Genomic DNA, 72,089 nt, shown 5'->3' with positions numbered 1-72,089 from the left:
ATAAATATAATGATACTTCAAAATCTATATAAAAAAAATTTCAACGATCATTCATCATTTAATCTTTATAAAAACATTTTTAAAAATTTCATGAAAAAAGGTATTATTTCAGTAATACTTGTAAATATTGAAAAAAGAATTTGATACACATACCTGAATTCCAACAAAAGCATTCAGCCTTGAAAATTTAATTTGCAAACCAGGTTGCCTGTCGATCCATGATCTAGACCCATATACAAAAGTGATGGGTAGGTTACGTTTTAAATGGATAATGTCATTCATTATTGGATGCTGAGCATAGCCTGAACCATCTGTCATTGCCTTATAAGCAGCCTCCCCACTTCAGAAAAAAAAATAATACTCATAAATTATGGTAATTAAATAAAGTTTTTAAAATTTTATAAGTCTGATAAAGTTTATATAAAAATCCTAAATATTAATTTACAATTATATTTACTTTATGATAAAAGAAAGTAAAATAATCAAAAGAGCAAAATTTCTTTAAGTTTAACATAATACCAAATAAACATGAACAATAAATTTAGCTTTTATAACTATAAATTAAGCTTTTATAACTATAAATTAAGCTTTTATAACAATAAATAAATTTTTATTTCCATGCCAATATCATTTAAGATATTTTCCTTCACTAAAACTTCATAAAAATATTCCTAATTGGAAATAATTGAAGAACTATTTAATATCTATTAATAATTTTAGTTTACTTAAATTGTAGTGCATTTAAATATATCAGTGCCCTAAGTTATAGTTATAATTTTTTATCAGAAACTAAACAAATATGAGAAAACTTTGTTACAATAAACACTTTTGGAAAAAGAAATATAAAGTCCTGGTTTCATGAGAATTGTCTATTAGGCTAATAATTGGAAATACTCAGAAAATATTTATGCTATGTACAAAAAAATTCAATTCAGAACTACTGACCTCAAAAATTTTACGCAAATTTTAAAAGTAAGTATAACTATTCCAACTGTGTTTATGACATGTTTGATATGCTAGCTTCCAATGGCTATGGTGTGGTCCCAACAAATAGCCACAGTCTGGCTATTATCGTGTTGTTATTGATTAATTCAAGGCATCTGTGTAGATAAGTTTGTTTTACTGTTGTTAACTCTTTAATGTTCTCATAAACTATCCATATTTATTGGTAATTACAGTTATAAAAATTATTTTTAGTCCAGTTTAATATAATACAAAGAGTCATGTCATCCTGTGTGTCTATGCTGGACCCACAAAAGTCACAGTGCAGTGGAGGAAGCAGATATCTACATCACAAGCAAATACATGCATAAAATTCGTAGGTCTTATAAAATAAAAATGTCTATTATTTTTCTGGTATTTGCAAATTTCCCATAGCGTTAATCCAGTAGACAGTATACCCAGTCTTACAACACCAGCAGAGTAACCCAGGTGATTTGACTTTTTTCACAAAAAAAAAAAGCATTCATAAAAAAAAAGTATCTACGACATTTTAGGAATTATATATTTTACATAACTAAACAATAAATATCTGGATTAAATTTGACAGTTTTCAGATAAACAGTTTAGCTGCAACAGGCCTTTGAATCTTACCTACCTAGTCTTACTACATTTTGCTCTACTCAAAACGGTATTTGGAGCTTTTTTTCTCAAATTGTACAACAAAATGCACTGTTAAAAAAATGTATGTAGGTCAAGTATTCTACTACCAAGTTTTAATTGAATCTGACCAACAATTTAAAAGTTATCAATGTTTTTTTATAGTGTCATTATTCCACAATTATTGACATCTTGTATAGTGGCAGTGTCCAAAACACCTACATTCAAGAACCATTTCATAATTTAAAAACTGTACACGCAATTCATTTAATCATTAATGTGATTCCTGTAGTCCAAAGTCTAGTGCATAACTATTAACTATTTTTCTCATAAAAGCCAAGTTAAGGGTTCAATTATAAAACAACAAAAGAATAAAATCTGAAATAATTTTTAAATAACAAATAACCTATGTTTTTATTGTTAGTAAAATTATCATGAGTATCATATATCGTTAAAATATTTCTAATATGGCATTGATAAGAAAATATCATATAAAAAAACAGATAATTACCTAGGATTCTGAACATTGCAATGATATAAATAGTCAATAACAAACTTAGGGTCCATGTGAGACATGGCAAATTTTTTCTTCAAATCTTGTCGACAAAGTTTTACAAGATATGGTCCTAAAAAAATTCATAACAATTCAATTAATATAAAAATTAAGAATAAGAAGTAACGTGCTTTGAAATAAATTATATATGTATAATTTGAATTACATAATGTATAATTATGTATGCATGATTTTAATTAGATTATGTTTAAATTATAATTTATGAGTTATATGGGAAGAAGAAAACTGTCATATTGAGATGTTAGTTAAAGTTAGTTGTTAGTTTTTATGTAAACATAAGTGTCTAAAACACTTAGATTTACATTAAAATTATCATAATAGCCATCAACATATCTAAATAATTGGGCACATAGCTCTTCATTTAAAATGGTTGTGCACCCTACTGTATGAATTTCAATAAAAATATTTTTATATTTTATAAGACATTTTTAAATTCATTTTATAAATAAAAGTGACCCTTCACTAAACTTTGAATATAATTATTGTGAGATAGTGAGTTATTTTGTTGTATTATTAAGATAAATTTCATTTTAATGTTCTTACTCAGTAAATATTACTCAGTTAAAATTTAGTACTTTTAGGAAATTCCACTTTTTTTTGCAAGTCAATGAATTAATATAAATGAAAATAAATTATTATAAATTCCAGATTCCTTCATAGTGTTCTTGTCTCATATTAAAATTTTTAAAAAAAATTGTGTTATGTTTAAGATAGGGCGCATTTAAGATTCTTGCAGGTGGGCGCACCTAAGTTTATGTACCTCACTGACTGTAACGTTAACACTATTCTTCGTCTTTGTTATTAAATATATTTTTGTGTTAAAAAGCATTTTGTTATAACTTATGTAACTCCCCCAAATAATAAAGATCTTGAAATAGGGATTCACGAATTAATTAATAACCATTGATCCTGAGATTATCATATTTCACAACATTTGTCTAAAATGTATGGAATACCTATTACCAATCAAAATTGTGCATTTAAGAATATAAAAAAAAAGTATAATCAGGTCCATTTAATGATAAGGATTTTTTTCAGAAATTTTCCTAATTATAAGAAATTTTCTAAAATATATATAAACCAAGTGGTAAAATCTAATTGTGTTTACAACTACATAGGATAATTACACTTTTCAGAACACAAGAGTGGAAGATCTTGTCCTGTGATGAAATAATATGAAAGAATCAATGATTGAAAATTAAATTGAGAACTATCTACACTACATTGTTTCTTTCTTCTTCTTTTAATAATATGCCATGTAATGTGTACATTTATTTACTACAGCTCGGTCTTTCGATATCACACAAGCCAGTTTTGAGCCTTCCATGATACCCTGTCTATATTTAAAAAAATTAGGGTTCTTGAATGCAGCAATGAGGTAAAAGTAATTAATGGCCTTACAAATATATATAGCAAACATCACTTAAGTTTTGGAAACAAGTGATAAGTTATAATTAGAAATAAAAATTTCAGCTGTATGAATAAACATGGTAATTATTATACATGCTGTAATGGATCAGATTACTCATTAGAATTCTTCTTCAAATCAAAAGTATCTCATGTTTCAGCACCAGATTAAAAAATAAAATCAATGATATCACAAAAAAAAAAAAAAGAAAGAAAAAGAGTTTATTTATTTTGTGATGAAATACTTCTAAAATATTAAAATGTTTTTCATTAAAGTCTTTCATTAAACTATATATTATCTTATATCAATCCAGAAATCAGAAAACAGGATCTTTTCATAAAAAACCTATTGGAGATTGTCAGTTTTTAAACTCATCAATTAATTAAAATTTCACATGTATTTTAAAATGAAAATTTACATACCATGCGGATTTTAATTTCAACATTTTTTAATTAAATTTAATGTTACGCTTTCATTTCTCTAATAAAAATTACAAAAAATGTAAAATCTCTAAAAATAGTAATGTTATTTTTTATTCATTTCTACGATTATCGAATCTCGGTCACATAAAGTTTTTTACGCCTATAATTTTGATTGCTTGACAAATTCACTACAAATAACAATAAAATTTTAAATTTTAATCAATACTACTCAATTGGCATATAAAATCAGTTATTAATATAATACTAGACAATTTGAGCTGAGCAGAAAAAATTTATTTACCAACAGTCATTCAAATATTCATCTCTGTCGAAAATCATATTCAACTACTAAAAGATTTTTACACCTATAATTCTAATTGATTAACAAATTCATTTCAAATAACAATAAGATTTAAAATTTTAATCAATATTGCTAAAATGACATTTATATTCAATCATTAATATAATACTAGACAGAATGAGCAGAAAAAATATATTTCCCAAAAGCCATTCAAATATTCATCTCGGTCAAAAATCGAAGATTTTTACACCTTTAATTTTAATTGTTTAATAAATTCATTTCAAATAACAATAAGATTTAAAATTTAAATCAATATTGTTAAAATGATATTTATATTCAATCATTAATATAATACTAGACAGTATGAGCAGAAAAAATATATTTCCCAAAAGCCATTCAAACATTCATCTGGGTCAAAAATCATATTCAACTACTAAAAGATTTTTACACCTATAATTTTAATTGTTTAACAAATTCATTTCAAATAACAATAAAATTTAAATCAATATTGCTAAATTGACATTTATATTCAATCATTAATATAATACTGAGGCCCGGTAGCTGAGCGGTAGCGCTTCGCGCTGTCGTGCCACAGGTTCCTGGTTCGATGCTCGGGACGGGCAAGGTTGACTCAACCTTCCATCCCTTCAGTGGGTCGATAAATGAGTACCAAGCGTGCTTGAGAACTAAACACTGGGGGTTCCGCGTTCGGCTGACCACATGACCAGAACATCTGCTCCTGCACCCCAGAGCCCAAGGTCAAGAAAACTGAGATGGGCACAGTAGGCCTTGGCCCTCAATGAGCTGTCGTGCCGCTCAGAGAGTTTGAGTTTAATATAATACTAGACAGTATTCTCAACAGTATTTCAAATATTCATTAATTTCAAAAACTAATGTAACTACACATTATGCATACTAAAAATGAGTTAAAACATACCAAATGGACCGGCTAGTCTAATAAGAGCCAAAAAGTTGAATCCTTGAAAAAAGGTGTCTAAGAATTTGACCCACAAGTCCATTTCATAGTGGTGGTGAGACTGAATACGTTTTTCTTCTATACCCCATGGATTAGCAAGAATCAAAAGGGCTATTCTCTCTGGAAACTCTTTAGCATATGATGCAGCTATATAGCCACCCACGTCATGACCAAGAAGGATGAATTTATTTAGTCCAACTGCCTTCCTCCACATTTCTAAAGCTGTAAACAATTATAAAGTTGTTAAACACATAGCTGCCAACATGGGTAGGAAAACATCTAGATTTTACGAAATATAAATTATTAGATAATTGTTGCATAATGTACTAAATATTTTACACATAGGGAATTTTAGGGATTTTTAGTCTTCAAAATGGAAAAACTGCTATAGTTTCCAGTTATGATTAACTTTAAATATATTTGAATAGTTAAAAGACTTTTTAATTAATTTAAAAAGGTAGTTCTGAATAAAAATAAACTAAACATTTTAAAATAAAAAAAGTTTTAAACTGATTTTTATGATCGATTCATTATGTATTAGTAATACTTATTTAAACATTCAAACAAGCAATAATCTGTGCAAAAATTCTTTTTCAAAAGGGATTTTTTTAGGAAACTAACTCAATTTTAGGGAATTTTCTATAATGTACAAAAACCAGGAGAATTTTTATTAAGCCAGTAGACCAGCAAAAGAAACAGGCAAAATCCAGTATACTGGAAAATCGAGTAGAATTAGCAGCTTTGTATACAAGATATTTTTGAATGCATAAATTTCAAAAAATGAAATAAAACATCTAAAAGTTTAGATTTATTTTTAAAGTGAAACTTTTTATAGAGGGTAAAACTGGGAAAACAAGCAAAATTGGCATATACATTAATCAATTTCTCATAGTTTAAGTAAATGCTCAGAGGGTTTAATATAAATTTTAATCCTCACTTAAAATAATTTTCAGAATGATTTAAACATAGTTCCATGTAGTATTTTAAAACAACTGTTTAGTTCTTTATTTCTACCACCTTTAAGATAAGTATAAATGGTAATTAAAGTCTTAAAATTAATTGTTCTGTCTCACGCAAACAGCATTACATATAGCATCTAAAGTATTTTAAATATTTTGACAAGAAAATTAGAAAACAATGTATTATGCAAAACAATTTTCAAAATATAATTAAAATTTATTCTTTAAATATTAGATCAAAACTAAATTTTCATAAAAATAAAATTTATAAAATAAATTTTTAAAAAAATTCCTTATTTATTCAATAAATACTTATTAATTTGTTTAGAAAATTAACTTATTGAAGACATATTGATTCTAATCTGATCTCAGACTTAAAAACATTTTTACAGAAATATATTTTAGGTATTATCTTTCAAATTATAATCTTCATTTCTTATTTTTAATTTTTTTATTCTCTTCTCTAAAATAATTGAGTTAAAACATGTAGTATTCACATGCTTCTTTTTTTCTTCTTACGCTTTGCAGTTTGTTAGATTTATGTAATAAGAGTTGCCCAAATGGGGAAGGGTGATAAAATCAAAAATACAGCAATAACATTAGAAGCACTATTTAGGGTAATAAATTAATGCAAGGTTCATGGTCTCAACATGAATTTTCAAAGCTAAGGTAAATAATTAATTAAATTGATAAAGAAATCAATTTAGATATATATTGTTTAGTTTTCTAAATGTACTCGAAAAATTACATTTTCTTTGCAAATATAGCTTTTAAAAACTAAACTGCTATTTTTAACTAAAATTAAACAAAACTTCGTAACTAAAAATACTATTTTCTAAATGTTACTAACCAACTAAACTACTATTTTTTAAATGTAGCGACTACTAACTTCTTCCAAAATGTAGTCCTTACTACACAACATTTAGAAGACAAACTTAACTGGAGAACTTTCACAAATATTCAACATGATTTTAAAGAAAACATTGGCTTGGTTAAATATGAGGAACTATTAAGAAGTTTGATTTTATGGTTACATAAAATAGTTTTTTTATTCTAAAGCACTTTTTACGGATTTGTTCTTTTAACCTTCAAACTCTATGCTTTTCTTGACAGTGAACATTTAATTTAAAAAATGATAGGACAAAATTATTAAATATTATGATCACTGCTTTTTCATATCCTTCAATAAATAAGTTACAGAGCAAAATACGGACCACCCTGAAAAACTTTTAATCTAATGATCGGATCTTCACGTTCCAGAACTCAAATCTTAATGGTTTGAGGGGCTGACCTCAGATATGCTTATTAATTAATGCAGACGATATTTCAATTTACGAAATCTGACACAAAAATGCACTTCATAGTTCCTGTGAAAAATCAGATATTCAAAATGTAATTTCTTAGGAACAAACCGACCGATTTTTCCGAGCATCAGGCGTAGATCTTCTTAATGCTCGGCCATAGAGACATACTCATTGCATGCACGGACAGGCCCGCAAAGAATTTGTTTAAAACAGATTCGAAAAAAATTTTGTGTTTGAACTTTGTTTCTTTACTCAACTAACGTTAAAAGTAGTTGCCAGGAATCGTTACAAACTACTGTTTTTTTGTGTCACATTACTTCTTTTAAAAAGTAGCACACTATATTACAAACAGCAGCAAAAAGTAGTGACTGCAGTAGTTTCGGTACTTGTAGCGCGCTACTTCTGGCCCATGAGTGTGGGCTAATAAAAAAGGCTCCTTGCAAATGTAGATTACAATGCACCAGTGAAATCAAAACAACTGTTCGTAAAGAGCTAGATTATAATTAGCCCACAGCATATACAATAATTTGACTTACCCTTAAAAAAATATAGTGTATATGCATAAATTTAATTAATTTATAAAAATAGAGATGAATAATTTAAAATTTGAACATCCCTACAATCCTTTTAATTATAATTGGGAAAAACAAAAAGAAGAGCCTTGATCACTTAATACATTTCTGACGACCACTACATGAAATTTTTTAAATAGAATGTAACTGTATAAATATTCTAGCAAACAAGACACCTAAGTGGGGTCTTAAAAAAAGAAACCCTATTAGCTTTAATGTGAATTTACTAACACTATTAAATTATTTAAGGTCAATGGAAATCTTGTAATTGCATAAAAGTTTAAAAAATTCCAAAAAATCGATAATAAATGAAAATTGCACTTACAAGCAATAAACTGTGTCTGAATTTCTTCAGCATCATTACTAAACTGAGGTCTCGAGCTCCGGCCAAAACCTAACAAATCTAAGGCATAAACAGGTCTATGCATAGAAAGTTTATCCAGATTTTTTACCCAATACCCAGTCGCACATGGAAAGCCATGAAGTAATACTAATGGAGTATTATCAGAAGTTTTATTTAGTGATATTGTTCTAATAAAATTGTCCGTTTTACCACAGCATTTTCCTATGTTCACAAATTCCAGTTCATAAGATTGCTTTAAATCTAAAAGAAATAATAGGAATAATAAGAAAATAAAATAAAAGATTTTAAAAATATGCATAAACAAAAATTTCCATCAATATTTTTAAAATTAAATATTAAAACACTATTAAACTGGTAGTAATATATTTTATAGAAAAATGTAATTACCTTTCTAAAGTAACAACAACATAAACTCAATTACTAGTTTCTATGTGCCAGAATGGTTGATACAAGCTTTTTTTTTTTTTTTTTACTTTTGCAGCAATATTTGACCAATTAAAAAAAGTTTTATTCACTAGAATTTATTTTAAAACACAAACATAAATAATAGATAATACTCTTCAGAAACAATACATGCAGGGATAGTTAGGTTGTTAGGGTGTTGAGCCCATGTCCAAGAGGTTGTGGGTTCGATCCCCGAATGGCTAAAGACTCCTCATAAAGTAAATGGTGACTTACTTACTTATCCTCTACGTGCCTTTGGGCACTTAAGGCCTCTAGTATATCCCTCCAACGCCTCCTGTCTCTAGCAATAGATCTTGCTTCCTCCCAGCCAGATATTCTACATTCCTTTAATTCGCCCAAAAACATGCGCTGGATGGTAAGTCTGGGTCTTCCTCTTGTTCTTTTACCATCAGGGGCCCATGTAAGCGCAACAGATGTAATTTTTTCTTTTGGGCATTCTAAGGATATGTCCGAGCCAGCTCCATCTTCGTTTTTTAATTTCATCTTCTATTGTTCTTATTTTAGCTTTCTTTAATAGATTTTGACTTGATACTTTGTAAGGCCAGAAAATTTTAAAAATAAATCTTAAACATTTGTTTTGAAAGGTTTCTAATTTTTGTATTTTGATCTTAGTCTGTTTCCAGGTTTCTGCGCCACATAATAGTACTGCTCTAGCAATAGTTTTGTAAACAACTATTTTTGTCTTTATTTCAATATTTGACTCTCTCCAAAATTTATGTAATCCCTTAAAACATGTTCTTGCTTTGATTATTCTGTCTAATATCTTCACTACTTCCACCTTTTTTTATCTACAATAGAACCTAAATAGCTAAATCACTCTATGTCATCTATTTCGTGATTTTCGATTTTAATTTTGTCATTTTTCTTTTGATTTATTCTCATTACTTTAGTTTTCTTCCTGTTTATGAATAAACCTACACTATTTGAATATTTGTTGAATTTGTCTGTTTTAAGCTGAAGGTCTGTACATTTGGATAAAATAAGTACGATGTCATCAGCAAAATCAAGGTCTTCTAAAGTAGTTGTGAAATTCCACCTTATTCCTCTTTTTTTATCCTTAAATGGTGACTGGTGTTCATTAAATCTGTCAAGTCAGAAAGTTTACTTCCTTACTAGAGTAAAGTCCTCCAAGTTCCCATGACAAATCAAAACCCGAGGGCGCCGGCAGAATTATATAAAAGGGGGTGCAACCCTCTAACAAAAAAATAAAATAAAAATATTCTGTTATTACATTTTGTTTTGTTATTACATATACTTTCATCTGTTAATTTTTTCAAGATATATTTCTTCATTGTTAACAAGATATTTAAAAAAAAGTGCGAATTTCTTGTACTTGCTAATTTTGCCACGAGAAACTGCATTGATGGCGCTGGCATAGCTACTGACTTTGAAACACAAATAACTACAAACAGTTGTTTCGTATAATAACGTGTTTGTGCACGCTTAACATTGGTATTTATTGTGTTGATATATATACTATGTATAAAGATCTGCTCTCACCGAATTTCATCACTGAAGCTATAATGGGGCACGAAATGTGGAGGAATAACGAAAATTCTTATGAATCCCTCGAATGCATTGATTTGGTTATTGAAGCCACACCGTTTTATCCAGCTGTAGGGGAGGCAATCAAAATTGGCCTAACTACTATGTGCACTATTGAGAGCACTTTTAGTACAATGCGACTCATCAAAACATAAAATCGGTCTACAATGTCTCACGAGAGATTAAGTAGTTTGTAGATTAGTAGCTCAGTGTGCATAAGAAAAGAATCAAAGATGACTCAGAATTCATTGAAAAAGTTATTAACAGATTTGGACAGGAAACAAGAAGATTACAGTTCTTGTTTGATTAAACAATTTTTTAATTGTTATGTATCAATAATTACTTAATTATTTGTTTTTGAATAAAAATATTTTAAATAAAAAAAATTTATAGCAAAATTGTTTTCCTGTATCTCTTTAATTGTTTTTTTAAAAAAAGGGGGGTGCAAGTGCACCTCCTTGCACCCCCCTGCCGGCGCCCTTGTTAATACCTCTGACGATACTGAATTAGAGATTGATTGTGCTCTGGTTCAGGACAAAATTGCGATCTATGGAGGAATGAATGGATAAACGAAAGGATATGTCTTTCAAAATGGGCTGCATCATGTGTGATGCTAAAGTCGTATTCTGGGAAATGGATGGTGCCACTGAAAACAAGAAATGCAACTTCTGCCTTGAATTCGCTTGGTTTAACCAAGCAAAGCTTGCTGATATTGGCAAGTGAAATTAGAAACAACAGTAACATTACTGTTTGTCATGTTACTGTTTTTGTTACTGTTATGTTAATGTTTGTTTGTTATGTATTGTTACTGTTGTGATATTGTTGTTAATAAGTGAGGTACAACCACACTTATTAGTGAGGTTGTCACCTGTAAGTCCTTATTCAATTTTCCTTAATATGAACCATTTATATATTACTAAACTCCTTAATAGAAATAATTAGCAAATAAAAAAAAACAGCTAAAGAATTGATAAAAGCTTTTTTACTTTTATCCATCTTAACAAGGGAATGCATATTTTTAGCAAACATATTGAGGTTTAAAAATGAAGTCAGAACTATTTTTGGAAACTAAAGGAACGAATATTGCATTGGCAAGAAATTCACAGATGTGTTTACCATAACTGTCAATTGCAACTCACTACAAGATGTTGAGCGTTTGATACCTTATAGGAATCCAAAGAATCTTTTTTTATTTCTGTGATACAAACCACGAACACCTTTTGTATATTTGTGATAATTGCCTGGCAACATGTAAATCATGTCCTTGGGGAATTTGGGAGAAAAGCATCTTTACAGCCAAATGGATTACTCCTTCAAAAGCATTTAAAAAGACTCGATGTATGTTCAAATATGTATGTAGATAAACAAAAAAGAGTAAAAACATCAAGTTAATTAATGTCTAGCCAAAAATCACCTTATCACATGAACTTATAGAGAATATGGTAGTACTCAAATCACTAAATAGATTTTATACCAATAGTTGCAATGCTATGTGTGCATGTTTCTGACTAAATGCTTATAAAACATAAAATCTGACAATGCGAAAGTAAGAAACAATTAAATCACTGTTATCAATATCCAAATATATTGAGTTCAGTGAGAAATATAAAAATCTTCTGGAATCAATAAGTGCTTTGTTGTAATGTATTAAGTGCAGTGTGTGTTGTAAACAGAATAATCACTTTTTCAATACAAACAGAAACTCCAACCTAATTCCAACCAGTGTAAATAAATAATTATAAAAAGTAAACCGTTTTGTGCATTTTCTAATTCCTTTTTGTACATTGTATTTTTTATTTTTGATAATTTAAGTAGGCTTGTGTTTAATGATCACCTTGATTTAAAGAGGAAAATGTCTGAGTCCTCAAAATCTCTACATCAACAAGTTTGATTGTAAATATAAATATCTAAATGTAATTGTAGAGTATCAACCACTACAAAAAAAAAATACAATCCCAATTCACTAGTATATATAAGACATGTTACCGTATTTTTCGGCGGAAGAGCCGCGGCGCTATCGAAAAAAAAGTTGTTTTTTTCCTACATGCGGCGCTTCCGATGCAGCGGCGCTTCCGACGAAATATTTTTTTGTAGCAAAAAAATTTGTCAAGGAAAGTTATTCAAGATGAAATAATTTTCTGAGAGAAAGACTATTAAAAAAAATTAATAACGAAGTCGACGAAATATTCGCCCGTATCGCGATCTACTGCAGAACATCGCCAATTCTTAGCAAACTTTCGGCAGCAGCCTGTAAGAAAATAAATAAACGAAATAATAATTTTAAAAAAACATCGCATATGGAGAAAATTTAAAAGGTATGCATCTTGTATCCACCCCCAGCTTAAGGAAAAATCGCAAGATAGAAATCTATTTAGCGCCTTGGCAATTGTAAATTAAGCGAACAGAAAATGAAGAATAGGACCCTAAATCCGACACTCACGGGACTGACGAAATGCCGAACTTCGGATCTCTTTCGGAAATTCNAATTTTAAAATCTTTCTTTTAATAAATTTTTATTTTATTTTTCTTATTACATTGTTTTACGGATTTCTGTAATCAGTTCAGCCTTAATTCAGCTACTGAACATATAAATATTTTTTTGCTGTTCTTCTGTTTTTTGGCGCGGTGCCAACTGGTAAGAACAACTTTATTTTATATAGTTTTGTTGTTTTCTTTTTTTTTGCTGAAAGAGAAAACTTTTTTTGTTGCTTTTTTTTTGCTGAAAAAGAAATTTTTTATTATAATTTAGAAATTAAAACTTTACTTTATGAAATGCATAAAAAAATTTAATTTTTTATAATACAGATACTCTAAATGATAATTTAAAGATCTCTTCTAAATGGATGCTGATATGCGCGGCTTAGCACCATTGCGGCGCTTACTATAATTTTTTTTTTAAAATTTCATTTTTATCGAGGTGCGGCGCTTGCGACGAAGCGCCGCTTTCGCAGAAAAATACGGTAACTTGATTCTATTTCGGGGTACCTTTTCATAGATGAAGGTTGACATGGCCGATAACTACTCATTCCCCACATTTGTGACCTTCGGACGTGATGTGAACACGCCTACCTTGGCAGAAACGCCCACTACGATTTGAACAAGCCTACTTCAATGGATTATCCACACATTGAACAGTTGACTTGCTACTTGTGGCAGTGACATTGACCTCCTCACGCTGTTGCTTCTCACTCTCAATCACTCACAATGTATTCACTCAACTGCTAATGGCAACACAGGAGCGACTGTGAACTTAATACAGATCTCACGATTAGCAGCCAAAAATATGGTGATCTTAAGACAGCTCTTCCGGCTTCTCACAAAACAGCAATGAATCGACTAGTGGTATCCATTCATCGAATTCTATCACAAATATAATTCTATTGGGGGATTACTGTAGTGTATCTACCGCTACAAAAAAAAAAAACAATCCAATTCACTAGTATATAAGACATGTTAACTCGATTCTATGTCAGCGTACATTTTCAGAGATGAAGGTTGATATTCTCAGTATCTACTCTCACTACAGTAATTTATAAATTTATTTAAACAAACATTTTTATTCTTGACATTGCTGAAAACTGCTTTTAGTCAAATTTAAAAAATTATAACGATAGGCTTATGATGCAATGACAGAATCATGTCTAAAAAGGAGATAAAGGGTCCTAGTCAGTTACATAATAACTTATAATTAATTTTCTTTTTTATTAGTTTAAAATTATAAACTGAAATTGGAAGGATTGTTATGTTTGGAACAAAAATTATCAAGATCTTACTTAGAAAAACCATCAATTCAGCGGATTCCAGTTCTTGATCAGATGTAGGACACCATCTAATTCTATTTGATATAAATTTTGGACAAAGAGTTAAAAAGGCAGTAGGAATAAAGTTCACAATCCATGATAATATATAAGCAATACGTTCAATTTTTGAAGTTCTTGACATGGTGATTGGAATTCACTTTAATCTGAAAATATACATAAAATTTTTTTAACATACATTTAAATTAAGAGTAGTTAATAAACAACACTTGTTATTTATCCAGAAGCATATTTCAAACTTTTAACACATTTTAATTACTTCAGATTTCTACATATTAAAAAAATTTTTTAGACTTGTTTCTAAGAAACATTTTTAACTTGTTCATAATCGACTGCAGGAACAAGTGAGTACACAATTACTAATTTTAAATTACTTAAGAAACTGAAAAGAGAATTTGCAATGAAAAGTATCTCAGCACTATAGCATCCTCTTAAACATGTTTGTGAGGCTGTGTGATATATAAGAAAATGGAAAACTACAATTTCATAAAAACTTTTCCAAAAATCTTACGAAATACTAAAAATAACAATTTTTGAGTTTTGAAGAAGGGATGTCAGCAGAAAATTTTCAGCCCATAAAACCCGAGTCTGACCTAAGGTGTACTTTTTATGAATCATCATTGAATTCAGCTAGATAAAAAAGTGCTACAAAGGTTCACTAAAAAAATATGTAAAATAATTTTGTGTACATTAAGCAGATGGAAGGCTTTTTTTTTTTTAATTTGTGAAATTTATAGGTTTATTGTAAATATCTTTCACTCCCCCTTCCCCCAAAATATTTTTACTTGTAATGTCTATGGTAATAGCTTATTTAAAATCTTTCTTTGGCAACCTGGAGATTTATAATACTTCAAAAGTAGTTGTACATCACTTAATATTCAAATAATTTTTTAATAAAAAAAGGTAAATTAATTTGTTTTTTAACGGACCAATAGGCAAGTTTTGTTTAAACTTTATGTACAATTCAATCTGGCACTAATTTGCAATCAAAATTATATTATTAATTAAATTACAGTTCTGCATAATAGTGACTTTCATTCTAATACATTTTTTTTGTTCTTTACAGAACTTTCTAAGTTTATATCAAGAAAGATATACAAATTTGAGTGTTTCAGAAATGACTACTCAAACATTTTACTCGTTTTGAACCGTTTTTCTGTTAAATATTCTAAAAATCAAGAAGTATTCTAAATGCATAGTTAAATAGAAGAATAAATGTAGCTAGATATATTTTAATACTAAGAAATAAATTACGGTTTACATTAGGAAAAAGCCCATCTAAATAATGCAAAATAATTGTAATATCCGAATAATGTAATGGAGATTCGGAAGTATATTTTATTGAATTTGTCTAAATTACCTTTAAAAATTTATTTATTGATCTTTGTTGCACATGGGGAAATAAAAATTATCCCTATCTTTCATTTCATGTTTTCAATAAAAATCTATAAATCTCTAACATTTTAAAATCTATAAGTCTCTAACACTCCCTTAAACTAATCATGTCGTAGTGCTTACATTCTTAGCATTTTCATATGCTGCTAAAGGTTCTTAACAATATTCAACTATTTGTTGCCATTTTGACTTCACTTTTATACCACTTCAAAAAACAATCAAAGACTGTCACACACTCCACAAAGGTCTGACATGACATCAAGCATGAGATGTCATAAAACAGAAAAAAACTTGATTATGTAGCTTCAAATTTAGAAGTTTGCTTTTGGCTTAACCAAAATAATTATACAAAATATAGTACACATAATTAAAATAAAATGTACCAAGATAACTATTTATTGAGTTGTAATTCCATAAAGTAAAGCCCTGTAATCGAATTTAATAAACAATTTTTTTAAAAACAAATATGTAATCGAACACACGATTGAGCATGCAACAAATCTACACCAAATAAATAAATATTCTAAATACACCATTAATTCTCTAAATGCAAATAATATTATTCCAGAAAATTCCATTGCAAAATACAATACTCAATTCTTAAATTTAAAAATATTAATGATTACTTCTGGTTTGAATTAATTTCTTGCACTAGTAACCTAAAAATAATAGACAAAAAATATTAAGTAACGAATTTATTTCAAGTGAGTTACTGTCATTTGAGGAAAAATCAAATTTCATCTCTCTCCACAATGAAATGAAATGAAAAAAAAAAATACCACGGAAAAACGCAATTTTAATTCATAATAATTATCCCGGAAATATAGAAAGCCAATCACTTACAATTATTTTATAAAGAAGAGTGGGAAAAGTAATACTAATTACTACAGAGAAAACAAAAATTTCAAAATATAAAAACAATTCATTTCTACGCTAATCTTATTTGAAGTTTGGTGATCTTTTTTTGATAAATCATATTGAACATTTACAATAAGGATAGACGACAAAAGATAAACAACTTTTTCTTTAAAAATTGCGCAATCACTTACGCTTCTTGTATCATAGCAACAAAATGATATCGATTATAATTAATGATCGATGAATTAAATATTTTCAGATTTTATTTAATTACATCCATACGAGTTATAAGCACAAAGGCAAAATCTGATACCAACTGATGCAAAAAGATCCAGTACTGCCCGTTGCAATTTATTTAAATAAGCATTAAAAAGTTTTAATTAGTAGAGAAAAGAAAAGTTTTATTATCATCATGCCAAACAAGACGAGTACTTTCGTTATATTTCAACAAAATTACAAATTTACTTCGTCATCGAAGAATAATAGCAGCTCACAAGCGCGTCTATTGTGCCACCATGCAAAAACCAATAAATTAAATTGAAATTTTAAACAATCCTGATTCTACCTGAAAAATACAATAAAATTTTTTCTAATAATTACTCCATAAAAAGTATTTTGAGTTGCATTATTTAGATGTAAATTCAAATAGCACGCTAATTACTATTTGTTTAAATGGTATTTTATCACACTAATTATTATTTGTTTGAATAATATTTTAGGAGAAATTGTTTCTTTTTTAAAAAAGTATATTAACTTAAATTCTATTACTAATGATTGTTACCATTTTGAACATTTTTAAGTTGTTGTTGTTCATTCTTTATCAACTGGATTTCCATGATAAATTTTGAAAACAATATGGAGAACCCCGCGCTCGAATACACAACGGGGACTCCAATGTCACAGAAAGGAAATTTAATTCAAAATGAGCACGGCTACGTCAATGGTGAGACGCTTATAGATCCTTCTATTAGTTCCATTAATGATCACGATTATCCAAATAATTCTCATCTAGATTTAAGTGATTCAACATCTGAGAACGTCGAGTGCATAACAAATTCTATTCAAAATGGCTTCCAATCTGAAATTCTATGCGATTTCGTCGGCGATGTGGGATTGCCGTCCGATGTTATTCGGTTGGAAAATGGATTGGAAGTTGAATCAGTATCCAACTGTAATATTAAATTTCCAGATTCTCCGGAATCACCTTTTCCAATTAAAATCAGCTCTTTTGGCTCAATTGAAGGTTTTGTTCCGTGTTTTGATGAACACTTAGACAATTATTTGATAACTGAATTCAAAACTGAAAACCAATCTGATTCTCATGAAGATGCTAACTACTCAGAAGAAGAGAGTAAAAATGTCACTGAAGCAATTTCTGAAATTGCGAAAAGCTTCGGTTTGGAAGACCTACTACCAGAAAATTTTCAGAACGGCAGCTCGACTAATACAACTGTTGATGACGACATGTGTGGTAACAATGATAGCAATATGGGAGATATTTCTTTGGGTGATTTAGAGAAGTGTTCAGCCCTTCATTCTCCAACGTCGTCACTAGATCTTGCTGAACAGTTTTCGAAAGATGTGCAAAATTATGAGTTAAGTTGTTTAGATATTCTTGCTTCGAAACAAGTTTGTGATTCATTGGAGAATGCGTCACAAAAAGATGATACAGCAGCATTTATAAATACAGAAGTTAATTTATCTTCTGAAAATCAGACTCTTGAAATATTTAGATCAAAAAATACAGAACAAAGTTATGAGAATAATGCAATAGTTCTTGATGGACAAACTTCAGATTCTCCTATACCATCAACTGACACTGTACAAGAGGAATTAGAAGATAATGTACCACAGATGCAGATACCTGATATTTTAGAGCCTACAAATATCAGTGAAAGTTGCCCTTCCTCTGGTACTGTGTTAATCACTCGTGATAAAAGCTCAAACAAAATGCAGATAGTTTTAACGCTCGAACAGGGTCAGCAAGTGTATGATATTGATACTGATAGTGGTGATATTAATGAACACGCTTTAGGTTTGGAGTTACAAAATGCTTTAAATTCTGAACCATTTCAAAGTGCTGAGATGAATTCTCTGGAGTTAAGTGGTATATCGGCAAATGAAACCGAAATATCTACTTCTCTTTTATTAGAAGAGAATAATCAGTCTATTGAAGATGAAGTGATGTTTGAACCTTCTTCATTCATGCAAGTTATAAGAACTATTCCAATAACAACTTTAGCAAACTCGAAATCTCATAAAAAAACAAAATGTTTTGTTTGTCCTGTACCAGAATGTGGTCAAATTTTAGATAAAGAGTGTAAATTAAAAGTGCATATGTTTAGTCACAGTACTGATACTAGGCCTTTTAAATGTTCATTTGATGGCTGCGACTGGGCATTCACAACGCCATATAGATTACGTCGTCATGAAGAAACTCATTTAGGTTCAAAAGAATATATTTGTGATTTTGAAGGATGTAACAGAAAATTCACAACTATTTATAATTTAAAAACTCACACAAAGCAACATAAGTGGGCAAATTCCTTAACTTGCCCTGCTAAAGATTGTCAATTAAGTTTTGCCAATCGCAGAAAATTAGAATTACATTTGAGGATTCATAAAGATGTTGAGGCCCCTTATAAATGTGAACTTTGCGGGAAACAATACTACTCTGCTAACTGCATTGCTTCTCACTTGCGTACTCATCAATACAATGAAGATGATTTTAAATGTCCTTTTCAAGGTTGTGGGAAAGTGTACGATAAGATTTGTCGCTTAAAGCAACACATTCGACATCATACGGGAGATAGACCGTATATTTGTCCTGCTGATGGCTGTAAATGGAGCTTTATGAGTGCGAGTAAGTTGACGAGACACATGAGAAAACATACTGGTGAAAGAAAATTTGTGTGTACCGAACCGGGTTGTGGTAAGTCTTTTATGCGTCCTGAACACTTGAAAGGACATATTGTTATTCATTCAGGCGATAAACCTTTTCATTGTCCTCATGAAAATTGTAATGCTAGGTTCACTGCTAAATCTAGTCTGTATGTGCATGTTAAAAAACATTGTCCTAGTGTACTGAAAGTTGTTTATCCGTGTCCTGTTACACCATGTGTCAAAAAATATAATAACAAAGCAACTTTAAGACAACATCTTCTTAAATTTCATCCAGATAAAATGGGTGATGGTAAAGAATTAAATATTGCTGAAAAGCTAGAACTTACTATGCCTGTGTCATTAGTAAGTCAAAATTCTGATGCATCTAAAATACTTGAGATTGAAGAAAGCATAACAGATGATCCTGCATCTAATATGAATGGCCAACTACCTTCTGACTGTTCTGCCGGTTCTAGTATTTCATCCGAGATTTTAAGTAATTCTGTGCCAAAACAACCAAAAAGTCGTTCTCAAAATCGAAACAAAGTGACAATAAAACTTGCTAATAACAAAAATACCACAACAGAACTTAAAAGAAGAGAAAGCAATTCTAGATTTATTAAATTGTTCCAGAAAAATAAAAACGGCTGTGCCAGGACTGATATATATTGTTCATATTTAATAGATTCTAAAAATATAGAACAATCTCCAAGTTATGTACTTTTTAATCAAAATAATTATGATACACAGGATTCTAAAAGCTATTCTAATCAGTTAAATACCGAAGTGAAATCGCCTGATGTAATGCTTGGGTCCTCTCTAATATTTCAAGACCAAACATCTGATCAGTTTTTGAAAAGTAGCTTTTTACCTGATGATTGTTCTAACGGTTTATATCATGAGGATAGTCTGTTAATAAGTAGCTCTGCATTTGAAGCAGAATTAATTCCTGTTTCATTATTATCTGACAGTGTTGAAAGTGATGAATCAGTGCTTATTGATTCATCGAGTGTGATATTTTCAGAACAAAATAGTGTGGACAATTTTATTGAACCTATTTCTCTGCATGGTTTAGAATGAATTTTATATTACTAAGTGATACTTTTGCTCACTTTCTCAATGTTTTTACTTAAATGTGTTAAAAATGAACCTTTTTAAAGAATTGTTTGTTAATTTTTAATTCTAAGCTTTCTGTAAAGTTTTGTTATTGCTGTGATTATTAAAATGAGCTTTTTTATATAAATGTTTGAATTCAAATTTTTTGCACTAATTTTATGCTGCTTTTTGATTTAGAATTCTTATGCCTGTTAAATTCTCTTATAAAACCTTGTTGAAATGTTATAATATGAAAGTAATAAATATAAATTGACTTCAATTAGGTATTATGAAAAACTGACAATCATTCATGCAAATGTGTGGCTGTTTCACTTAAAAATCTGTCAAAAATTAAATGTGCAACTGAAAATCAACAGATATTTTACTCAATCATATTTTGATTTTTAATATTTTGTTGTAAGTAATTAACTTATTTAAATTTTCTTAAAATGTCCTTATTTTTTCCTATTACTGAAATATAATTTTTGTGTCTTCCAATTTTGATGCATAAATTCAGTGATCTATAATAATGCAAAATTTTTGGGAGCCAGTAGGTTATGAAATCAATAGTAACATAAGTACTTTTCTGTATTTCAATTGTAAGTTGTACAGTGGTTTATTTAATATGATTTAGTCAGCTTCAAAAATTGTTAATAAAATAACTTGGCATCGACAGCAAACTGTTTAATGTGGAATGCTTCTAAAAGATAAAAAAATTTAATGAATGTATGCTAAGTTGCCCTGTGGCAAAATTTTTAGAGCTATCTGCGACTTAACTCTTTAGCACTAATATCTTTCTGCTTGATACTTTTAATACTAACCAACATATATGTTACTTATTTGAAACAACAAATACTCTGTGTTTACGGAAAAAAATATTTTCTTAATTGAACTTTCTTAATTGTAATAATTTTTTATAATTTTTCTAATATTGTGGGTAATATTCTCAAATTTTGTTGGGGGAAAAACACACATATTATTTGCATTTTGTAAATAATCATCAAAAAAAAAATTATATAGCATGAAATCCGTAGTAGTATTTACCCAAAAAAAAAAAAGAGATCTATGACGAAATCACGTAAATCGTATTCCTCAAATGCTTGTTTTGTTTCGAGATTAAGTTATAATAAATAATATCTTATAAGAAATATTGGATTTAAAAACTATGGAGAAATCAATAGCAATAACTTCCAAAAATTCGATAGAATTATTGCCTTAAATAAATACTCAAATGCAGGATTCGAATTTTCCATATTGTTAGAAATTTATCAGGGTGTTTAAAAACCAAGTGAAAATCAATATTATTAACTGCCGAAAATCTAAACAGTCCATCGATTTACAATACTATCGGTGTAAATTGAGTGTTTCAAAAAGTTATTATCTAAATGCACGATTCAAATATTACGCGTAAATTTCTGTAAAAAGAGAAGAGTAAAATTTTTTACTTTTCGAAATAAGAATCTTTCTGCAGGAACGACAATGTCGCTGCTATTCTGCCACGGAGCTAAGTTGAATAGTCTTACAATGATTTTCAAAATTTATGATTTATATCTATGTGTGCATAAAAAATAATGAACACTTTCTTCTCACTGAACCAAGGTTGGGGTTTTGGACGTCCTAAACTGGTTTTGGACAGGACATGTGGGTTTTACTGTCCTAAACTGGATAAAACTGTCTTAAAGTGTCCAAAAACTTAAACTTTGGTAAAAGGTAAAAATTCTATAGGTGTAACCATTGTGCAGATAATAATTACATGTATCAATAAATATTTGATATTGTTAATACAATTTACTTTAACTTATTAAAGGAAAATAAGATAATATAATAGGAAAACGTTTATAATTTTTGAAGCTCCACAGTTCATTGAACAACAGAAGTGAATACCTAACCCTTTAAATATAAATATGCTTTTAATACTGATAAATAATGTTTTTGCATAAGAATAAATAATGCAATATTAAAAAAAAAAAAAATTTAATTACTAAATTTGTTTAAAAATTAACCTTTTATCTTTCACAATATTTTTTTTGAAAAATGTTATAATTTCTGCATCACAGGATGATAAAAAAGACATTATATTTAAAAGAAAATTGTTTTTAAATATAAATATATTAGTTTAAATGAGAAATACAAAATAACTGAAAAATGTATTAACAGTTTTGAGGGGCATAACTTCAGTTTCAATTACTGACACTGGTGATGTATCACCACTATGCTAAAAGATTAGAACATGGATGAAATAAAAGTATTCTTGAATAGAACTATAGATAAATAAACCTGTTTATGACAAACCGAGCACTTACTCCCTAATAGCTTAACTTGTATGGCAAAGTCAAACTTCTGTTATGTACTTGAATGAGAGGACCAATTGAACTTGATTACTGATTAATAATCCTTTGTTTAAGTTGAAGAGTCAAACAATATTAATAAAACATGATACTTTTAAAAACAAATATTCTCTAGTAGATTTAATTATCAATATGTTATTAGTTCTATGTTTATTTTACCTTTTAAATATTGTTCAGATAAACTTGTAATATGATTCGAGTAAAAGGGTTTTGGACAGGGCGGTTTAAACCGTAGATTAATCCATTCTGTCCTAAACCCTGCACTGAAATTTTTTTTTTTTAAATGGTGGTTCTCAAGTATGATAAAATGAGTGGAAATTCGAAAATTTTGTTCCAACTACAATCGCCTTTGGTACTTGTATTTGCGATATTTTTTTTAAAAGAAAAATAGTAACTTATCCAGAGCTAGCCAGAAATTATGCCTTTTGTTTCTTTCTGTGAATTTTATAGTTTTTCCCATTTTATTGTTTGGAATTTACTGTTTTATAGATCATTTTACATCGTTAAACAAAATTAGTCCACAACAGATCAATCATAAATCTCAAAATTTATTTTTAAATACAAATGCTTAAGAAATAATGCCTATTCATTTAAGTATTTATTAATTATACTAAAAAAAGAAATTGAAATATTTTTATAATATTAAAACTAATAAATAAATTTTTTGATTTGCTTAGCTTTTCAACTTTTGGCCTGCTTACAACAATGTAAATAGTTAAGTGTACTGGCTTACAAGGGAAACTAGGGAAGTGTGACTCGCCAATTTTGAAATAAACTAGTGGGATGTATGCCTTATGAGGAATAATTTTAGGGGGAACATTCGTTTCGGCCCATGGAAGGTCCTGTGAGAGATAAAAAATATTTCAACCTATGGAAAAATCGATATTTTATTACTTCAATGCAGACTATTAGTTATTGTAATTGTCTCATAATCCAATTAATTTATAATTAATTAATTTGCTACTTAATAAATTAATCAAAAAATTAATTTTTTTATTAATCGTTAATTAATTATTAATTAATTGATTTGCAATTACATACTCCAATTAATTTGGAAAGTTTTTTGAAGAAGAAAAAAATTAAAAAATTTGATGTCAATTTTTTTTAAAATTAACCTAACGGGTTTTTCTGAAAAACTACAGATATATAAAATTTTCGAAATCAATTTTGACAATAAATATAGGTGAATATACCACAAAACTAATTGGAGTATGAGACAATTACAATAACTAATAGTCTGCATTGAAATAATAAAATACCGATTTTTCTATATATTGAATTATTTTTTATCTCTCATAGGACCTTCTATGGGCCGAAACAAATGTTGCCCCTTAAAATTATTCCTCATAAGGCATACATCACACTAGTTTATTTCAAAATTGGCGAGTCACACTTCCCTAGTTTCCCTTGTTAGTTACAGAAGTTTTTAAGTTACAATTTCCATTACTTATTATTCATTATCAATGTTTTTATCAAGAATATATCTACTTATTTAATAAAATAAACACTCTGTTAGATTGGGAAGTAACTATTTTAAGGTAGTGTGCCACACATAGTAAGAAGGCCATCATTAACATTATGCTATAATTATAAATATGTGAGGAATATTTTGTTTCTCAATTGTCGTTGATTGGTGATTGTTGTTGGATTTGGGAAGTAATGTGAATAAATTGCAAGTCTATAATTAATCTGTCCCGCAGTGGACTGATCGTTAAGACACGGTTCCCAGCAGATCACCGAAGTCAAGCATCACGGACTGCGGTCAGTGTGCGGGTGGGTGACCACTTGGATCAGTCTGCGTAGGGACCGAGGGTGTGCGGTATTGGTCCTCGTTATACTGTGCTACCGTAAAGTGCTCGACTTCGCGCGCAGGTCGTCGGGCTACCGAAGCGGGGGTGCCATCCCCTCCGCAGAGGATCAAAATTGTGATGGCATGTCTTCGGATCATCCTCCGGGATGTTTCCCAGACTGTCGCCACTAGCCCACCGTGCAGCTCTAGTGCGACGTAAATTAACAAAAAAAAAAGAAAAATGCTTTGACTCAAAATGATATTTTAACTTCGCAATGATGAGGTATGAAACATAAATATACTTAATATTGCGGTGTAATGTGCTTTGAATTCTGAGTATAAAAACTTTTTCCTGTAAAACCAGGCCCAACTTCAAAATGTTTGGAACCAAGGGGCCTTTAAAGAATTTTGAAACCAAAACATATTTAATAATGCGGCATGACAATGTGCAATAAATTCTTAATATTTGATTTCACCCTCTCCGTCAGCCATTAAGATTGAGTCCTAGAACGTGGAAATCCGAACTTTTGATCAAAGGTTGTTCAAGGTGGTCTACTGTACAAAAAGATGAATGATTTTTATCTGTTTCTTGTTTTTAACTTTATAATGGTTAAGGAAAATGTTCTTTGTCTTTCAAATATTAGGGGGGGGGGGGCTTTCAGAGATTTCCAATTTTTCCCATGATTAATAAGTCAACCATAAATTAAAAAAGTCATCATCATCGCGTCACTGTTCTGACAAGCATTTTAAAGCTTAAAGCAAGCATTTTAAAGCTAAAGCTAATCCATCGTGCTGTGGTAATCCTACTCATGAGGATCAATCTCACTGTATCTCAAATTCACGGAACAGACGAGTGCAAAAGCGAATTCAGACAAGTGCGCGAAGAGAATATGCGAATTCAGACAAGTGAGCAAGAACGTGATTGGTGAATAAACGAGTTATTATCTCCTCACGAAGTTTAAACTTGCGATTGTTTTTTGGGCAGTAAGAATGGCCCTTGAAAAAAAAAGCTGGAACCTTTATTGTGCAGTAATATGGTCGATGTTGTTGTTGTAGTTCATTCACGTCGCACTAGAGCTGCACAATGGGCTATTGGCGATGATCTGGGAAACGTCCCTGAGGATGATCCGAAGACATGCCATCACAATTTTGATCCTCTGCAGAGGGGGTGGCGCCTCCGCTTCAGTAGCCCGACGACCTGCACGCGAAGTCGTAATATGGTCGAAATGCATGCAACAAGAATAGCTCCTGGAGAATAGCTTGCTTGATGTTGGAGGATTACAAAAATAAGTCGGCGGAAATGTACTGTGTAAACAATATTAAATAGTGAGTTTGTTAGTATTTGTTTTGAAATTTGACCTTTTTTTTTTAATAATTTGTGTATTCAAATATCATTTTGTTTTATTTTGTCAAAACTATTATTAAATGGAAAGTTTTATTAACTGGTTTGAAAGTATTAAATCCGACTTTTGAAAGTAAAAGCTGTTTCTTTTTACGGCTGCGTTGAACGAAGGAAAGAAGTTTGTTGATGCTTTTGAAATATTCTAAAGTAAGTTAAAAGGTTGAATTATAACAATAAGTAGTGATATATTTTTGTTTTGAATAGTTTAAATTGACCTTATTTATTGAAGTTGTTTTAAATGCTCATTTTTCGCGAGCATGATGATTGCGTTTCCTCCTTCCTTATGTTTTCCAAGAAAATTTTGGGGTAGTAAAGAAATTAGTTTTAAGAACGTTTTTTAGCTCTTATGTAAATAAGATTAATTGAAGAATCAGGGGGCCTATTGGTTTTGCAATAATTTTCGTTCTGTCTTGATAGAAGCCCCTTTTTGGTTATGATATTCTTTGCTTTCAAAAACGTCACCTTGTTTACGCAACTTTTGTTATCATTATGTGATTGGATCTAGATTTATTTTAATATTTAAATTAGCTTGTTTTTTAATTGCCATTTGGCTCCCGATTGTAATCTTTAACAAATGTTTCTTTTTATGACAGTTATACAAGCTTGAAAAAGTTTTAAAATTCTTTAAGATATTAACTTGGGTGTATTTCTGTATCATGATTTCCAGCATAATAATTGTCAAATCTTGGTACTTTTGGACAGCGGCCTTCCATAAACTAAACAAAGAAAATAAAAATAATGACAGAAGGGGACCAACTCAAAGATTCTAACTGGTAACCAACCACCTTAAAACAAACATCTACATGTTTTTTTTTAAAAATATTTGCAAGTGTAAAATCTATTTGACAACCTTGCAATTGTTGCTGGCATGACAGATCACAATACGGATTGTTCTTGTAAAAAAATTTTTAAATTATATTTTTTACTTTTAACTCTAATGGTTAGTGTTTTCTAAGATATTTTATGAAGGAGAGTGAGGCATAAACTGAAAAGTTAATAATAAAACAAAATTCAGTAAAAACAAAAAATGAAATAAAAAAAATAAAAAAAAAGGATCTGTGCATCAATTGACTAGTTTAAAATTGTGATGGGATGAGACTGCTAATCACACTTCATCAAAATCTACCTCATTAATTTAAGATTTACTTGTTTCAAGGTTTGTTGAAAGGTGCATGCTACATCAGAATTTTTAAAAACATATAAAATTTAGAGTCTTTGTTAGTCATAAATTTCTCATTTGCTGTATGGTAAGCCATTAAATGCATTATCAAATTGTATCCTCCTAAATTTATTTATTAATTATATCGGCATATGATTCAGAATTTAAAGTCTTTGTTTATAAAAAAAAACAACCTTGTATTGAAAACCTTGTAATATGTTTAATGAAACTATTTTGAATTTATGTTTTTGTGGGATTTGTTTTAATTCTGAAAAGAAATATTCCTAAAAAGCTGTTTTTTTTGTTATTTAACAAATAAGTCAATGCATTTGTTTCATTAAGTAGGAAATATTGTGCTATTTTTTAAAAATGGTCACAATTTTTCTATGTATAATAGAGTCAGGATTGTTATGATTTTACTCAATCCAAAATAAATAAAATCCAAGATTTTTTTTTCCATAACTGCATTTTCAATCAATCAGTTCTTGATGTTAAGTTTATAATAGAATTAAATACAAGCTATGTACATTGAAATATTTATATTTTAATTACTTCTATATTCTTTTATATATATTATTGTGATTTAAAATTTAAAATTAATATTTTTAAAAGCACATATTATTTTAAATTGTAGATAATGTACTAAGGTATTCTCACAAAAATTTGAGATACTAATTAACAATAAGGTTGAAACTAATGTTATAACAAGATAAATATACAGGAGTGTGCTTAAGGTTTTAGTGAGTCTGGGTTAGCATGTTTTATTTTAAACTATTGGATATTAGGCGATAAAATATTACTGGGACTTGATAATATTAGGAAATTGGAATTTTTTATTTCATTTTCGAACAGAAAAAAAAAAATCTTGTTTAATGTTTACAACTCTGATTAAATGTATAAATAAAACTTAATATTATTTAAAAACAATGCTGCAACTAAAATTTTTAACACCCCTAATAATAAAAAGGTTAATATTATTATTTGATTATGGCAAACATATTACTGAATAAATGAAATCAGTTACAATTTTTTTTTATCAAGCTTAAAACCTTAATTAATTGAAAAGACAGGGAATCAATTTGTCAAAAAAAAAAAAAAAAGTAAATTTAGATCAGAAAGCATTTTTAAAATTAAATTGTTCTTGGCAAAGGAAGTTTTTATTCTTTAATTACAAGTAGATTCATTAATTACACATTTAATAAGATTTAAAATTGGTTGCATTAAAATAAATTTGCGAAATAAATATATATTGTATAAAATTAAATGGATATAATTGAAGTATATTTACTGACAGTGAAACGACAAATAATTTTACATACTACGATGAACACATTAGAATATGAAAATGACATAGAAAGAATATTGAAATGTTATCATTTAAGTTCTTAAAGAGAAAACAAAAATCTTATTATGTTTTTTTAATTTATTAACCTATTCCTTATTATAATAATAAAATGTTGTTATTATAAGAATAAAATAATCTTGGAAAGTAAAATAAGTATTGTAATTTTCTTCAGAAAAAAGTATGGTCAAAATTACCAGAATAAATTGCATGATAAAATTATCATTGAGATTTGACATCAGTAATTCATTATTAGAGCTTTAAGTAAGTGCATATTAAATAATGCAGTTCTGTATAAATAATATTTTCTACATAAATCTGTGATATAAAAAGAAAATCATAATGAATCATATAAATCAATGATTTTTTTAATGAAAGGGTTTTTAATCATGAGAATCCTACTTTTTATTATTCTTGACATTATCCGTTTCAGTTCTTAGGGATCTCCCACTACACACTCATTAACAGGCAGTTAATAAAATTTTAATATAATTAATTTCTAGGACATCAAAGTTGAATTTATGTTATTATTTTAAAAATTATAGTTCTGATTTAGAGAATCAGTAACTGAAATGAAATTAGACAAATTTCAAAATATAAATTAAAATAATTGGTATGAATAATATGTCCTAGAAATGGGAATAATATATCCTAGATTTAGGGAATGTAAGGAAAAAAAATTATAGTATTGCTTGCAAATGTTGATAAGATAAATATAATGCAAATTTTTTAGCTTTTTGAGCAGCAAAATAGTCTATTTCAAATTGTCATTAATTAATTGTCAAAATTGCTCCACGTATTTTATAACCCTGCATAGGATACTGTATGCATGTCATGCTGAAATATGCATAACATATTCTTAACATTCAAAAACCAAATTATTATCTTATTTAATACTTTTCAATAAATAAAAATCATTAAAATAATCTGTAATTTTTTTGTAACACAACCTTGAATTGAGTGCAGAATAAAATCTATTTTTAGAGATTTCCCCCAAATCTGTCTAACACATTAGCATAGAATTCGAAAACCATTATATTTTTGCTGATGTTTTGTCTATTGATTGATATTTTGTATATTTGTTTATTTGATGTCTATTATTTCCACTTTCTTTTCTGCCAACACATTTGAATGCGTAAGGCTAAGAAAAGGAGCCTTGGCATTGAATTTAATCAATTAATAGCCAATATATGGATTCCTTAACTTTCTCGCATTTTTAATTTCTTGGTCGGCAGATGTGTCTTGTGGGGCTCGGCCCTGCAGCCACACTCTTCAGCCCATGGATCATTCTAATCAGCAAAAAGGAATCATTTTTAACTTTGGTGCTCCATATGATTCCATTTTTCCGAAATAAAATATTTTTATTACTTATCTAATTTAATTATTCATTCAAGCAGTTCCAATTGTTTAATATCTACATCAGTCTTGCCTTCATCATACTTGAATAATATATGGACGATTGGAAATACGCCAATCAACATTTTCAACTTATGGCCAATACATCAACTCCTTCAATCAACAAAATTTCTTTATAATGCATTATTAATAACAATGTTTATTTGTACTATAATAACCTGGTGTAAGTGCATGTGTGTAAGACTCACAAGAATCGTTATATTGTAAAAAAGTCTGAGAATTGAGCCAAGCATAAATTAGTCTGTTTTATAGGGGTTGGTAAAATACTTTTTTTTCCTTTAAATAAAAAAACGGATTTTTTTTAAATATAAGATATTTTTAACTATTATTATTATTTATTTATTTTTACATTTAGCAATCAACACTCTAAAAAAAGCTTTATTAATGCCTTAAAATGACAAAAAAATGTTATTGGTATGCATGGTAAATTATTAATTAAAACTTTTATGTCAATTTAATCTTCTCATCTCTTTTTATTTATTTATAATTTCATTTTAATCATCAAATAATAATTTAAGCGTTATTTCAGTGTATAAGATTTTCAATCTCAATGAAATCAGTCTTAAAAAATACTTTGTACTTAAATCCATAATTTATTATTATTTTTTTAAAAATCAGTTGATATAAATCAAGTGATGTCAACCCTGCTGTCTAATAATATCGAAATTTTATACGTTTATATTTTTAACGGAAGTATTTTTTTGCAGGTTTAATTTTTTTCCCCTTGAAAAAATGGCATTAAAGGAGAGAACGGTATCTGTGAATTTCTGTTGCCAGAGATGCTGCCAACCCTTGAAGTTGCATCCAACGTTTAGGGATTTAGATTCTCAAACGATATCAGAGTTATCTATGCCACTTCATCCTAACAATGATCGGGAAAATAGAAATTATCTAATAGAAAATTTCCAGAAGCAGTTGGATGAAAGTAGCGTTATGAGAAAAATAGTTCTACCTGTCAAGTTTGCTGATGCAAGCAGTGATTTTATGGTCATAGATGAATTCTCTAATTTACCCTTGGATAGTAATCAAACTTTAAGAGTTTCTGCTGCTCTGTTTGATATTATGTCTGATCAGTCTGATGTGGATCATCCATTATGTGAAGAATGCACTGATAACTTATTGGATCAAATGGACCAGCAGTTGAGAATCGCTGAAGAAGAATGCAAGGAATATAGGGATTTTCTTGAACATCTTGAAATGGGAAATGAAGAGGATGATCTGGAGAAGTTGAAGACCGAGTTATCTAGTCTTCAAACGGAGGAAGCTGATCTAGAGGCAGAACTGTCTCATATGGAGTCGAAAGAAGAAGAAATGAAGAAAGTTCTTAAAACGTGCGAAGATGAATGGGAATCTTTGCAGAGGGAAGAAGAAAAACGCTGGCAAGAATACTGTCGTGTACAACGACAACTACTACAGGCTGAAGACAGTCAACGTAGTGTTAATAATCAACTTAGATATGCTCAAGCACAATTAGACAAACTGAATAAAACTAATGTGTTTAATGCCACTTTCCATATCTGGCACAATGGCCATTTTGGAACTATAAACAATTTTCGTCTTGGCAGATTACCCACAGTACCTGTGGAATGGCCTGAAATCAATGCAGCCTGGGGCCAAACTGTTTTGTTATTACATTCCTTAGCGAAGAAGATTAATCTTACATTTGAGCGTTATCGTCTTGTACCCTATGGTAACCATTCCTACATAGAAACCCTTGAAAATAAGTCCAAAGATTTGCCTTTGTATTGTTTCGGAGGCATTCGTTTCATGTTGGATCATAAGTTTGATCTTGCAATGGTTGCATTCCTCGATTGCTTACAGCAATTCAAAGAGAAAGTTGAAAGTGGAGATGCTTCTTTTCATTTGCCTTATGCAATGGATAAAGGCAAAATAATTGATAAAAGTTCTAAAAGCTCGTACTCAATTAAAGTGCAATTTAATTCTGAAGAACAATGGACAAAAGCGCTTAAATTTATGTTAACTAATCTAAAATGGGCTTTAGCTTGGGTTTCCACTCAATTTCATGATAATAATCAAAGTCAATTTTAAGTATTATCTTAAACGTCTTTTATGCTTCCTGTGTTGAATAATGTATGTGTTATGGCATAAGAATGTTAGAAATTATTTAAATCTAATTGAATTTTGTACTCAAAAATATTTATTTATTCATTATAAAATACAATAATTGCTCGAATGCTTTTTCTGAAATTACCAGCTTTATTTATGTATTTAAATTACAATGTATGAGCAATGGATGAAAGCTTTTTGTTAAATGAATAAAGTTGTTTGTTATAAGTTTTTTATGCAATGATTTCCTGGTTTTAGTTGAACTTTGAATTCTGCTTGTATTGGAGCTTCTGGACCACACACTACAATCTGTTTTCCTGGGTTTCTGTAACAACGAATTTATATTAAAACATAAATTTATTACTATAACAAAGCTGAAAATAGGTATTAGCAGTACCATATTGTTTTATTCACCGAAAATGGCGATACCACTGGAATTTATTTAAGAGAACTGTATGCAGTCTTTTAGGATCACCTAATCGATAATGGTCTTTTTCCTTCATTATTTTTATTTATTTATTTTTTATTTATGCTTACAATACTTAAACAGCTTGAAAATAATACAGAGTTAAGTGTTCAGGAATAGATCAGGAAATTTAGGCAAATAATTGTGCAAATGCTTAGTGTATAAGTCAAAAAATATTTTAAATTCCTGAGAGGACAAATATATTTCAAGGCAATTTTAATTTTTCATGCCAGGAAATTTTTTTTTCATTCTTTTGTGTGATTATTTTTGCCTACTCAAATCCATCTATGTTTAAAAAAATAAAGTATTTTAACTATGCGAATGCTGTGAAGTGTTTATAAAAAGTGTTGTGGAAAAAAAAAATTATTATGAAAAAGAATTTATTTAAAAATCACCATATAAATTGCATGCAAAAATAAAATTTAACAGTATACAACTTCCCTTTAGTATTTATTATATAATATTTTTTTTACTGTTAGGTGTGTTAAATATACTTACACTTTTGTAATGAAAGTCTTTAGTTTAAATAGAGTTGCCAACGTTGGTGAACTTTGTGTTTTAAAAATTAAATTTGTCCAATTTTTTTTAAGATTTATAAATTTAAATTGATTTTGTTCCAAAATTTAATATCATTAAACTGAAAAAATTCAGATCCGCTTACTCTTCCTGTTTTCTCGGAAGATTTTTTTATTCCGGCCAGTGCGCAATACTCACTTCATTGCCACAATCAGGCTTTAGGGCGTGGAATTGTGGAACCTTAATCTTTATGATCTCCCTGGTCCAAAACGGACTGTTGCGGGAATATTTTACATTTTTGCCATTATTTATAAACAATTTTAATTTATTTATTGAGTCTTGCAAGTTTTTGATGTGCTTTTTAAGTGCTAAGGAAATTAATGGAATTTCTTCTTGCTGTTGTAAATTTAATTGTTATTTCACTACCACTAGGAAAATTCTTCTTCAAATTGGGCACATTTTGGAAGCTATACTGTAAATGTATTTTTTAATGAAGGTACAAGTAAAGTACAGGCGTTTTTAGGTACACACGCCTTGAAATTTTTAGCTTAAGTTTCGTCAAGAAATTCTGAGGGAAAGTAAAATTGCTTTGAGAACGATCTTTTTTCTTTTATGATTGCTTGCAGGCTAAATGCTTCAATAAATTCGAAAAATAACTAGCTAAAAAGCGGCAAAATTATTCTTTTTCTTTAATAACTTAAAACTTTGCAGAAATGGGATATTTTTTGAAACATTTAATGGAAAATACTTATATGTTTTATGTTTTGAAAAATTAAAATATCTTTCATTTATTTTCATTACTTAATTTTAACACCTGAGTATTGTACATAATTAAAGCTAGGCCTGGTACTATGGCAGATTGAAGATTATAGGGTATTTATATTTTATTTTATTTCATTCCTTAAAATGATGTAAAATTTGTATACCTTACAATTCAAATTTTTTTCGGTTATTTTGAAGTAAAATAATAATAAAAGGAAAGAAATATATTTACTAAAAGTTATTTTTTTGCATGGAATTACCTTTAAATAAACGAATTTTATAATTGTTTGCAATTTTTTTTTTCAATTCGCTCTCCTGACCAAACTAGTGCGACCATATTTCACAGATTGCGGTTTATATGTCGAAGAAAAGGTCATACGTTGGTGACTAATTTCATAACTTAAAATATCGTTTGCACTAATTAATTAGCATGTTTGACTTTATCCCCTCTACTAGTATCATTGAGTCCTAGAACGTGAAGATCCGATCATTAGATCAGATCAAAAGTAGGCTAGTTCCTTTCTTTGCGTACTGTGCATTAATTTTAAACTATTAAATCACTTGGTGTGACTATATTTGCTGCTCAGTTATTAACTTGTTTCAAACGGAAATCGAATAAAAAGTATTTTTTTCTTAAATATTTCAGTTTAATGTTGAGCTGAGGTAAAATGTACTAAAAGGGGCAACCTTTACGGTGAGCAATAAAATGCAATTGGGATAATTAATGCTAGATATTTTTAATTTTTTATACATCTTTTCTACAACATGGACTACCAAAGTGGAAAGTGTACTATATTTAGCCTCACATCCTAATAAGTGTCATAATGGCACCTTTTTTGTTCTTTTTTTTTTCCAATGTCCAACCTGAAGAACGACCTTACGTCATACATTCACCTCAAGGGCAGATTTGTAGGTGGGCTAACGTTACTCCCACAGTAAGGACAGATAGTACAGAAAGTGAAAGAACATCCATGCCTTTGCCCGGGATTCGAACCCAGAACCTTTCTGATACAAGGCCAGTTCCTGACACCTACACAGGCCGACCGGCTCATAATTGCTCCTAGAATCATACCTTTTTCTGCATACACAATTAGCATTGGAAATTTTTTTTCTTCAAATAAAGTCAATGGGGGCCGGGATAGCCTTGTTGGTAGGGCACTGACCCCATGCCAAGAGGTCGTGGGTTTGATCCTGGCCAGCCGAAGACTTCTTGTGTAGTAAATGGTGACTGATGCACGATAAATCTGTCGAGTGGCAAAGTCCTCAATATTCCCATAACAAATCAATACCTCTGGGAGTACTGATCCAGGAGTTTCCTTGTCTTCTGGATTTTGGTTCAAAATTACAAGGCCATGGAGTTGAACATTAGTATTCGTAAACCCAAAGAATTGGGTTGGCTGTTCAGCTACGGATATATTAGAAAAAAATAATGCTATTGAATAAAGTAATTTAATATATAATTTCCGGGTCCGAAAAAAAGGTCCCTCACATGCCACCTAGTTGCTCTCGTGCCATATTTTCATTATTTCGCGCCTATGCATTGACCATACATCGTAGTTACTTACTCTGGAGAACTTGTATATGTTGTTACAATAATGCTGTGTAGGTACAGACCATGCTGTTGAGGACTTTGAATATCAATTCGTAGGTTCCCCGTGGACAGTGTGGTAGAACTAGACCAGTAGAATGTAACACTTTTTACATCTATGTTTTCATTAGACGTTGCTATAGTTTTGAATACGGCACCTGGTCTAACTAATGGGTTTCTACAAAAAAGAAAACATGATATTTTTTGTATGCAAGATATGATTAACTTTATTTGGAAGAAATAATATAACTAATAATTACTTTTTATTTACATTCACTGGAACTGTTCCATAACGACCATTTAATATTACTACAATATCTCCAACTATTTTTGGAACAGTTGCTTGATTTCTGAGTTTTACAGATACATGATACTGTTGAGCTGTTAAATAAAAATTATTGTTATTATTTTGAATTATACAATGAATATAAGTATAATTTATATGTGTTTATGCATAAGTTAGTAGTATCTATATACATGCATGTTATGTTTTAAGTAAAACCGTTTATAATATATTAAAATGCATGGTATATTTGAATTACTTTCTTTCGATTCTAGCAAAGTCAAAGGTTCTTTTAAATTTATCATTATTTTTATTTGAAAACTTTATAGTTCGAAATTCCTCAATCGTAAATTTCACCGCTGTTCGCTTATCTCATTAATGTCCATGTTAAGTTTTGCAAAATGCTTCATTATTAAATAATAATAAATATCAAGAATAAGACATCTATGTTTATCTTAATGTACTTTTATTTTTATTTATATCTTTCCTTTTCGTGGTTAGTCTTTCTTTCTTAACCATAGATGAACGAATTCAAAATTTGAATTCAATCAATAGTTCTCATGTTGGGTAAAAACACCAAAACGTTGATAATACTGAATTTTCTTTTGTAGATACTCGATCATAATTATTCCAATACTGTCAAGTTTACCCCTCCGCAGAGGATCAAAATTGTGATGGCATGCCTTCGGATCATCCTCCGGGATGTTTCCCAGACCGTCGCCAATAGCCAATTGTGCAAGCTCTAGTGCGACGTAAATTAACAACAACAACAACTGTCAAGTTTATTATTCATTTGGTTTTACCATTTTCATTGAGTATGAACTTGATTGAAATTTTAGTGAACCAGGAGTGTTCTGGTTCACCGCCTTTGATCCCACAGTGGACTGACTGATCGTAACGAAGTCAGAACAACGAAGTCAAGCATCACTGGCTGCTATTGGGTGACCACTTTGATTAGCTTGCTTAGTGATTGTAACCATACCTTCTACCGTAAAGTTCTCGACTTTGCGCACAGGTCTTCATGATATCAAAGCGGCGGACCCATCCCCTCTGTTGAGGATCAAAACTGTAATGGCATGTTTGTTTGAATCATCCGCAGGGATGCTTCTCAGACATTTGCTAAAGCCTATTGTGCAGCTCTAGTGCGACGTAGATAAAGTACCTAACTATCACCACTTTTGAGATTTTTTGCTCAAAAATTGCAATATTTTCGAATAATAAAATCAGTGTTTAAATTTAAAAAAAAAAAAATTTTAATGGTATCAATTAAGCATCAAGAATTCTTTTTGAGTAAAATTTTAATTTTTTTTTGCTTCAGACGTACCACAGAAAGGAGGCAGAGCATTGGTATATAAAAAAAACTTTTTTGGCGGGTGTCTGCTAATGAGTAACTTCTTTATATCAGATTGAAAACCCATTACAGAACACTGGCTTCCGTCCGCCAAACAATCTGAGCATTGGCCATTTATAAACTTGCTCCAAGAATCGCATGCAATTCCTATGGGTTGGCATCCATAATGGTTAGGAATAGTAGCCAGGAAATAATCTATGACCCTGTAATGATCGCAGACAAATAAATTCCTAGTTCCTAAAAGAAACAGAAAAGTCACATAAATATATAGATATATCTATATACATAGCCTAATTGAATATCTTAGCCTGAAAGCTCCTGGCTAAATGATCATTCTAAAAGTCTCCAGTATTTTCTTTTCTACCTGATACTTTTTAATCTGATTGCAGAGAGCTTGCATGCATTTAGAACTATTAGGAAATGCATAGTGTATAACTCAATTAGCTTGACTTATTTCAGACAATTTGGGATAAGCTTGTGAAGGTTTAGGTTAAAAAGCCTTATTAAAGGTTTATTGCAATAAGCCTATGCAAAGTTCAGTATAATTGAGGAATTGGTTGGTTGTTTGGGTTTTGGGCTCAAGAACCAGTCTTGGCTATATCGCGCCTCCAACTGGGTAGATATTTTACAGCTAGGTTCAAAATTCTGTTTTGGTTTAAAAACTAGATAGATGTATAAATGCCAATATCCTTAAGGTACGAGTGTAATTTAGGAATTCTTCACACATTTTCTAATTATCCTGGCGATATAAGTTGATAGTAATAAGAATAAAAATATCAAACAAATTTGGAAATACTGAAGACTTTTTCAAATACTCTGGCGCATTGCAAAATGTTGGTAACATTTGAAAAGGGTCAGAATTTTCAACTTGCTCACAATATATGCATTACATGTGAGGTCTAACTTGAGGTGAATTAAAATTATTTGAAAAAATATTTTATTTCTAGATCTGTTATTGATTTACAACTATTAAAACAATTTTAAGCAATGCAATACCTTAAACAATATCGTCCGTACCAACATTGTTAAGAACAAATATCGTGAAGTACAAACACATGTCTCATGTCAGATCTAAAAGTAATCATACAGTATTACTAAAAATTATTTTACAGTAATATTGACGTTCTACAAACTATTAAAATAATTTCAAACAATGCAATTGCGCCTTAAACAGTATCATTTAGTACAAACATTCTTAAGAACAAATATTGTGAAGCACAAACACATGTCTGGTGTCAGACTTAAAAGTAATCATACAGTATTACTAAAAATTATTCTACAGCAATATTAACGTGCGTTAGAACGTCATGGCTTATGCAGGGTGTTCTTGAAGCTCCACATAGAATATACTCTTTCGGTTTTCTTAGACTCTGTTGAAAATAAAATTCATTGGGAGCTGTGAATTACATGACATATCGCTGGGTTTGCATATGGGATGATATACGTGGTTAAAAAAAAACAAGTTATTAACACTATGAAAGTTCTATAAAAATTTTAAAGAATTGAAACTTTATTTTTTTGCTTATGGGTTTTCGCAATGTATAGATTAATCAGTGCGCCTCAATGGTGCAGTGGTTAAGACATTGATCTGTGATTGTATAGGATAGTTATTCAACCCCAAGGTTGATAGTTATTCAATCCTGTTGAGAGCCCGCTTTTAAAATTTAGATTAATTGATAATTTCTATTTAATTATTATATTTAATTTACTACACGTCGATTCTTTAGTAGCCATTGTTGGCAATGGTTCAAAATAAATATCCGAAGCGGCCTTCCAAGAATATTCGGTATAAGATATTATTTTTATATACAGACCTGTAGGATTGAAAGAACTTTACCTTCTAAAACACCCCTATTATTGTACGTATTTACAACGGGTGCTGGACAACCAGGTTGGTTTTCACCTCCATTAGGATAGAAATCTATGTGACCTGTTTGCTGCAGTCTGCTTGGAGCTTTAAAAAATAATAATAAAAAAATGTCTAAATAGAGTAAAACACAAATAATTACAAATGAAAAATAAAAATATGTAATTTGTTTGATTATTGAACGTAAAGTGGACAAAAATAGCAACATCTGGAAAAATTGAGTTCATGGTCTGAGTTCATGGTTCGTGGGTCCAACTAATATTGTATACAGTAATTGATTGATTTGCGTAAGGAATTAAGATGAGAGATTAAACGATTTCATTTTGTTTTACGAAAACTTTCAAGAGAACGCAAATATCTGCAGGATAAACAACGAATTCTGTATATTGGGTTTCGGTAATACGAATATGATAATGCACTTCAATTTCACTTTTTCTTCGGCAATTTCACTTTTTTCTTTGTTTTTGTCCATATTTTCAGAGTTATTTTCACTAATAAAAAGATTTTGCATGCAGTTCTGAATCTCGTTTACCATAAAACTGTTTCATGCAAATAAGTTGATTTATAAATAATTGCGTTTAAAAAAAATTTAAAGTACATTGTACCCCATACATTTAAGATTTTTTAAAGATCAAAAAATACCTTGAAAATCTCGCATCTTCTAGAAATCTAAAGATCATAAATAGGCGATCGCAACGCTCGAATACACCTTAGAAGACCGGTTACCGTGCCTTTGGCCATTCCCTCTCCTCTTCTTTTCAGTTGTATAGGAATGTACTACGATATTTTTCCTTTTCTTAATATTTTTCGAATTTAATTGTTAAAAATATTTTTTAAAATTTCCATGACGCTTTCTTTTAGAACTATGTTTAATGTAGTTTTCAGTTCCTTATAGTTTCCTAACTTAAAAGATTTTAATCTATTTGAAAATCAAGACAGAAACCTACGTACTTCCTACTTCTATGACTCGCTGCGCACTAATAGTGAAAGCATGCGAAGTGTTGCCATAGGTAGAGAGTTCTGCTCTACGCCCCCTGTAGCCCGTTTCGATCGCCAATATTAAGCTGTTAAGTGTTAAAAAGAGTTTATGTTGCTTTTGAACATCTATGCAAACATAGTCTCTGAGCAATGATTCCTTATTTCTTTGTTTGGAATATTTTCTTTCTTGTTAAATTTCTTATTAATTTTTCTGTATTAGTTAGGCAATTCCTCTTTTCTTGGACAAATTTTTAAATGTATCATTATTAAATTTGCCAAGTTTGTTCTTAAAATATTGTTTTTAATAATGCCAGATCAATATTTTAGTTACAGTAACAGTCACTAAATTCTCAATGTCATACTGGAAATAACAAAATAGCTTCAGTTTTTTGTCTGTTGTTCATTGTCTGTAAAAAAATGTTTCTATAGTTTTAATGAAAAAATGAAAAGTAGGCTATTTTAACTTGAGCTAGATATTGAGAAAAATCACAATAATCCCATAAGAATAAACAAAAATAGGAATTAAAGAGAAATCTTACTTTCAGTATTTGTGTCACTTGACTGGGCATGGATTGCATCTACGAACAAAGCATCTGATGGATCCAGTCTTACTTCTTTAGAAACATTTCTGAAGTATGGACCAGCAGGATCAAGAGCTTAAATTTAGAATGATTTTTTTTATTGTTTACATTTCATTATTTTTCAGCCATTGGCAAAATGGGTGTTGTTTCGGGTTTGATGGCGTGCGCACCTTATTTGGACGTCATCACACTTCTCAGCTGTGGTAGTAAACAGTGCGCATGTGTCGTCCGCTGCTGTTAGATAATTTTTTCTAGAGCTCTTTTTATGATTATGGTGAAGTTGGTCTAGTCAAAAAGTATAAAGACATAAAAGATCTGGAACAACGCCCATTTCTCCAATGGGTAATATTTTTTAATTTTTTAAGCTATGTTAATTTCAACTCTTCAATCTCAAAGTAAAATCATTTTAGATCAAATACATTTCATACCTGAAAAACTTATTTCCCTAATCGCAAATAATTCAATATTTTTATTATTTTATTAAACATGGATTTTTTTCATTAACGAAGTATAATTCTAAATGGTTAGTAAAAATTATCGTCTGCATTTAATTGTCGTTCTAAAATTCAATGCAAAAGACATTTCTATATGAAGTATTTGAATCCAAGTTGCCTTTCAGTTTAAGGCGAGAATATGAAGCCCACTCGATTTAATTCGTATTCAGTTTAAAGCAAGTTGAGTTTTTAGGGAATAAATAGGTATAATTTGTATATTAATATGTGTAATTTGTATAATTATGAAGCAATTAAGTTTAACAGGGCATAGATAGGTATAATTTGTATACAGTATCAAGCAAATAGTGTTTAATAGGGAATAATTAGGTATTGTACTCACTTTTAAGCAAGTAAAGCTTAATAAGGAATAAATAGGTATAATTAGTATACAGTATAAATCAAGTAGAGTTTAATAGAAAATAAATAGATGTACTTTGTATGTAGTTTAAAGCAAATAGAGTTAAAGATGAAAAATAGGTACAATTTTTATATAGTTTGAAGCAAGTAGATTTTAATAGGGAATGAGTAGGTACAATTTGTATACAAAGAGAATTTAATGGGGAATAAGTAAGTACAATTTGTAAATGAAGCACCAAATGACAATCTGAAATGAAGCAGCTGAAGTTTGAAACAAGTTTGCTGTTCCCTATTTGAAAGACAGTTTTTCAAAGGACACTAGTCTCTTCCTAAAAACTGCCTATGATTTCTATCTTTTTTTATCCAAAGCTGGTGATCGAGTCACTTTTGAATTTATAAGCAAATTTAATTTTGTCATACAATTGAATTCAAAAACAAATAAAAAATATGAATGAAAAGTTTCTATCAAAACTTGTTGAACCGTGAAATAAAAAAAAAAGCTTTTTAAAATTTCTTGCCCTATTTTTAACTCTATTTAACTTAAGAAAAATAGAGAATTTTCTTTCGCTTTTATAGCTTTGGGAATTAAGTGACTGAAATTACGTTTGTACTAAGGAATAAAATTGTAAAAAATAGGTGAATTTTAAATTTTCGCGCTATAATATAGATAGATTGTGAATGATATTAGTTCATAAATAAATTGATGAAATACGAAATTAAATGAGATATACATTTGAGATTAATTGAAATCACGCACCTGTTATACGCCCAAGGTTGTTTATTCTTTCACCGGCATATCCAGCAATTTCCGTTCCCAGACTATGGCCGATTATATGGCATGATTCCGGCGGCACTCCAAAGGAATCCTGCATGAAATGTTTTGAATATTTTTGGCATAGAATTTCCCAATAGAGAGCTTATTTTCTATTAGACAAATTCACTCTAGGATCGCTTGTGCGTTTAGAAAGTTTTTCATGAAGTGCTTCGTGGATTTCCTATCCGTGTGATGATTCAAATAATTTATTTTTACTTAAAAATATCACAAAGGAATTGTACTTAACGAAGCATTCCCCACCACTTTGTCTTTGGGTCAAGTTCACAATTGAAAAGCAACACCATTGAACATTAAAAACCGTATATCCGTTATACGGGCCAATTGTTCAACGCGAAAAATAAAAATATTCTTATCTTCAGGATTGGTCGAATACACAGGATGACTTAACACATTAGTTGCTAACTTAGAGGGGAGCTAAGGCGCATCAATAGGATTGAAAATCCCTCAGCAGCTCATGACCAGAATTGTCATTTTATGCCACTATGGGCTCTTTTCTATTTCGTATTGGCTGTTCGTGAGCATTTCAATCGATACTTTCATTTGCCTAAATTTCCTTGCAATTAAAATACTTTCAGATTTAGTTTTTTCATCAAAATTTACCGTTTTGGCAACCAATTATGCGAGTTAGTTCTACAAGTAAAGGACGTTAAAACAGTTGAATATAGGCCTATTTGGAAACAGCCATCGACAATTATAAGAAAACTTAAATTTAAGATAATTCAGATGAACAAAAGTACTATTTCAAATAGTAGCTTCTCAATTCTAATGATGTGCCCTTCAAGTTTGAAATCGACGTATTAAATTACCCTGTACATACAACAGGTGGACCACCATACCATTTTATTGTACTAATAAACTGCTTTGATTATTTTAATTGTATACTAAGAATGAATCACTTTGAAAATTATTCGATGACACCTCTCCTCTCCTGTGACTGAAAACGCCAAAAATGTATGCAATAATCGTATTTTTTAACGAAAGTTTCAAAAATAAACGTTAAAGGTGGGTATCAGAGAACACCCCATTCGTAATGCAATATTCTGTTAAGGGAATAGTTACTGAAATGAACTTTTCGTACAAGAAAAGCTGTAGAAAAATTTTATGTTTAATTTATAGTTTGTTCATGTGACATATTTTATTTATATTGAATATGATTATATATAAATATGATTACATATAAATTTAATACTGTTTTCTGATTTAAAGCACCGATAGATACAATTCTGTTACAAGTTCTGTTATTTGCTTACAGTGGTGTACCAGCTCAAGGGGATGACGAGAATTTCATGTTATGTAGCAGATAAGTAGAATTTTTTGCATTAATTATGTCAAATTTTGGTTGAAACTAAATTAAATTTCACTGTACCCGGGTATCAACTCTAAAGGATCTAAAAGGTGGCATACGAAGTATCGAAGCGCTTATATTTTTTATATCGTTTACATGCTACTTTCATCCGTACAGTAAAAATATTTTAAAATGCCTATTGTATTTGTAAAGATAGCGTACGAAGTATCGAAACGCTTATACTTTTTTATGCGATACATTTTTGGCTTATACCACAGTACAATAATTTAATTCCTATTATATTATTTCAACTTTATCATTATTTTATTGTTTTTATTTATTTTCTGCACTAGTTACTTTAAATTGTTAATTTCTATTGCACAGTATACTAAATCCTTAGTAAAACGGAAAGTCATTTTTTTAATACTCCTACACAGAGAAAAGTATGGTCAAAAGTACCAGAATATAGCAATTTAACGTATTTCTTATCATATGGAAACATCAAAAAGCACGATAGTTTTTATCGAAGCACTTTGGTAATGATTTTGGTAAAATTAGCATTATAATATGGTTTTAAAATAGGTGATAAAATTTAGTAATTTTATAATGCTACTTCATAGAGCATGGCATTAAAACCATTTTTTTGCAGTTAAATTTACTTTTCAGCTTTGTACTTTTTCAATAAATGTGTGATAATAATAATTATAATTTTAAAAACCAAAATTTTCGGTGAACCGTTACAATATGAACAAAAAAATTACCAAGTGAATGGTTATCATATATTTTGGTTTTATAATCAGATTTTTCTTGTTGTTGCCAGAAATGACATTGACAGTGCGGTAATTTTACCAAAATTTATTTACTCTGTGTACAAAATTCTTTAGAAAATAGGTAATATTTCATTCTTATATATAAACCCAAAGAAAAAAAAATCATTTTAAATTTTAATGGACAAAGGGTTGACAAGTTTAAACTCCGCCCCGGGTGTCAACAGACCTTACCACACCGCTGTTTGCTTGCTTTGCATAACGTTAAAGCAGAGAATTCGTTTTCATTTTTAATTTAATAATTTATTTCACACTTTTATAATCTCTGTATCTGAATATTATATTTTTTATAAAAAGAATCAAACAACTACACTATCTGGAAGAAAGAGACGGCACACCCCTCGAAAAATAGAAAAGTCGACAATAACAGCTGACACATGCGCAATAATAGGTATCACGTGTCAGCCATATCCCATAAATACTCTGTGGAGTCGACTAGATTTGTTTTTGTCAAGATGCTGCCACGGAAAGAGTTGTCTGAGTTCGAGAAAGGTGTGTTAGTTGGATTACATCTTGTCAATGTGTCAATTAGGGAGATATCCCGCCACCGTAACTGCTCAAAATGAAGTGTTTCACGTGTTTTGTGTCGCTACAAGACTTAGAGACTCTCTGGGACGAATTGGACCGTCGGTTGAGGGCCTGCACCCCTCTCCCCAAAAGCAAGCATGAACAATGGAACTTCCTGTTAAACATTCGGAAGGAAATTCCTCTTGCCACTATGGCTAATTTAGTGGAAAGTATGCCCAGAAGGGTTGCAGATGTAATCGCAGCCAAAGGAGGCCCTACCTCCCATTAATTTTAATAAATATGGGTTTATGTCGTTACAGGATCGTGTTCCGTCACTTTCTTCCAGATAGTGTATATTTTATCAGGAAATGTTAATGATACTTATGAAAACATTGTAAAAAAGAAATAAAGGTTTACTTGGAGAAAATTGACTAGAAGTGAAATTTCAGCGCCTACTACTCTAGTATTTGCAACAGCCAGAGCGAATGGTATATTATTTGATTTACTCCAATCAACTATTATCACATTTATGTCATCATAGTTTAAAAGAGCATCTTTCATGTCCTGAAATAAAGAGGTAAAATATGAAGACATACCTAGTTCAGTAAGGAAATTCAGAAAAGTTGGTGCAAAGTTGAACAATTTTTTGTTATTTCGAACCACAGTATCGAGTATTGAGAATGAAAAGTATGATCAAAGCAACCAGAATATGGTAAAATTTACTATGTCTCTGGTTCTATGAGAACACCAACAACCACGGTAATTTTTACCGAAGCGCTTTCGTAATAATTTTTATAAAATTAACAATGAAATATGGTTACATAAAATGAGATAAAATCTGGTAATTTTATTGGGATGCCTTAGAGCATGAAATAAAAAACCTTTTATTCGGTTAAATTTACTTTTCAGTTTTGTATGTTTCACTGAATGTGTGGTAATAAGAACTACTAGTTTAAAAACCAACAATTTTGGTAAAACGTTACTATAGGAACGGGAAAAAATAAAATAAATGGTTAAAATATCGTATATTTTGGTTTTTGTTGCAAAAATTATGGGATTTTTTTCTCCGATTTTTAGCCCTTCAAATTTTCGATTATTTTCTTCTTTTAACTTATTACAGTGTTGCTTATTGCAACAATTCTGCCCGATATTGTAGTGCAAATGTGCCCTGAGATTTTTAAGTATTGATGATTATGAGAAAAAAATGACTATCGGATCATGATTAAGAAAATAAATAAATATATAGCTCTTTTTTTTCCATAAAAATTTTGGAAGTGGATTAGTTTGGATTAAATTTTCCCCGTGAAATTTCGGATCTCATTGAGCCATAGTAGCGTAAAAATGCTATAATTTTATGACATATTATCAAGAAAATGAAATCTTCTATTTGATCACATGATACTGTGTTTCAGCTTGAATGTAAAGGAGGTTCAAATTATCACCTTATCTAGGTTGGAGCAAATTTGCAAGATAAATATTGCGCGTTCAAGGTACCACTATTATAATATAACGCAAAATTGATTTTTCTGAAAGTGTCTATGAGTCTGAAAGCGCTTTTCTGTCACATTTATACATCCAGCACTAATCTAAGAAGTCTAAATTCACTGAACAGCGGAAATCGTTCAATAAGGGAGAAATAATTTAAAATATTCTTCCTCCTCTGTGCACGGTTAGAGATTTTGGAAGGAGCTAAACCAAAATATTCTTCAATTAAACTAAAACCTTAATTCGGTTTCAAATTGTACCATATTATCATTAAAAATCAACCCTCTTTAAATTTGATTTTACGTTACTATGGTTAAACTTAACTAAACGCATGGTTAAATTTATCACTTCAATTAAAATTGTTGTAAATTTTACGCAGTATTATGGTTCAAATTTGCATGGATATTGGGTGTTCTATCAAGACTGATGGATCTTGAAAATAGATAGAAAAAAAAGAAGGAAAAAAAAAAAACGCAACGCTATAAGAAAGTATGGTTAACTGCATCACTTTTGAGAAACTATTGTTTTTTTCTTTGCACCAAAATGCACATCAAATTAATCTTCTCACCAACAGATGGCACTGCAGAATAGAATAACTAAAATCGATATGAAAATGCTGCTGATGAATGCAATTAAGGTGCTGTTCTGAATTTTTTTTGTTTATTTTTTAAACAAATTCTTATTTACAAAATTTTTACAATCACTACATTCAAATTTCACATAAAACTACATAAAAATAAAATATTTTAAAAATCACTGTTAAAAAATTTGTATTGCTTAGATGCATAGTTATTCCTATTATGCAGCGCCAGCTATTGGTGGGAAGTTTAATTAAGTGTGCAATTTTAGGGGATGAAACTGTTATATCGCTGGGCTTTGCTTTAAAAGCCAGACATCATAATGTATGTGAATGTATAATCAAGTATTTTGGAAATGAAGAAAAACTATGTATTATATTAGGGTATTAAATCTCTGGAAGCAGGTTAAGGTATTATTTCAACCTGGAGCAGGTAATGTTTGTTTTCCCTAAATCCCTTTCATTAATTATTTATTCCCTGTTTTCAAGTTCTCTTTTTCCCGCTCTGACGTACGAGCGAACCACCAATAGGTAGTAGCTATAGCTGTGACGAAATAATGTCGTCATCGAACCTGTGCAGCGTGGACGGTGTGGCGCGCGATCGACGAAGGGAGAGTTTTTTTCTCTCTCTTAGCTTCCCGAGGTGATGGTCGTGACTGGCGCCTGCAGGGTCCGAATCAAGTTAACGCGGCGGGACGGACGCGTCCCTATCTCCCGATGGACATCACGATAAGTTTTCCTATTTCTTTTCATATTGCTTCGTTTAACGCTAAATTTAAATAAACTAATTTATTTTTTTTTATTTATTAAATCCGTAGGATCCTATCAAATAAGTAATTCTAATAATTAAACTTAACTTCGTGGTAGCTGTGCCACGTGCTCGCGCTAATTTAACTTAATATGAAATGAAAACTTAATATTTTTTTTTATCTTTCCCTGCTCCAGAGAATCTTTTTTTATTGTATTAAAATGATTAGTAATGATTTTCATTGTCATGTTTAAATTAGAATGTTAAACCACATGAGGAATGTTATACTTAATTGTTTTAGAATGTTAAACCACATGAGGAATGTTATACTTAATTGTTTGAGCTGAACATGATTAATATGATTTTCAATAAATATTGTAATTTTATATAAACTTAACTCTCATTTATTAGCAGTTATTAATTGATTCACTTTAGGCAGTTATTGTGATTTTAGTAGCTTTTAGTTATATATTTGAATATTTTCCTGACAGGCTCGAACCTGATTTTAGATTAGCTTAAATAATTTATTTGGAGGAAAATGCTTGAATTACTTTGATTGCATAAAAATAATAAAATATTAAATCAAGATAAATAATTTTATTAAGAAATCTAAGCCTAGATGCAATTAGATTTAAGTATTAGTGAAGCACGTGTCGATCCACACGTGTTGATTTAGACTTGAACTAGAATAGTAAATTGTTAATTCTAATTTTTTCTTAATTAATTTCATAATTAAATTAATGAAACGGTTCGATAGTGATGAGTAATTATCAAGGAATATTAATTATTTTTCTCCACTAACTAGTTATTCAAATTCACAACGCAATTCAAATTAATGAGAGACACATTTTTAGGTACTGTTATATGTCTCCATAAAGCAAATATAACAAAACGTAGTTTCCCAAACATACTGCCACAGATCATTGTTCCGTTCTTTTTTTTTTATTATTGATTTTCAAAATTCATCTGTCATCTTTGGGACAACCGGAATCTATGAGTGTATATTGTATTGAATTATTATGAAATGTAATGTAGTACCTGCATCCATGTAGAAACTTTTATGCTGTCCATATATCCATGGACGATTATTTTCGTTTCTGTCTCTAATAAAAAATTAGACTTCAAAATGCTATTCAGATCACCAGATCTTAGTAACTGGAAGTAGTGAGGATTCTTACGAGTGAAAAGCATGAAAACTGTGCCAACTTCGTTTCTGTTTTGAGGAAGGAGACTGACTGGTCTGTATACAGGATGGAAGAATGGTTCCCCAGCACTGAAACATCCTATGTCCGGCATGCATTTTCCTTTGTCATTGAAACTAACTGAAATTATAAAGTAAATTTGAAACTATTACGTATTCATTGTTGTAAAAGTTTGTAGTTGTAATTTGTATTGTTGTATCAAACTCGTGCTTATTACGTACATATTGCTGAAAGAATTTGTAAATATTCTAGAAAAATTTGCATTGTTGTATCAAACTCGTGCTTATTACGTACATATTGCTGAAAGAATTCGTAAATATTCTAGAAAAATTTGCATTGTTGTGTCAAATTAGTATCTATATCATGGAAAAATTTGTAATTATATATAAAAATTTTGTATTGTTGAAGCATATTTGTAACTATTACGTGTTTATTGTAGAAACAATTCGTAACTATAATTGTTAAATTTGCTTTGTTGTCGAAAATTGTATTTTTAAATTTGTATTGTTGTCACGCACTTACGTTCTTATGTGGAAAGGCATAAAAAGAACAATATTAGTCTACGTGAGTAAAGTTAAATAAAAATAGAACTTTAAACTTAATTAGCAGGGTTCTGGTACAAAGTACAAGTATACAAAGTAATAGAACAATAACCATAAGTGGTTAGTCTATTGAAAAAAATGATAGTAGTTTTTAGTTTGTAATAATTTTTACGTAAAAATTTTGTAAATTATTATGCCTACAAAATCTGAATCTGTATCATTATTCTATTTTTGAATGATAAAAAATATTTTGAAAATAATGTGTTCTTTTAAGCCGTTACAGTGTTAGCTCACTGTAAGCAACAAGGAAAAAAAATAAATGTCATAGTTTTAAATAATTTGGTTTAGAGTATATAATTATAGCTCAAAAAATCAGTTCTGTATTGAATCTTAGTATTGGTTCTTTGAACCAATATTAAGGTATATTACTATTGCAAAAACTTGCCACTAATTTGTAGCAAATTTTAAGTTGAATCATATTTTCGTTCAGGTTAAATCATTGTTTCATGTAATCAATTTTAAAAAGGATTAATGTGAATAGCAATGTGATTCAACTTTCAGTTTTATTAAGGCAATCAGTAAAGCAGAATTTTTTCCTTAGAAAAAATAATATTTTTATTTTTGCATGAATCGATAAGGCACATTGTGATAGCATAATCCTAAAAGTTTAAAATATATCTCTGCGTTTCGCAGATTAAATTAACTTTCACAAGTGATAAATTTTCTTTTCTAATTGAGTTTTTCAAAATTACGTTTTTCAAAATTTCACTGACATAACTTTTTCAGATAACATAACTTTTCTCTCCTTAAATTTCTCAGTGTGTATACAGTCAATATAGTTTGTATTTAAATTTTTGAATAATTAAAAGTCAAGTTCCGATTTTTAGGGCATTTTTGTTTCATCTGCTGCCATTTTGTTAATTTAAAAAAAAAATTCTATGTGCAATGAAAACTACACACCAATACAATTCAGGTAGTGAAAGTTTGAAACAAATCGTATAACACGATTTAGTTAGTAAAAAGAAATTCACTGATATCAGGCATATAATAATTTGATTTCTGACAATTTAGTTTACTTTGAGAAAAAAAAAGTATGTTGGGAACAAAATGAATATATTATTGTTTTTAACTTTATTAAACAAAGTTGATTTATTATGATTTTGTCCACCATACTTAGAAAAATAGGTCAAACCAGAATATGGTAAAATTTACCGTGTTTCTGGCTCTATGAGAACACTAAAAGGCTCGGTAATTTTTAACGAGCCTTTTGGTTTGGAACAATAAAATGTGGATTTATAACATGTGATAAAATTTGATAATATTATTATGGGAGGTTTATTAGTATAATAGAGCATCTAAGTACAATAGAGCATAACATAGAAATCATTTGTTCAGCAAACTTTACTTTTCAGTTTTGTATTTTTTACTAAATGTGTGTAATAAGAACTGTAATTTTGAAATCCAAAATTTCCGGTAAATTATTTCCACGTGAGCGAAAAAATTACTAAGTGAATGGTTAAAATACCATTAATTTTGTTTTCATTGTCAAAACGAATATTTTTTTTTTTACCAGAAATGCCATTGCTATATTGTACGGTAATTAAAGCAGATTTTTTTTTGTTTATTAACTAGCTAAAATTTAGTTCATAACATTAAAAATATTGCAAAAATGAATATACGCATTTTTAGAAATATTATAAAGTTCTTTTTTTGCTTAAATATTTACTGTAAAACCTGTTTTTTTTAAAACAATTAAATACACTAAATTTCCATTATTCATTTTCTTTAAAGCACTACGTACGTTAGTAGGTGACTCGAATTTTTGACAATTAAAAACGATAATTAAGTACGAATTTTGATAATTAAGTAATTAACAAAGATGATAATTAAGTAATTAACAAATATGATAATTAAGTAATTAACAGAGATGATAATTAAGTAATTAACAAAGATGATAATTAAGTAATTAACAAAGATGATAGTTAAGTAATTAACAAAGATGATAATTAAGTAATTAACAAAGATGATAATTAAGTAATTAACAAAGTTGATAATTTTTGATAATTAAGTACGAATCTGTGTGGTTAACTCTCATAGGAAGTTAATTACACTCCAATGCACAGTAAGCTCTTACTGTGCATTATTTTAATACTGAATATGGCTTAAATTAATTTTCCTAAATTATATAAATTCAATGTTCATGCGTTATGCGAAATCATTGATTTTGTTTACAGTTTATTTATTCATTTCTTATCTCATGAATTCATCTGTTTTTTATTAGATAAACTTTCTCTTTTATTTATCCAATAACAAAGCATTTTTGCTGAGCAACTAAACTGTGAATCGAAGGGCGAAATTCATCAATTTTATCTTTTCCACTGGATTTATTTTCTATGTTATCACATTCTGACTTTTGAGTTGTTTGAAAAAGAATTGTAGCACGTATATTAATGGCTGTAAAATATATATAATTAATTTTTATTGTTGAAAGTAAAACAATGATAAAAGTAGTTAACGTCCGTAAGGTTTTATTTTTAATTTTAACTACATGGTTTTCGTATAGCAAACTAAGCACTAAATGTTAAGCTTGTGAATTTTAAATAAAAATGCTTAAAAACACAAATTTTGTCTCCTTTTTAAAAGTTATTACAAAAAAATAATTTCAATGTCTACTGTTTTACTTTATTTAACGTCCTATGTATTTTTTAACTGAAGAAATTATAAAATAAATCTTTAACTTTCGAATTTAACGTAAAATTTATGGTTTCAATGCAAAATTCAGTTAAAACCAGTTACGAAAAATATTGGTACACTGTAAAAATAACTAAAAATTCCAATTTTTTCACGGACTTCTCCGTTTATACGATAGTTTAAAGCTGTTTTGTTCACAAATTTTTTTTCTCTGTTTTTCTTTTAAACAAAAACGGATTAAAACCGTCAGATCAAATTCTAATTTTGCCATGCAGTTTTGTTACCGTAAGACAACTACCTTTCTTCAAATAATTTTTCACTTATTTTTACTTACTTTCCAGCAATTATTTCATGGTTTTTAACATCGTATAAAGGAAATTGTAATTCGATTTTATTGCCAAATTAATACTCTACCTGATTATTATCTTATCTATCTTTAGATATAATCTTTTGGTTACTTAAGTTGCCAGAGATTTTAATATGGGTTAGGCCACTATAGATCAATCGTTTTTCAATAAGATTTTAACAAGATTTTTACGGTAAAAACAGGTTTAAGATTTTTTTTTCGTAACTGGAATTGCTGAGGTTCGGATGACAGAGCGTCTGTCTCCAGATGAGGTGGATAGGCTGGAATTCCGACTTCGACTGTTTATTCGAAATCTGCTCTAGGCTTGCAATGTTAGATTATTAGTTATTTTAAAGTTTTTCTTCTTCTTGTTTTTGTTAGAATATAAAATTTTTCTTCTAAAATTACAGAGATTTTTTGTTAAAATAACAGAGTTTCTAAAAATAACAGAATATGTTTAAATAACAGTTCTTTTCTGCATAAAAAACAGAGGTGGCTGTTTTTAAATAACAGCGTTTTTCTGTGAAATAAACTGTTTTATACTACCACATCAGCTTGCAGTTTTTTTCCGTAAATTTAATAGTTTTTTTTAAACAGTGTACGCAAGAAATTCATGAAAATTATTAAACTGATCGCAGGGCCGTTTGATAAGACAGTTACCAAATGAGATGATTAATTTTGAATAATAATAATAATGATAATAATGCATTTTAAACAAAGAAGATTTCAAATAAACTCCCACTACATGAACTGAAATCTTTAAGTTAGATACCAGAATAATATAAAAATTAATAAATTCAGAGCATTCACACACAGAGCAATCGTAATGTTGGTGCAGGCCGGGTTTTTGCCCCGGCATTGTGTTTTTAGAATTCTAGGGCCATAGTCCAGAGATATCGAAATAAAAAAAAAGATTTATTTCAGTAATTATTAAGTTATAACTTATTATTTTATTTTTATTTTATTCTTGTCATCGAAAACTATTTTTTCTATTTCAGTTTTATAGATACACTGCCTGATAGACTTAGGCATAGCAACTAAAGGCAGTTGTTTTCATATTTTAATTAATGAAAATCAAAATCACAAAAGTAGAAAATAAGATATATTTAAAATTTTTACTTGACTTTTTAAGCAGTGTTCTTGCATCTAAAATTATTAAATTATAAAGCCTAACTTTTGATAAATCAAGGATATAAACTAAAAAAAAAAACTAAATTTGAAAATAAAATTGATAATAACAAAAATAAAAAAACCCCATTTATATTGTTTGTTTTTATAAATGAAATTCGAAAAAGGAATCATATAATAAATTTTATAAGTTGGGTAAAAATCAAACAGAGTACAAAGTGATAGACCCGCAAAAAAAAAAAAAAAATGTTTGAAGGGCCCCGTTTAATGTCTTGTTTAGTGCCTCATAAATTCTAGTGAATGACTACTAAGTATAAACATTCTATTCGAGATTATAGTTAGTATAAAAATTTATCGTATTGATAAGTAACGCTTCGCATACTTTTTTTTGATGTTTTTGATGTCTTTTTGTAGGATCAAAGATGTCAAAAAATTGGGGTTGATTTAAGGGTTATGGATTCAAAAGTAGGGTTATGAAATATTATATTTGTTCTTGTCAGTTCAGGCTCTCATTTTGAATAAAATGTAACGACAAATTTGATACTCACGTCATGTACAAAATTGCGACCAGAAAAACTGTCTACTTTCTTTTAACATATTTTTAAACCAGCATCAGATACAAACAAGCTTACTCGAATTATTTTTTAATAAATCATCAATAATAAAACTAATTAATACTCCATTAATTCATACTCACTTGTCAGTCCATTTCTGGAGTAATTGAGAGTTGATGTTCTCCCATTTTGGATAAAACTTAATGTCAAACTTGATACACATGGCATACACAAAATTGCGATCAATAAAACTGTGTACGTTCTTTCAACTATATGAGAAATCAGCATTAGATATGAACAAATTTAATCACAAAAAAATGTTAATTAGATATTAAAGATAAAACTAATTTATAAATTACTAAAATAACTAAAATAGATAATACTCCTTCGTTTCTAAGCTCTAAATGCATCTTTAGAAGCGATTCAATGTCAAGGCCTATGATTTTATTAGGTCAGTCGGTTAGCTCTTTCTTTACATGGTCGGTAGAGCATAAATGGATTTTAAAGAAGATCCCGCTAGCAATAATTAGAGAATAGTGGAACATTGAAAAATCTCAGAAACATCATTCTTAGAATTTACAATTAGTTTTTGTTCTTTCCCTTTCTTTATTAATAAAAATTCAACTAGTCATCCATAGCAAATTTTACCTTGGCTACAGTTGAGTTCAAAATTAGCTCGATATGGCTTCTATAAGAATATGCACCGAGGAACCAATTTTAGGATGTCTAGATTTTTTAATACTGGTTTTAGAATGGTCCTACATTGGCCAATATAGAATCTACATTGGCTAAATAATGGATATAAAATATCGGGTGAATCTGACATTTGTATATTGAACTGTTATCGGTTGTAAAATGGCTGTAAAATATCGGGTGAATCTGACAATTGTATATTGGACCGTTATCGGTTGTAAAATGGCTGTAAAATATCGGGTGAATGGGAAAATTCTATATAAGGCCAAAATTGGAAAAATAAAGGCCCTTTGAACTCAGCCAAGATTCATGAATATTGGTCCAATGAGGGCCGAAGTTATTTTTCTGCTTAGGATTAGATGTTACTTCATTAAAAACTTCATTCGCTTCAAAAAATATACAAATTGGAAATACCATTGCATTCAACAAACTCTCCATAGTGCGTGGAAATGCATTTTACCCTTATTTTGCCTCTCTCGGCCACTGTGGTTCTTCTTGTTCTGCTTTTTTCTCTCTTGGCTGCTGTGGTTTTTCAAGTTTTGTTTCTCACCTTTATTTTTTCATTTTACTTTGGCAATTTTACGTTTTATATTTCAAATCATTTTGGTTTCTTCTCATTCACGTTTGGCAAGTTTTGAAAATGGCTGCCTGTTTCTGAGCGCTTGAAACATGTCGACTGTTATTTCTAGTTTTATATTTTTGAAGTCATTGAAGTTTTTAATCAAGTAATATACTACATCTTCTATTTCTTGGGATTATTACTTTAATCATTAGATGGTATTTTAAATTGGTAGTAATCGGGGAAAATAGTGAAATAAATGAAACGTTCAAGTGCGCTATGTTTACTACGTTTTTCAAATACGCTAATAAAAAGATATGTTCATTTTTGTCAAGCATGAAATGAATAATGTAGGGCTCATCAATTTTGAAGAACTTGAGGGGGGCGGAGCTTCGGAAGTGATAGAAGTTATTAACGAGAATGATTGTTCCTACGTTTTACCGTTTATCTCTGTCAAAATTGAAATTATTATCCCCTTTTTAATATACTTGAAACAGATAGATTTTTAATTTATTATTTTTTAGTTCTGTGTCTGTTAGTTTGCTAACATCGGGAAATTTTTATCAATTTGTTTGGCTATAAAATGGGGTGAAAATTGCTTGCAGTATTTAGTAAGCAATTAAATCTAGTATTTGTATCAGATACAGAGCTGCAGTTGGTAAAATTGTCCGGTTTAATTAGATTGAATGTCTCTTTATATTAAATTCAGTTTGACTATGATTTAGCAGTAGAAACTGCGGCTTTAGTGGTCAGGAAGTAATTAAAACATGTATTCACCATAATCATTAACACAACAAGGCTTTATTTTGAAGAGATTTCTAAGCGACCCTCCGGGTGACAATGGTTCTTCAGTTCTTAATCATTGGGATTCTAAAATCTCTTTCAACTGATAATTTGCGCACACTAAATCGGCTAGTCAGAAAGTGGTCATGGTTTTGAGTGATGGTATACATTCTGTTTGTAACCGTAACGATTGTAACTTTTTTTGTGAAGAAGGCACCGAGTTTTAGTAAAGACTTGCGTGATCTAGCTAGTGGGGAAGTGGCTAAGATTCCAAGATTTTTTCCTTTCTTCTATAATAAAATAATAATGAAGATGATAATAATGTAGAAATAAAAAATTAAGTATTTGATTAAAAAATTATCAGGCTCTATTTTTTCTTTTGTATGAATATAACTTTTAAAAAACGGTAGGCTGAATAGCACAATACCAAACAATTCTGTTCTATTCGGGACTGTTAGACCAATAACATTTTTGTGCAGCTTTTAAAAACAGCAGCATTAATCTAGATACTTGACTTTTCATCACTAAGTGGTTGCTTGGTAAGTAGTAAGTGTGGTTGCAAAATTATTTTTATAATTTTTTGTTTCTTTTATTTACTATTTTTTTAAAGCAAAATTAATTTTTAAAATTAATTTACTATTATAAATTAATTAAATAATAATAATTATAAATTAATTACTTTGGGAGTCACAAATCATTAAGTGAAGGAAAAAATCGTTAATAAAATATGATTAATTAAAATCATTGTGAATCAGAGAAAATGATTTGAGTAAAAAGAACGTTCCGTGCAGGTTCTACTACAAATTAATGAAGTTTAAACAAATTTCCTGTGTGATATTTGTAAAAACCGCACCTGCAAGGTGAAAAAAAATGTAAAGCTGAAAATGTATTTAAAATTTTTTTAAGTTTTATAACGAAAGAATCAAATATATATACATAAAAATTTATTACATAATAATTAATACGCAAAATTCAAGTGATTCTTATCATTTAAATCATCTATGCCATTATTATTAAAAACTCGAAATGATTTTTTATATTTCCTTGTTTCAAATTTATTTTTGATACAGAAAACTCCTCTATATATATTTTATAAACTGATTCATTATGGTAAAAAGGTATTTTTTCTTTTAAATCTCAAATCAAGTTTATCAAAAATTATTCAGTTGCATACTTTCTAACACGAATTTTTCCAATTTATTTTGAAGTTGTGACGCATTTTATTTCAAAAAAGCACATTATAAAATAAAACAAGCATAAACACATAATTATAGGTATATTTTTATTGTGCTATACAAATTAATAAAATCATTTATATAATATTTTTTACATAAGTGAATATTCATTCATAAAAATACAGTGTAAAAGAATCAATAAAATTGTATGCGTGTATTGGCGTCTTCAATGCCTAGAAATGAAACAAAGCTTATGAGGTTTCAATTTATATGTAATAAATAATTCTGCATCAAAACTTGATTTCTCTCCTTGAGGTAGTTGAATGTTGAATTTTTGTAGTATTGAGACGAAATATAGAAAGATTTCCATATTCGCCATTCCCTCCCCGGGACAAGATCTTTTACCTAAATAAAGAATAAATGCATAAAGCAAATGTTTAATGTGGTTTAATATTTTATAAATAAAATAATAATTTAAAATTTGTGACGGTAAACTACATAATTGCATTACGCATCAGGATATAAGTCTTTTAAACATAGGTTTTTTTAAACGGATTTTTAATCTTAAATTTCATTAATAATACTTCCTTTCATAACCATTTTGTAAAAAGGATTGATAAAAAAAATTATAAGTGCAGCGAAAACTATATTAATAATGTATAAGGTATTGAAATGTTATAGAAATTAGAAATTGTATAATTTCTGGGAGTGGAAAAAAAATTTAATACTATAGAACAAAAAAACATAATGGTCTAACACAGTTTTAAATTGTTGTGGATGTATTTTTATTGGCCGGAAAATCACATTGTAGGATCCAATTTACCCACATTGATTTCCATTTTGTTTTGGTTGACAGAAACGTAAAATTAATAAAATTCACAAAATTTTCTGATAATATTTTCGCATTCCTAATTTAAAGGTGTTTACCTGTAATGCTATTACTACTTGATTTTGATTGTTTTCTAAATAAATTGTTTAAAATTAAGAGAATTGCTTTTTTTATTTTTATTATAACGCTACGCTTAAGGTGAAGTTATTTAAATTGGTGTCTAATCTTATTAACTATTTTACAATTATTATTTGTGCACCTTACATTAATATACTATTATAAATTACAGTTGAAGAGATTCGTTAAATGATTTAGAGCTTAACTATCAGCTTCTTGCACAATGTGATGCATACCTAAATTGTATTTAATATATCTGTACCGTTTTGAAGTGAAAAATATTAAATTATAGTTGTGAACTCGCCATATTTGTCATAATATTATACTTTTAATTTTTAATGCTATTTTGAAAAATGATTACTTACAAAAACTATTTATGCTCACTAATAGATCTCAATAGAAAAATAAGTATAAGGGATAGTTGGACGTGGGAAGTGGGCACAAGCAAACAAGAATTTTTTCAGTACATATATTTTAAGTGAATAGCCCCCTAGTTATAACATAAAATTGATATATGAGCATGAGTATATGCGCCTGCAAATAGTCTTAATAAACCAACAATAAACAATTTATTACTAAATATTCCCGAAACTAAAGAAGAAACTGAAGCCGTGAGAAATTACTTGATTTAAAATTATGTGCCCTATCTTTTACTTAAGTCTGACTTTAAAAAAATATTTTTTTTCTTTTTATTCGACTTGGAATACGCAGCTTTTAATTTTTCTTAAAAATTTTATTTCAATTATTCATTAGTAAATGACTTTAAATGTATTATTATTTAACTCACCAATGGAGAAAGGCATATAATGAGTGGGTTTTACAACACTTTTCTTGTCCGAGGCAAGAAATCTTTCAGGGATAAAATCTTCAGGATTTTCCCAGTGTTCAGGATTATGATGTAAAGCCCAAAAGTTAGCAATTACAATTGTATGCTTGGGTACGTCATAACCACAGACGCTCGTGTCTGCAGTGGTGCTAAATACGAAAAAAAAATATTTTTACGTCAAATCAAAGATATAATAATACTACAAAATAGCCTTAGTAAATAATATTGCGTTGGCAGTGATCAAATTCATTTTTAGGAATTGCAATGATAAAACTAAATTAAAAAACGATCATGTCGCAATGTTTAGTGTGGTAGGCTAAAATTGTTTTAAAATAATGCATAAAACACAAACCATTGCTGTGAAATGGGATCAGTCTGCGTAGGGACCGAGGGTGTGCGGTATTGGTCCTCGTTAAACTGTTCTACCGTAAAGTGCTCGACTTCGCGTGCAGGTCGTCGGGCAACCGAAGAGGGGGTACCATCCCCCCTGCAGAAGATCAAAATTGTGATGACATATCTTCAGATCTTCCTCAGGGATGTTTCCCAGACCGTCGCCAATAGCCCATTGTGCAGCTCTAGTGTGACGTAAATGAACTACAACAACAGCAAATTGCTGTGAAATGATTTACTCCTAATCTTGCCTTTGTATGTGTTATTTTATTTAAAAATAATGCTATAAAATTTGAAAAAGAACACGAGGTTTTTCTGCAAACGATTCCACAAAATGTTCTTTTCAGAATCATTTTTTTTAGTTTTGAACTTCGATCTGCATAAATAAAAGAAAGTTTGTTAACTAGAAGCCATTTAAATATTTATTTCCTAATATATCTTTTGAATTCGTTACAATATAAGTGTTTGTTTTCAAAATTAGAATTTAAATAATTTAAGATGGAATCTAATGGTGACGTTAATTTCACTTAGACGCACTTAAATTGTTACTGTGATATTTTTCTTAATGGAAAATATTTATATAGTTATAATCTAATAAGTAAATAATGATAAATAAATAAATAATCAGAACGCAGTCTTTGTATGCATTATTATGTTTAAAAACAGTATTTAAAAGAGAGAAAAAGAACACGAATTTCCAGAAAATGATTCTGAAGTACGGCTCATTTTTGATATAATTTTAAACTTCAGTCGCTTTTGAACTTTGTTTTCTAGAAATATCTTTAAAATAAGTTATTATTATTAAAGCGTTTTTTTTCTCCTAAATAAGGGGGAAAAAAGATGGAATAATGGTGATAACTGGATACTTGAACTCGAAAAGAAATGAAGTGATTATGCCGAACCACGTGATTTAAATCAGATTTAATTGGATGCTTGTAAGCGACGTCACGCGTGTGCGTCGAATCTGATTGGCTCCTGAATCGACAACTTATGATGACGTCACTTGCAGGTATCTAATTGAAACACTTTATTTATTTAAGTGAGAATTGTCTTACTTGACAATATTTATTTATTTATGTATTTTTTATGAAATTAAACAAAAAGATCATAGTCTGACACTCACTATCTTAAAACATTTAAGGGAACAATAGTCTTCCATCTCATTATCTCCAAGATTACAGCATGCGTATAAGGCATATTTTTCTGATCTTGGACTTCAGGTTCTCGGTCCGCTCCCAAGACATCCATAATTTCTTTCTGCACTTTATTCTGTATATGGGGGAATGCTGCCATGGTATATGTGCACCAAGAGAGAGTTGTGCGAACCGTTTCGCTACCAGCCCCAAATAAATCTCCAGCGTTACCCATCAGGGTTTTATCTACAAAATACAATTTGATTGGAAGTAAATATTAAAATAGTAGTAAACTAATTTAAAAAATTATTTTTCAATAAATCGAATTATATTTTTATAATGCATGAAATATTAGCGTTAAAAGAATGCATATTTATATGCGTTTTTTTTTCTTCTTAAGATTGATGGATATCAATATCTTAAATTACAGTTTTGATTCCTTTTAAACTTTTAATTATTGCGGATTGATGCTATTTTAATTGAAATATACACTATCCTACAATAATGGAAGAGACACTTTCAGTTTTTGACATTTTTTAAATTTCTCAAGAAATATTTGAAGGATTATTTTGTAACTTTATAGAACTTTAGTTCACGCATTTTTTCATACTTAGCAATAAAATTTAAAGCTTTCAGAGGTTTGAGAGACCTACTATATATTACGAACGGAAACATGTATTTTTGATCACCCTATGCCAGAAAATCAAGCAAAAAACTTGTAACTTATATCGATTACTTTAATTTCTACTACTTTTAATAACTACATAAACGTAGAGTAAATATTTATGGAGATATGGATATTTTTTTTATAAAAAATATTTTTTTTTGATGAATTTTATTTCATTATAACTTTATAGATCTTCAATAGAATGAAACAAAATTTTTGGAAAAATTTAAAATTAAACACAAAATTGACGATTTAAAATTTTAAAAAATTTCGTTAAAAACAGCGCATGTGCTGAAAAATTTAAAAAAAAGTTTTTTCATAATTTTGTAGTGAATCATATTTGGCAACTTATAAAATAATTCGTTTGAATTTCTTAAGAATTTAAAAAGTTTTAAGCAATTTTCTAAGTAGTTTTTGTAGTTTTCCAAAAAAAAGCTCAAGACGATCAAGGGTTTTTTCACAAATTTTATTTTGTATAATAAGTAAAAATTTATAACAAATGATAATACCTTACAATAATCGTCCGGAAACTAAACTTTGATGGTATAGAGAAAGAGAACATGCAAAAGAAAACATACTTTTAAGAGAGGTGATCCAACACCACCGAGATAGGGGACAAGGCCTGAGTGGCTGCTTGAAGTAGAGGAATGAGTCAATACCGGTCTAATTTTTAATAAATCTTGTTTAATAGTACAAGGTAAAATTTGTGGATAACCCCCAATCATTTTGAGCTTTCTTCTAAAAAGTACAAAAATTACTTGAGAAAATTGCTTGAAACTTTTTAATACTGTAAGATATTCAAAGAAAGCTTTTATCAATAGCTGTCAAATACGATTCCCTACAAAATTAAGAAAAATTTTTTTTTCAAACTTTTTCTACGCGTGCTCAGTATAAAAAAAAATTAGTTTAAATACTCATATCTTGAGCAGTTTTTAAAGGATTTTTAAAAATTTTAAATCAACAATTTTGTAATTAATTTTAAATTTTTTTCAAAAATTTCGTTTATATCCATTGAATATTTATGAAGTTAGAGCAAAAGAACCTAAGACGAAAAATTAAATTTTTTATTAAAATGTCCATATTTCCATAAACATTTACTCTAGGTTCACGAAATTTTCTGCAGTTATTAAAAATAGCAACTTGTAGGTCTCTCAAACTTCTGAAAACTCTAAATTTTATTGCTAAGTATGAAAAATTGCATGAACTAACACCTCTAAAGTTACAAAATAATTCTTTAAGTATTTCTTGAGAAATTTAAAAAGAATGTAAAAAAACCTGAAAAGTTCTCTTCTATTATTGTAGGGTAGTGTAGTATCTACAATGATAAAAGAAAGTTTTTTTTTTCTTCTTTTTGTGTGTATCAGAGACCAGAAGTTTAAACAGCAGGTGCAAGGGGGAAATATTAGCTCCCGGTGCCGAATTTATTCAAAAATTTCAATTCGTCCGTAAGGAGAACTGTGCGAGAAACAAATTTTTCTTATAGGTTTAATATTATGCATTGTTGAAAATAAAGTTGCAGACGATTCTGTTTTATTAATTAATTGAAAGATATCTTGAGTGATGTTAGTTTGTTTACAGTCCTATTTAACTAAAAACACAAGTTCTTAATAATTAATTATACCAAGAACTTAATAATTAATTTTCTTTGTTTGTTAAAGCAGGCTAATTCAAGTTTAAAAATGTGTGATTCGCATGTGAAAGCGATGTAAATTCACATGATGTAAACGAATTAGTATTTTTTTTTTATAATATCTAAAATCAGGTGTTTAACTCACTACAGTTATAAAAATAGTATAGTATTCGTTTAAAGGCTTATTCCACGAGACAAAAGATCCTTCGAAAAACTGCCTTAATAACGCTTGAGTTAAATATTATCGTTCTCTGATTCAGGTCAAAATTACGATCTGTGGATGAATGAATGGATGTATGAATGGGTTCGCCCTATAAACGGGTGTGACGTATGGTATGGCCGAAGTCGAATTCTTGGCCATAGATGGCTCCACTGGAAAACAAGAACAATCGCACCTCTCTGCCTAAACAGGCATTCGTCAACAACAACATTAAAATATTATGCATTTAAAATTTACAAGTAAATGATGTGTCAGGATCCTTTGATCTTCTTGCTTCCATTTCAACAAGGTATGAGTCTATGAAATCCCTGATGTTCTTAGGATCGAGAGTATTTATGTGTTCATCTATTTTCTTCCTTAAAATAAAAACAATCAATTTTACAACTGTATATAACAGACACATCGAGTTATAAAAAACTACCATTTTCAAAAATCCAAGAAATAAAGACTAAACACTAGATTTTTTTCTAAACACAGATTAGAAAATTAAATTGATTCATTTTTTTTTGAGTTATCATCATTCACATTATTTAAATCAGACATTAAAAAATATAGTTTTAATTAGATTAAAATAAGATAAAAGCTACGCCACTGTGAAAATGGCATTGGTGCAACAATGACGTATTTACTGAATTTAAAACGCTGACGCTGTGTTGAGTGTTAAAATGTAATGTTGCATTTTGTTTTGCCGCGCAAGAAATATAAGACTTAGAAATTTAAATTTTTTTTATGAGTAAACAAAAGTGATCACGGATTAGGATAAAAATTAATATTTGAAAAATAGTTCGAGATTTATTGATTGCTAAACTTGTATAAAATATAAAAATTGAGCGTAAAATTCAAAATACAAAATAACAGTAATACGATTATTTTTTTAAATGAAATTTTCTGAAAATTTTATTCTAATTTTCAAGTGTATTTTTTACATAATTCTACGTAACATTTGTTCGAAATTTTGTCACGACAAAATTTAAAAAAAAATACGATAAAACAAAAAAAAATAACATTCGATAATTAGTTCGAGAATTATTAACAGTCAAAGTTTTTAGAAAAATAAAATATAAAAATTCAAAATACAAAATAATAGTAATAAGATTATTTTTTTAAATGAAATTTTCCGAAAATTTTATTCTAATTTTCAAGTATATTTTTTACATAATTCTACGTAACATTTGTTCGAAACTTTCGTCATGACAAAACCTTTTAAAAATTAAGATAAAATAAAAAAAAAATAAAGTAAAATTCATAAGTTTAAAATTTAAAATAATTGATTTAAAAGTATATTTTTAAATAAAATTTTATGAAAATATTATCTCTAACTTTCAAAGGTATTTTTTACATAACTCAATGTAATTCTAAACCTTCGTTGTCACAAAACTTTTTTTTTTAAAAACAATTTTCTTCAAAAAATTAGTATTGTAAAGAGCTTTTTTAAACGTATTTAAAAATATATTTGAATTAAAATCGTTGCTGCTCTTAATATTTTTTTTAACTTGGCATCTTGTATATACATTGCTGGTACACAAAATTTATGTTTAGGCATTAAAAAAAAAATAATTGTAAATGTTGACTGCCTTTAAAAACAAAATAAATCAATCAACAAAAACAAAAACAATAAGATGGAGATTACGTAAGGATTTTGTCACTTCTCTTAACAGCTTCCACACCTTTTTCCAGACTAAACAATTTCATCAGAAAAGGAATGTGTCGGATCCATGGAAAAAATATATGATAAGCAGTTTGTGCAATGATGACACTTATTTCATTGATGCTTTCATCAAAAATAACTCTGTCTGGATGGTCATAGTCGTATCTATGACCATAAACCAATGTTCCCATATTGTTGGACATACTTGGGGTCAGAGGTATCATTAAATCCATCGATTTTCCTTTGGAAGATTCCAGAACATTCAAGAAATAGTTAATTTCCTCCTGTGTAACAGACAAATTATCAAATGTTAAATAACTTAAGCTTTGTTATTAAACTCAACAAAATATTTTGTCCACTCAATCAGACAAGAGTTTATCCTTACGAAGATAGGATATCCCAAAATTTTGTCTCTATGATATTATGTCCAAGTCCAATTACATCCCCGTGAAGTTACGTAATCTTAAAATTTAGGACTTAGTAATGTTTTGTCCACAGCCAATTATATCCACGTGTAGTTATGTTATCGCAAAATATCGCCTCTCTGATATTTCGTTTTCTGCAAATTAGATCCAAGTGAAATTATTTTGCTTCGGTAAAATTTTGAATTTCATTTTCCCCTTGTGTAACAAACAAATTATCAAATGTTAAATAACTTAAGCTTTGTTATTAAACTCATACAAAATTTTGTCTCCTCGATCAGACAAGATTTTATCTATACTACGATATTATATCCTAAAATTTTGGCTCAATGATATTACGCCAATTATATCCTCGCGAAGCTATACTATTTCACGATTTTGGCCCTGGTGATGCTTTTTCCAGAGCCAATTATATCCCCGCGTAGTTATACGATATTTTGTCCTCGGAAAATTATATCCACCCAAAATTATTATGTTTCCTAAAAAATGTGACTTTATGATATTTTAGAGACGGCAAAATTTGTATCCGCGCGAAGGTATGCTGTTGTAAAATTTTGACTAGTATATTTTGCGCACAGGCAATTACATTCATGCAGAGTTATGCTATCTCAAAATTTTGATCGTTGTGATATTTTGTCTCGGCTAATTACATCCACGTGAGGTTTTGAAAAACTTCATTTCTGATATTTTGTGCTGGAGAAGTCATGCTCGGGCAAAATATTGTTATATTGTTGATGCAATATTTAAACCAATTATCCTAAGAGTAATTTTTTTTTCGTATTTAAAAATCAAATATCCCGATTTGAATAATACTACTTATTTTTAAAACTAGTTTGTGGTAATTTTTTTCCACAGCTTGATAATTTATACACTGGTGGACAAAATTAAGAGAGGGAAGACATTTTCCCAAATATCTCAAAAAATACTGAATATAAATAAATGAAATTTGGTATGGATATAGCTTATTCCATGATAATAAAGTATGCAAAACAAAAATGAAAGTGCCATTCAGTGCCAAGACCTATTGCCAATAAATCCAATGTAGTCTGAACTTAAGGATAAAAGATGATAATAAAAGTGAGGCTTGTACAGTGTGTGTTGCCTCTAGTATGGTGTATGGTCACCCCTGACAGACAGACAGCATGCACAACGAGTATGCATGCTGTTAATAAGGGAGTTAAGGAGGACTTGTGGAAGACCCTCCCATTCTTCCACCAGATCAATTTTCAACTCAAGAATGGTTCTGGGGGGAGGTTGGCGCATCGCAATAGCTCCCCCAAGAGCATCCCAAGCATGTTCAATAGGATTCAGGTCAGGGGATTTGCCTGGTCAATCCATTCGTTGAATATCCTCGCTTTCCAGATACTCATCAACCATGAGATCCCTATGTGGTCGCGCATTAAAATGAACTCAGGGCCAACAGCGCCCCTAAAAAGACGCACATAGGGCTCTAGGATCTCCTGTCTGTACCTCTGGGCAATCACGGAACCATTGTCAAACCCATGGAGCGGTGTCCGGGTATCTTGCATGATCCCTGCCAAAACCATGAGTCCCCCACCAGCATAATGGTCCCTTTCGATAGTGTTGCTAGGATGGTATCGGGTTCCAGGTTACGTCCATATCAATAACCGTCCAGAATCAGGTTGTAGACTGAATCTGGAGTCATCGGTGAAGATAACATTAGCCCATTGAAGCTGTGTCCAATTCTGATGTTGTCTTAATTTTGTCCACCAGTGTAAGTTAATCCTGAATGCATTTCTAATTATAAATTAATAATTAAGCATTATAAGTAAATCCTGAATAAATACCTGAATACATTTTTCTATTTTTGATCTTCCCAGTCCAAGATCTTTTAAAGCATGGACGACAAATCTTCTTTGCTCATGCCATATCTCTAAATTTGGTGCGAAGAAAGGACCTTCGGAATAAAATAAAAATGATAAATTTAATTAAATTGATGATTCTTGTTAGTATAAATCGTTACCTTAAAATTATTTTCAATAAATAATTATAGAAAATCATTTAAATTTCTATAATAATGGAATACTCTGCTATCAACTATATTAAGCGGACGAATTCTGTTCCACCTCCATTGATGTTTCAAACTTTAAAGTTAAGAGAAAAATGAGCTCAGGTCTAGTAAACCATGAAGGTTCAATTAAAGAAAAAATGTTTTCAAAATGTCTAAATGCAAACAAATTATAGCAGAATTACTTCCCCAATGTATAATCCATAATCTTGAACAGTTCTTAGGTAATTTGTTTGCCATTTATTTTGCGGGGAAAAAATAGCATTCGAATTTTTTTTTCTCTTAGTTTACACTCACTCACTTTTTCCAACTTTAAATTTTAAATTACTAAAGATGATAATATATAAAGCTGATAATATATCATATATATGTAGATGATAATATATGCAAAAAACATATTCAGCTACAATTTTTTTTATTTAATTAAAAAAAATTAATTTTATTGATTAAAAAAAATTAAAGACTTAAAAAAATTATTTTGTATAAGCAGTTTTCATTGGATAAACGAATTTACAATTGTGAACCAAAAGCTTGAGATTTTCTTTAAGGGTTTAGTATTGAAATACACATTAAGGAGTCTAAACTTTTGATCGAATGATCAAAAGTTTAGATTCAAGTAAGTAAAAGTTGGATTAAGTAAGATCAGATTTACTTGGACTTTAGTTTAAACTGTTGGGACCATATTTTCCGAATTGTAGGGCTAACCCCATATTTTGAGATTCAAAAACTCAAATCTCTTGGAAAAATGTTTGTTTATTTAGAGAATGTACGCTTTAGTACTTAAAATACCATTTACGCTAATTAATTTTATTTTATTTCGTAAGTGGCATTAAACAGCCTATGCAATTTTGGGTTCACGAATATTTGTTCATTGTTCATTTGTAATTTTGAGTTCAACCCAGAAGCAAGAGAGCTCCTGGATCAACCATTGTTACAAACATTCCAGAGCATTGTAGCAAACTAGCCTTTGTGGAGGACTTTATAATGAAACTAATCTGCATTTGCGTTACATCGAGAAGAAAACCATTAAAACCTCTCATATTTAACGCGACGGTAACGAGGTTACACGAATTAATTTTATTTTGTTTTATATCCGGCGTTGACAGCCGACCCAATTCTGAATTTACGATTATCAATATTCATCTCCGTAGCCTTGTAATTTTGAACCTAATCCAGATTGCAAAGAAACTCCTGGATCAAGTATTTTATTTTATTTTATAACCGTCTTTGAACAGCCGACCCAATTTTTGGGTTTACGCCTACTAATGTTCAACTACGTAGCCTTGTAATTTTGAACCCAATCCAGAAGACAAGGAGTTCCCTGGATCAAATATCGGGAGAAATTTGCCTTCGTGGAGGCATTTTTGATGGAACTAACCCGCATTTGCGTTACATGGAGAGGAAGAACACGAGAACCTTCCTCAGCTAACCTGACGGCAAAGGGACTCTAGCCCATGATCCGTTTACCACTGAGGATATATCACGTCAGCACTGTGGTCGGTACAAGCCGGATGCGGATTCGTATCGACCAGCCATGGCTGGGATTTGAACCCGGTTCACCTCACTGGAAGGCACACGCTCTATCTCCTGAGTCATCACGGTTCGTATCAAGTATTGGGACAAGGTTACTAGCCTGAGGTGTTACATGTAGAGGAAAACCTCCCACGACAGCAAGGGGATTCTAACCCCTGATCCGCCTACAACTGATGATATTTTACGTCAGCACTGTGGTCGGTGTAAGCCGAATTAGAATTCGAAGCAACCAGCCGCAGCTGGGTCACCTCATTTTGAGATGAACGTTCTATCTTCTGAGCGCCATCGCTGCTCGCACGAATTTATTGGCATATTTAAGGTTAGACTCTTGGAACTATAAAGATTGAGTACTAGTTAAAAATTCGATCATGCTATTCAAGGCTTTCGATTTTTCTTTGAACTCTGTACAAGAAGAACTTACTTTTATTTGCCAATAAAGAGAATGCACTACTAGGTGGACGCCCAAGAAATTCCCATTTTCCAAAAGCTTCTTTGATTGAAATCGTACCATTCAATACTACTACTAGCTTAGATCCTAAACGTACACTAGAAAAAAAAATGAGAGAATAAAGAATCGATTATGAAACGTTTAACTATTTTTAAAGCTTTATCATGATATTACAAAACAATTTATAAATAATAATTTATTATTTGTTAAACTATATTATTATAAGGTTTCTAAAAGATTGCTAAAAAGTTAAAAAAAAATTCTTAAAAATAGTTATGAAATAAAAATAATGTTATTGGTTTTCATGCCATTGCAATCGATTAAAAATTAGTTTTAGAAAAATTCAAGAAATTCTACATTTTTTATGTAAATTTTTAATCATTTGTTAGTCGTTCGAAGTTAATTTAAGTTCGAAGTTATTTAGCTAATTTAAATTTTTTAAGCTTTTACTTCATTATAAACTTAGATCAAAATCAAGAAGAAATCGGTTAAGACATATACATACTTTAATTCAGTCTAAAAAACGCTCTCTAATTATAATTAGAGATGCCGCTTCTGTACTGTTTTTTTATATTTTCTTTTTTAATTATTTAATTTATTTTTATTAATTTTTTTTTTAAAGTTTCCAATATCTTGGGATACTTTGTTTCCAGTTCTATGGTTAATGTAGTCTGCGAGAGGAATGAGAATTTTTTAAATTTATTTTCTGGTTAAAGGACATCAAATCAAGTGCTATCTCCACCCACGTTGCAATGTTCTGGGGGGAGGAATATGTGCTATCTCTAGTTGCAAGCGTTAGAGTGTTGATGATAAATGAATTTTTTTTTTCTTTTTTGCTTTTATCATCGTTTTTTCTTGTATAAGGCATTATTCATGGTTTAAGTTATATTTAACTTTTTAGATTTTTTTCTTCTTTTAATCATTCATTATGAATTTTGTGTGATATTATTCATTTTAAGAGCATTTTATTTGTGGATTCAATTTTTTTCCTTATGAATAGGCAAAAATTTTGCAATGAATCTTACTAAAGTAACCTCCAATAACAAATTTAGATGATGAATAGAGTTTTTCTTTCAAGATATTATAACTTGCTTTTGCACAAAAGGCAATATTTCAAATTGAATAATATCAAAAAGCATTTGATGACACTGTACAATTCTAGTGATTTTGAACATTGCAACTAAAAATTTATAAATTACTATTTTTCTCTATCAGGCTTTTATTGACATTTTGTTTTATTCTTAAATTATATATTTATTTTAATTATTATCTAATTTTTTACTAATTTTATACATGCTTTATAATTTTCTTTCCAAAAAAAAAAAAAAAAAGGTAATGTAAAATATACATTCAAAAAAGTTTTAGGACATCGATTTATCCTTTTTAGGTCATCTTTGATTCCTTCTTAAATTTAATAAGATGTTTCTTAAAAATTTATTAATATTTTAAAACATTTTCAGGTTATCAACATTCTAGCCCTGCTTATTATCTATTGGTTTTCATGAACCTTCATTCATGAAAGATAAATTACATATTTATTTTAATTATTATCTTATTTTTTACTAATTTTACATATGCAAATTAAGATTTATAATTTTTTTTCGCAAAGAAAAGGTAATGAAAATATGCATTCAGAAAATTTTTAATCTACCAATTTCTTATTTTTAGGTCATTTTTTATTCGTTCTTAAGCTAAGTTTTTTTAAACAATTTTTTATTCATTTTTTTAAACATTTTTAGGTTATCAACATCTTAGCCTTGCTTATCTGTTTGTTCACTTGAACCTTCTTTGAGGAATCACGAACGTTTCAACAGAATAAATAAATAGGTAAATATAAAAAGAACTAAAAAAAATATTTGGGACAATAGTTTGATGTAAACAATTATTCAATAAAAGGTATGTAAGGTTTCAAAATGAAATAAATAACTACTTTTTTTTAAAAAAATAATATTAATATAATTGGAACACATAATATTATCATAATTGCTAAATGTTATTTAATAGTGTTTTAGAGCTACACTCATCCCCAAAAATAAGAAACATTATAGTGGAAAACTTTCCAGTATAGAAACGTAAACGATTCCAAAGAGAAACATTTTATGTGTTTCTTTTTTCCTCACTCTTTCCTTATTTACATTAAATAAAAAAAAAGTGATAAGATGTGGATACTCGGTAGGCGGCTTTTTTATTTCGCAGTAAAATTTTAAAACTATTAAACCTTTTTGATATCGAAAAAAATACTAACTAAATATAAAAAACAAACTTTAGAATAAATAGAAAAATTTACAATCAATCGAAAACTGCAAAATTGACGAAAAGATTAGACACCGCAAACTTCGCGAATTTTATTGAAACAACAGTGGGTAACTATAATTTAATTTAATAGTTGATATAATTAGTTGACTATAATTTAAATGTTGATGCAAGCATAAAGGTTTTTTTAAATCCCGAATCGGGTAAATTTCCGCATCGTGATCTGTCACGCCAAAAGGATTTTACACCTGCAAATTAAAAAAAAAAGAAAGAAAGAAAGAAAAGAAACATGTAGAGATTAATTCCGGGGTGGAAGCAGAATTACGCTGTGAGTTACACCCTTCGATTTGGTCCCTCTTCTGCGATGTTTTATTTTTCAGTTTCTCGCGGAAAGCTGCCCGGAAGTTGCCAAGTCTTGGCGATTAATCTGCCGCAGATCACGATGCGGATCGTGGTTGCCATAGGCACATAACTGTCTCAGGATCCCCCTGGTTTTGACTTCAAACCAAATTTACTAGTAGTATATTCTTGAAGTGCCTTTAAATTATTTTTGACATGACTAAATTACAACCTATTAATAAATTTGAACTTATATTTATTATAAGTTTTGTTTACTCATAATTCTAATGGACAATTCTTGAGGAAAATCAAAAGAAGAAATCATATTATTTGTAATATTTAGGAGGGCCAAGGTCTCTATGGC

General features: G+C 29.4%; 5 protein-coding genes across 9 annotated transcripts in view; 2 read left to right on the top strand and 3 right to left on the bottom strand.

Annotated features, from left to right (window-relative positions):
• The window catches only part of LOC107448977 (1-acylglycerol-3-phosphate O-acyltransferase ABHD5), a 19,490-nt gene extending 2,015 nt beyond the window's left edge, over window positions 1-17,475 (bottom strand). The window contains exons 1-6 of one of the 4 annotated variants that reach the window (XM_016064368.3): window positions 17,342-17,475; window positions 14,263-14,453; window positions 8,441-8,719; window positions 5,242-5,502; window positions 2,111-2,225; window positions 154-340 (exon numbers count right to left, since the gene is read on the bottom strand). In XM_016064368.3, the coding sequence (XP_015919854.1) occupies window positions 154-340; window positions 2,111-2,225; window positions 5,242-5,502; window positions 8,441-8,719; window positions 14,263-14,431 (1,011 nt within the window). In that variant the 5' untranslated portion in view covers window positions 14,432-14,453; window positions 17,342-17,475. Of the gene's footprint in view, window positions 1-153; window positions 341-2,110; window positions 2,226-5,241; window positions 5,503-8,440; window positions 8,720-14,262; window positions 14,454-16,328; window positions 16,442-16,545; window positions 16,772-17,341 lie in introns of those variants that run through there. The other 3 variants (XM_016064361.3, XM_016064381.4, XM_016064375.3) reach the window with 3 other exon arrangements.
• LOC107448967 (zinc finger protein 624) lies at window positions 17,178-20,835 on the top strand. The gene has a single exon (XM_016064350.4). It carries the CDS (start codon window positions 17,395-17,397, stop codon window positions 20,521-20,523), a length of 3,129 nt encoding a protein of 1,042 aa, XP_015919836.1. The 5' UTR covers window positions 17,178-17,394; the 3' UTR covers window positions 20,524-20,835.
• A 5,052-nt stretch (window positions 20,836-25,887) lies between these two features.
• Window positions 25,888-32,289, top strand: LOC107449013 (Beclin-1-like Atg6). 2 transcript variants are annotated; one of them, XM_043049199.2, is made up of 2 exons: window positions 25,888-26,001; window positions 30,702-32,289. In XM_043049199.2, the coding sequence occupies exon 2, from the start codon at window positions 30,727-30,729 to the stop codon at window positions 32,041-32,043; it is 1,317 nt and encodes a 438-aa protein (XP_042905133.1). In that variant the 5' UTR covers window positions 25,888-26,001; window positions 30,702-30,726; the 3' UTR covers window positions 32,044-32,289. The 2 variants fall into 2 exon arrangements, with proteins under 2 accessions (XP_042905133.1, XP_015919894.1); XM_016064408.3 differs by having other exon boundaries at window positions 25,942-26,224.
• LOC107449004 (pancreatic lipase-related protein 2-like) lies at window positions 32,135-54,294 on the bottom strand. Its single transcript, XM_043049198.2, has 10 exons — window positions 54,175-54,294; window positions 48,607-48,890; window positions 45,176-45,322; window positions 42,062-42,170; window positions 40,412-40,528; window positions 38,865-38,981; window positions 37,001-37,264; window positions 35,654-35,774; window positions 35,371-35,571; window positions 32,135-32,386 (listed from the first exon to the last, which is right to left on the bottom strand). Exons 1-10 carry the CDS (start codon window positions 54,257-54,259, stop codon window positions 32,284-32,286), a joined length of 1,548 nt encoding a protein of 515 aa, XP_042905132.1. The 5' UTR covers window positions 54,260-54,294; the 3' UTR covers window positions 32,135-32,283.
• A 3,051-nt stretch (window positions 54,295-57,345) lies between these two features.
• The window catches only part of LOC107448862 (uncharacterized), a 32,343-nt gene continuing 17,599 nt past the window's right edge, over window positions 57,346-72,089 (bottom strand). Inside the window, exons 10-16 of the mRNA XM_071181768.1 lie at window positions 69,107-69,231; window positions 66,932-67,041; window positions 64,684-64,985; window positions 63,291-63,409; window positions 60,527-60,782; window positions 58,975-59,162; window positions 57,346-57,646 (exon numbers count right to left, since the gene is read on the bottom strand). Of these exons, the coding sequence (XP_071037869.1) occupies window positions 57,468-57,646; window positions 58,975-59,162; window positions 60,527-60,782; window positions 63,291-63,409; window positions 64,684-64,985; window positions 66,932-67,041; window positions 69,107-69,231 (1,279 nt within the window). The 3' untranslated portion in view covers window positions 57,346-57,467. The remainder of the gene's footprint in view (window positions 57,647-58,974; window positions 59,163-60,526; window positions 60,783-63,290; window positions 63,410-64,683; window positions 64,986-66,931; window positions 67,042-69,106; window positions 69,232-72,089) is intronic.

The sequence above is a fragment of the Parasteatoda tepidariorum genome, chromosome 6 (genome assembly GCF_043381705.1).
Source record: "Parasteatoda tepidariorum isolate YZ-2023 chromosome 6, CAS_Ptep_4.0, whole genome shotgun sequence".
In the NCBI taxonomy this organism is placed as follows: Eukaryota; Metazoa; Arthropoda; class Arachnida; order Araneae; family Theridiidae; genus Parasteatoda; species Parasteatoda tepidariorum.
The sequence above is the reverse complement of the archived record's forward strand: the minus strand, read 5'-3'. Positions and strand labels throughout refer to the sequence as shown.

What these genes read in the sequence shown, in the direction of transcription:
- LOC107448967 (XM_016064350.4), top strand. Translation starts at nt 17,395, where the DNA reads ATGATAAATTTTGAAAACAATATGGAGAACCCCGCGCTCGAATACACA.
- LOC107449013 (XM_043049199.2), top strand. Translation starts at nt 30,727, where the DNA reads ATGGCATTAAAGGAGAGAACGGTATCTGTGAATTTCTGTTGCCAGAGA.
- LOC107449004 (XM_043049198.2), bottom strand. Translation starts at nt 54,259, where the DNA reads ATGCCATGTGTATCAAGTTTGACATTAAGTTTTATCCAAAATGGGAGA. An exon ending in TTCTAGTCAATTTTCTCCAA is followed by an intron (nt 42,171 to 45,175) that starts GTAAACCTTTAT and finishes CATTTCATGCAG; the next exon opens with GATTCCTTTGGAGTGCCGCC. An exon ending in TAATAGGGGTGTTTTAGAAG is followed by an intron (nt 37,265 to 38,864) that starts GTAAAGTTCTTT and finishes TGTTTCTTTTAG; the next exon opens with GAACTAGGAATTTATTTGTC.